This window comes from Nicotiana tabacum, chromosome 17 (assembly GCF_000715075.1).
Source record: "Nicotiana tabacum cultivar K326 chromosome 17, ASM71507v2, whole genome shotgun sequence".
Classification (NCBI taxonomy): Eukaryota; Viridiplantae; Streptophyta; class Magnoliopsida; order Solanales; family Solanaceae; genus Nicotiana; species Nicotiana tabacum.
This window is the reverse complement of record NC_134096.1, coordinates 112,671,720-112,743,808: the sequence shown is the minus strand read 5'-3', so window position 1 is coordinate 112,743,808 and position 72,089 is coordinate 112,671,720. Positions and strand designations below refer to the sequence as shown.

Sequence of the window (72,089 nt, the reverse complement as noted above, 5' to 3'; positions counted from 1 at the left end):
ATATAATTAAATTATGCACGGCATCACCCTTCGTGCTTTACACTCTTCCTCACGATATAAATAAATCATGCACGGCATCACCCTTCGTGCTTTACACTCTTCCTCACAATATAATTAAATTATGCACGGCATCACCTTTCGTGCTTTACACTCTTCCTCACAATTCACAAAATCAATAACAATAGATAGAGAAGAGTTTCACAAGAAAATTAATATTTTATAAATGATTACTTTCACAATTTAACATCTCAACCTCTAATCAATATTCACAATTTTATCGACCTTGGTGGAACCGGATACAAGTTTCCCAACGTTTCAACAACAATAATAAGCATGTATAACAAGATTTAAGACTACAAATTTGCAAGAATGGAATTTCACTCGCGTACTATGACTTGACCACAACGTATAGATGCTCGTTACCTCAACTATATGTCATATTCAACAACAAAACACGTAACAAATACTCACACAATACCAATTCCCTCAAGCCAAAGTTAGACACAATACTTATCTCGCTCTGAAGGCCACTTAATTCTCAATCATAGCTTTTCCTTTGGAATTCACCTCCAAACCACTCGTATCTATTCAAAAATGACTCATTAATATCATATATTGCTAAAGGAATCAATTATATTTCATAAATTAAATTTTCTAATTTTTCCTCCAAAAAGTCGAAAATCGACCCCCGGGCCCGCTTGGCCAAAACCCGAAGTTCAGACCAAAATCTTTTTACCCATTCACCCCGAGCCCGAATATGTAATTAGTTTTGGAATCCGACCTCAAATTGAGGTCTAAATTCCCAAATTCCCGAAATCCCTATTTTCTACCCTAACCCCTAATTCTACCATAAAAACTCTAAATTTTAGGTTGAAAATTCAAGAAATGTAATGGGTAATTGAAAGAAAATGGTTTAGAAGCACTTACCAACAATTTGGGGAAGGAATGACTCTTGAAAAATTGCCCCTCACCGTTTGGTTTTTGAGAAAAATGAGTTTTTGGCAAAAATCCTGTTTTGGATTCTGTTAAGTGCTGGGTGACATTGTTCATCGCGTTCGCGAGAGCACTGTCGCATTCGCGAAGTGTATGGGATTCCAAGCCTTCACGAGGCAGTGCTCACATTCGCGTAGGCTACCCTTCCATGGTCTTCGCATTCGCGAGACATTGCTCGCGTTAGCGATGAAGAAAAGGCTGATCCACCCCAGTGCCTAACACTACGCGTTCGTGATAGGCTTGTTGCGTTCGCGAAGGGTAACGCCCCTATCGCTTCGCGTTCGCGACCAATCCTTCGCGTTCGTGAAGAAGAAATCCTCATCTGCCCAGTTTTACTCTTCGCGTTCGCGAGAGTACCTTCGCGAACGCGAAGAAGGACATGCCAGAACACAGACTCTGCAGAAAAACCAGATTTCCAAAGTCCAAAACATCTCGTGGCCTATGCGAAACTCATCCGAGCCCTCGGGGCTCCAAACCAAACATGTACACAAGTCTAAAAACATCATACGAACTTGCTCGCGCGATCAAATCGCCAAAATAACACCTAGAACTACGAATTTAGCACCAAATCAAATAAAATTCTCTAGAACACTTTAAAATCCATATGTTCTCAACTGGACGTCCGAATCACGTCAAATCAACTCCGTTTGTCACCGAATTTCATAGACAAGTCTTAAATATTATAATAAAACTGTACCAGGCTCCGTAACCAAAATACGGACCCGATACTAACAATGCCAAACATCGATCAATTCTTAAAAATAATTAATTTTCAGACTTTTAATTTTCATCAAAAATTCATAACTTGAGTTAGGGACCTCCGAATTTGATTCCGGGCATACGCCCAGGTCCCATAATTTGATACGGACCTACATGGACCGTCAAAACACGGATCCGCGCCCGTTTACCAAAAATATTGACCTAAGTCAACTAAAATCAACTTTTAAGGCAAAAATTTTTATTTTCATTAGTTTTCAACATAAAAGCTTTCCGAAAATCTGCCGGACTGCGCACGTAAATCGAGAAGGATAAAAATGAGATTTTAAGACTTAAGAGCATAGAATCGAGTTCTAAAATATAAGATGTCATTTTGGGTCATCACAATCTCCACCTCTAAAACAACCGTTCGTCCTCGAACGGACATAGATAAGTACTTGGGCTGGTGAAAAGGTGGGGGTATCTACTCTGTATATCGGACTCAGACTCCCAAGTAGCTGCCTCAATAGGCTGACCTCTCCACTGCACTCGAACTGAAGGGTAACTCTTTGACCTCAACTGACGAACTATCGGTTTAGAATGGCCACCGGCTCCTCCTCGTAAGTCAAATCCTTGTCCAACTGGACAGAGCTGAAATCTAACACGTGGGACGGGTCACCATGATATTTTCGGAGCATAGACACATGGAATACCGGATGAACTGAGTGTCACACCCCTTTTCTACCCCCAAAAGATATATATGTCATATGGATTGGGTTAAAGAGTTTTTCCAATTAAAGTGACAAACTTGAGTAGGGATTATTTTACTTACAGAGTCGCCACTTGGAATTGAGTTTTGGGGTATTCCAAGTCACCTTTTATTTGAATCCCTAGTCAAAGGAAGGTTTGACTCTATTATTATTGGTCTGCGAAAACAAAGTCCGGGTAAGGAATTCTATTGACCGGAGAGAAGGTGTAAAGAACTCCCCGAGTCCCGTAGCTCTAGCACAGTCGCTTTATTGACTACATTTGACTTATATTATTTTTGGATAAACTGTGATTTATTGGTTTTCATATTTTATCTATTTGCTTTCAATCATTAAAATTACTAAAAAAATAATTTGAATAATACGTTGTCATAACCACGCCTCGCAAAGGAATGTGTGATCGAGACAAAATCAATTAACTTATCATAATCGTGCCTCATAAGCGAATCCGAAATCATGACAATCAAATATTTGTACTCTTTTGAGAAATTACTACATTTATGCTGCAAGCGAATCCGTGAATGAAAAAAGTTAAAGCGCGCCTACTAGTTGCCTAGCGTTTAAATTAATTAAAAAAAGTGACCAAGTTACTAATTTACTTAGTATTATAAAGGAAAACAAAACAAATTTTTGATGAGCTTATTTGACTAAGTTAATATACAACAACTGGGCCAGCCTATAGAGTTTGTATGTTTTACCCGAAAGAATCAAGTTCATTTGACCCATTTATTCACTTTGTGACCACATGGCCCAATGACTTAGTTGCCCTAGGTTCCAATCTTATTTCTCAACCCAACCATATCAATTATATCCCAACAATATTTTACATTTTTACCTAACTGTAAAACTTAACAAAAATCTAATAATAAGCATACCCATCTCTACACATATCCATATTAATGCAAACTTAAAAAGAGGGAAAAATAATTATAGGTTGCAAATGTTAATCCTGTTTTGAAACTATCAGACAAAGCAACTATCGGTGCATTTTATTGGACTGACCATATGAAAGAATATATATATTCTATCAGTTTTTCAAGAATTTAACAATGGTAAGCTGATGTCAATGCAGTATCCAAAAATAGGCATCAACATAACAATGACAAGAATAAAAATCAAAAGAAAGAAAAGACTTTAAGCGAGTAAATTAAATTTTTTACTTTACTGCTCACTATTTTAGCCATGCCCGTGCCTCAAGAAAGTTGAGCTTTAACTATTCAAAATAGTCTATACAAAGAAATATTTTTTATAACTGAGATTACTTTTTGAAGTTTAAACTAGTTGACTGGAGATCTAAACATGGACATGACTTTCACGAAAGAAAGGAAACAAACTAACATTAAAAACATGCAAAACAATCAGAATAAACTCAAAATATCTTCTTCTTTTTTATCATTCACTTACATAAAAACTACATAGATAGAGTTCCAAAGGGTACCTAAGGTGCAGAATGTGAGACGACGAGCTATGAAGTTCAACTTTGACTCAAAGCTAGCTTGCGAAAATTCGAGAACGGACAACAACAAGTAAACCGCAGCAACAGTGAACAAACCCAGCAAAACTCAGAGAAATTCAGTAGAAAAATAGTAGAAACCTTCTCCCCCACCCCCCCCCCCCCCCCTTTTTTTTTGGAAAATTTCACAGGTGAAAGACTGTTGAAATTTTATCTTTAGCTCTCAAACATTCTGACCCTTTTTCTCTCGAGTTGTGTTCTTTCTTAGAGTGTAAAAGATGTCTCATCTAAGTGTCATAGAGTGTGTGTGTCTATAGGAGTGAGTTGAGAGAAGCGAGTGTGTGGAGGGTAGGCAGATTGGAGGGAGCCAACCAGGACTGAGTGATAGTTAGGGATTGTTTTGTGTAAAAAGGGAGAGATCCGTTCTTTCTTCTTTCCTCCTCTTTTTTTGGTATGTTATATGTGTGTTTTAATGGCTGAAAATAGGGTATGGGTATTGTGAGTGGGGGACAAAGTGTGGGGGACAAGCATGGGGGGCAAGCATGGGGGACAAGGGAAAGTGGAGTTAGGACAAAGTGTGGGGGACAAAGAGTGGGGACACGCGTGGGAAGATGGGAGCGGGAAATATTCAAGCACGGTAAAAAATTAGGTACTCACTTTGAGGATAACCCTGGAGGCAGCACAAGTCTATAAGCTACCTCCCCCACTCTCTCGAGGATCTCAAATGGTCCGATATATCTAGGGCTCAACTTGCCCTTCTTCCCGAACCTCATTACACCCTTCATGGGTGATACCCGAAGTAACACTCTCTCTCCGACCATGAGTGCAACATCACGAACTCTACGGTCGTCATAACTTTTCTGCCTGGACTGAGCTGTGCGAAGTCGATCCTGAATAATCTTGACCTTATCCAAGGCCTCCTGAACTAAATCTGTACCCAATAACCGAGCCTCTCCCGGCTCAAACCACCCAATTGGCGACCGACATCGTCTACCATATAATGCCTCATAGGGAGCCATCTGAATGCTCGATTGGTAGCTCTTATTGTAGGCAAACTCTGCTAACGGCAAAAACTGATCCCAAGAACCTCCAAAGTCAATAACACAGGCGCGGAGCATATCCTCCAAGATCTGAATAGTACACTCAGACTGCCCGTCCATCTGAGGATGAAATGCTGTGCTCAACTCAACCCGCGTACCCAACTCATGCTGAACTGCCTTCCAAAAGTGCGAGGTAAACTGCGTACCTCGATAAAAAATGATATACACGGGCACACCGTGAAGACGGACGATCTCCCGAATATAAATCTCTGCTAACCGCTCTGAAGAATAGGTTACTGCCATAGGAATGAAATGCGCTGACTTGGTCAGCCTGTCCACAATAACCCAAACTGCATCAAACTTCCTCTGAGTCCATGGGAGTCCAACAACAAAATCTATAGTGATACGCTCCCACTTCCACTCAGGAATATCTAACCTCTGGAGTAAACCACCAGGTCTCTGATGCTTACACTTTACCTGCTGGCAACTTAGGCACCGAGTTACATAGGTAACTATGTCCTTCTTCATTCGCCTCCACCAATAATGCTGCCTCAAGTCCTGATACATCTTGGCGCCGCCCAGATGAATAGAATACCGGAAACTGTGGGACTTCTCAAGGATCAACTCACGTAGTCCATCTACATTAGGCACACAAATACGACCCTACATCCTCAAAACTCTGTCATCTCCAACAGTAACCTGCTTGGCACCACAATGCCGCACTATGTCTCTAAGGACAAGTAAATAAGGATCGTCATCCTGCCGATCTCTGATGCGCTCAAATAAAGAAGATCGAGCAACTGTACAAGCTCGAACACGATTGGGTTTAGAAATATCTAACCTCACGAACTGGTTGGCCAAGGCCTGAACATCCAATGCAAGTGGTCTCTCACCAACTAGAATATATGCAAGGCTATCCATACTGACTGATTTTCTACTCAAAGCATCGGCCACCACATTGGCCTTCCCGGGATGATACAATATGGTGATATCATAGTCTTTCAATAGCTCCAGCCACCTCTTCTGCCTCAAATTGAGTTCCTTCTGCTTGAACAAATACTGCAAGCTCCAATGATCAGTGAATACCTCACATGGTACGCCATAAAGATAGTACCTCTAAATCTTCAGCGCGTGAACAATGGTTGCCAGCTCTAGATCATGAACATGGTAATTCTTCTCGTGAACCTTCAGCTGCCGTGAAGCATATGCAATAACCTTGCCACCCTGCATCAATACTGCACCCAGACCAATACGAGATACGTCACAATATATTGTATAAGATCCTGAACCTGTGGGTAACACCAATACCGGTGCCGTAGTCAAAGCTGTCTTGAGCTTCTGAAAGCTTGCTTCACACTCGTCTGACCACCTGAACGGGGCACCCTTCTGGGTCAATCTGGTCAACGGGGCTGCTATAGATGAAAACCCCTCCACAAATCGACGGTAATAGCCCGCCAAACCCAGGAAACTACGGATCTCTGTAGCTGATGTGGGTTTAGGCCAGTTCTGGACTGCCTCAATCTTCTTAGGATCCACTTGAATACCCTCTGCTGATACAACGTGACCCAAGAAAGCAACTGAACTCAACCAAAACTCTCATTTTGAGAACTTAGCATATAACTGGCTGTCTTTCAGAGTCTGGAAAATGATCCGAAGGTGCTGCTCATGCTCCTCTCGACTGTGGGAGTAGATCAAGATATCATCAATAAACACAACCACAAAGGAATCTAAGTAGGGTTTGAACACCCGGTTCATCAAATCCATGAATGCTGCTGGGGCATTTGTCAGCCCAAATGACATCACTAGAATCTCATAATGTCCATACCGAGTCCGAAAAACTGTCTTAGGAACATCGGATGCCCTAATCCTTAACTGATGGTAGCCAGATCTCAAATCAATCTTTGAAAACACCTTGGCACCCTGAATCTGATCAAATAAATCATCAATCCTCGGCAATGGATACTTGTTCTTGATGGTGACTTTGTTCAACTACCGATAATCTATACACATCCTCATTGATCCATCTTTCTTCTTCACAAACAACACAGGTGCACCCCATGGCGAGACATTAGGCCTAATGAATCCCTTATCAAGCAAATCTTGCAACTACTCTTTCAATTCTTTCAACTCCGGCGGGGCCATGCGATATGGCGGAATGGAAATAGGCTGAGTGCCCGGAGCCAAATCAATGCAGAAACCAATATCCCTATCGGGTGGCATCTCCGGCAGGTCTGCAGGAAATACCTCTGGAAACTCACGAACAACCGGTACCGAATCTATGGAAGGAACCTTCGTACTAGAATCGCGGACATAAGCCAAATAAGCTAGACACCCCTTCTCGACCATATTCCGAGCCTTCACATAAGAGATAACCCTGCTGGCAGAATGTCCAAGATTTCCTCTCCACTCTAATCGAGGTAACCCCTGCAAGGCTAAGGTCATTGTCTTGGCGTGACAATCTAATATAGCATGATAAGGTGACAACCAATCCATACCTAGTATGACATCAAAATCAACCATGTCAAGAAGTAGGAGATCTACACGAGTCTCAAAACTGCTAATGGTGACCACACACGAATGATAAACATGATCTACAACAATAGTATCTCCCACTGGTGTGGACACATACACAGGAGCACTCAAAGAATCATGGGGCACAACCAAATAGGAAGCAAAATAGGATGACACATAGGAGTAAGTAGATCCCGGATCAAATAGAACTGAAGCATCTCTACTGCAAACTGAAACAGTACCTGTGATAACAGCGTCAGATGACTCAGCCTCTGGCCTGGCCGGGAAAGCATAACACCGGGGCTAGGCCCCACCATACTGAACTACGTCCCTGGGACGACCTCTAGCTGGCTGGTCTCCATCTCTAACGGCCTAACCTCCACCTCTAACAGTCTGGCCTCTACCTCTGGCTGCCTGACCCCTGCCTCTGGATGGCTGAGCAGGTGGTGCAGCAACTGGTGTCGGAACCATGGAATGAGAGCTCTGATGCTGTGAGCTGCCCGTTGCCCGAGGGCAAAATCTAGCAATGTGCCTCAAATCACCACAAGTATAACATAACTTCGGCTGCTGTGACTGCTGGCCCTGAAACTGACCCTGTCGACCCGAATAACCACCCTGATAACTCTGGAGTGGAGGTGCACAAATAGGAGCTGGTGGTGCACTGTAGGCTAGCTGGTTAGAATAACACATCTGAGTGCCACGACACCTGAGGCACCGTGAGATGCCTAAAGCGCTGAATGAAAGGTCCTGGGAGGATGGCCTCTACCAAAAGTACTCATTCCTCTAGGTGAGGCACCGCTGAACTCACCGGAATGACGAGGTCTCTTGTCAGACCCCTGACCTCCCTGAGTAAGAACCAGTTCGACTCGTCTGGCGACATTAGCAGCTGCCTGAAAAGAAATCTCACTCCCCGTCTCCTTAGCCATCTGCAATCTGATAGGCTGATCAAGTCCATCAATACACCTCCTCACCCTCTCTCTCTCTCGATGGGAAGTAGAAGGATAGCATGACGGGCCAAATCCACAAAACGGGTCTCATACTGAGTAACAATCATACTGCCCTACTGGAGAAGCTCAAACTGAAGGCGACACTCCTCTCTCAATGTGATAGGCAGAAACTTCTCTATGAATAGCTGAGAGAACTAGTCCCAAGTAAGAGCAAGCGACCCAGCTGGTCTGGTCAATAGGTAATCTCTCCACCATTTCTTGGCGGAACCAGTCATCTGAAATGCAGCAAAATCGACCCCATTGGTCTCCACTATACCCATGTTCCGTAAAACTTCGTGACAGCTGTCAAGATACTCCTGGGGGTCCTCTGAAGGAGCACCACTGAAATGAATAGGAAAGAGCTTGATAAACCTGTCCAATCTCTATAAAGCCTCATAAGACATAGCTGGCCCATCTTCGACCTGCGCCGCAATAACCGACTGAACTAATTCGATTGGCTGAGCTGCTGGAGCCTGATACTGGGGAGCTATCTGCTCCGGAGCGGGAGTGGTGGGAGTCTGAGCTCCTCCAGCCTGAGATACTGCTGGTGCCATGGGAAATGTGCCAGTCTGGGCCACACTCTCCATAAGCCCCACCAAACGGACCAAAGCGTCCTGAAGTTCCTGAACTGGTCCGAAAGGAACAGTCTGGGTTAGAACCTCCTCGTCAAGCTCTATCTTAGGCTCCACTGCTGGGGCTACTGCTCGGGCCCTAGGCTTAGCCCTGCCCCTGCCTCGGCCTCTAGCACGACCTCGGTCTCGACCTCTGCCCCACGTAGAAGCTGTCACTAGAGGCTCTGGCTGCTGCTCGGCTGAGGAAGCGGTACGTGTTCTCGCCATCTGCGAGAGAATAAGAGTAAAAGAGTTCAATCAACATTGAGAAAGCAAAATCGCACAACAGGGAAGAAAAGAAGTGAAACTTGTTCCTAAACTTCATAGCCTCTAGAAGATAAGCACAGACGTCTCCGTACCGATCCTCCAGACTCTACTAAGCTTGCTCATGAATCACGAGACTTAAGCAACCTAGGGCTGTGATACCAACTGTCACGACCCAAAAATTTTCACCGACGGGACTGTGATGGCGCCTAACATTTCACTTGCTAGGCAAGCCAACGTTAGAAAATTATTTACCAATTTCTTATTTCCATTCAGTAATTAACATTAATTAACTACAATGAAATTTAACAATGCGGAATATCATAAATCTGTATTAACTACTACCACCCGGATCTGGAGTCGCAATTCACGAGCATTCTAGAATTTACAACAAGTAATAGTATGAAAGAAATACAACTGTCTGAATGAAAGAAAACCATAAGACATAAAGGATAGACGGGGACTTCAAGGTCTGTGAATATCGACAGATCTACCTTGAGTCTCCGGACAGCAGACCCGTAGTAAATCTCGATCAACCTGAGCCGATATCAAAATCTGCACAGAAAGTGCAGAGTACAGCATCAGTACAACCGACCCCATGTACTGGTAAGTATCGAGCCTAACCTCGGCGAAGTAGTGACGAGGCTAGGATAAGATACCCACATATAACCTGAACAGTATAATCATGCTAGTGGCAACAACAGTAAATAAGAAATAACGCAAAAATAATGGTAGGGGAACATACAGTGGGAAAATACAATATAAGGAGTGAGAATAATGAAAAGACATAATTAAACCGGAAATCCTTAAACGAATTGAGCAATTAAAACAGCAAGGAAAACTGCACGGCATCACCCTTCGTGCTTTTACTCTCAACCTCACCAAATAACAAATAAGACTGCACGGCATCACCCTTCGTGCTTTTACACTCTTCCTCACAATATAAATAAATCATGCACGGCATCACCCTTCGTGTTTTACACTCTTCCTCACAATATAATTAAATTATGCACGGCATCACCCTTCGTGCTTTACACTCTTCCTCACAATATAAATAAATCATGCACGACATCACCCTTCATGCTTTACACTCTTCCTCACAATATAATTAAATTATGCACGGCATCACCCTTCATGCTTTACACTCTTCCTCACAATTCACAAAATCAATAACAACGGATAGAGAGGAGTTTCACAAGAAAATCAATATTTCATAAATGATTACTTTCACAATTTAACATCTCAACCTCGAATCAATATTCACAATTTTATCGACCTTGGTGGAACCGGATGCAAGTTTCCCAACATTTCAACAACAACAATAAGCATGTATAACAAGATTTAAGACTACAAATTTGCAAGAATGGAATTTCACTCGCGTACTATGACTTGACCACAATGTATAGATGCTCGTTACCTCAACTATACGTCGTATTCAACAACAAAACACGTAACAAATACTCACACAATACCTATTCCCTCAAGCCAAAGTTAGACACAACACTTACCTCGCTCCGAAGGCCACTTAATTCTCAATCACAGATTTTTCTTTGGAATTCACCTCCAAACCACTCGTATCTATTCAAAAATAACTCAATAATATCAAATATTGCTAAAGAAATCTATTATATTTCATAAATTAAATTTTCCAATTTTTCCTCCAAAAAGTTGAAAAATCGACCCTCGGGCCCGCTTGGTCAAAACCCGAGGTTCGGACGAAAATCTTTTTGCCCATTCACCCCCGAGCCCGAATATGTATTTAGTTTTGGAATCCGACCTCAAATTGAGGTCTAAATCCCCAAATTCCCGAAATCCCTATTTTCTACCCTAACCCCTAATTCTACCATGAAAACTCTAGATTTTAGGTTGAAAATTCAAGAAATGTAATGGGTAATTGAAAGAAAATGGTTTAGAATAACTTACCAACAATTTGGGGAAGGAATGACTCTTGAAAAATCGCTCCTCACCGTTTGATTTTTGAGAAAAATGAGTTTTTGGCAAAAATCCCGTTTTGGATTCTGTTAAGTGCTGGGCGACAGTGTTCATCGCGTTCGCGAGAGCACTGTCGCGTTCGCGAAGTGTATGGGCTGCCAAGCCTTCGCATTCGTGAGGCAGTGCTCGCGTTCGCGTAGGCTACCCTTCCCTGGTCTTCACGTTCGCGAGACATTGCTCGCGTTCGCGATGAAGAAAAGGCTGATCCCCCTAGTGCCTAACACTAGCGTTCGCGATGGGCTTGTCACGTTTGCGAAGGGTAACGCACCTATCGCTTCGCGTTCGCGACCAAGCCTTCGCGTTCGCGAAGAATAAATCCTCAGCTGCCCAGTTTTACTCTTCGCGTTCGCGAAGAAGGACATGCCAGAACACAGACTCTGCAGAAAAACCAGATTTCCAAAGTCCAAAACATCTCGTGCCCTATCCGAAACTCACCCGAGCCCTCTGGGCTCCAAACCAAACATGTACACAAGTCTAAAAACATCATACGAACTTGCTCGCATGATCAAATCGCCAAAATAACACCTAGAACTACGAATTTAGCACCAAATCAAATGAAATTCTCAAGAACGCTTTAAAATCCATATCTTCTCAACTGGACGTCCGAATCACGTCAAATCAACTCCGTTTCTCACCAAATTTCACATACAAGTCTTAATTATCATAATAAAATTGTACCGGGCTCCGAAATCAAAATACGGACCGATACTAACAATGCCAAACATCGATCAATTCTTAAAAATAATTAATTTTCAGACTTTTAATTTTTATCAAAAATTCATAACTTGAGCTAGGGACCTCCGAATTTGATTCTGGGCATACGCCCAGGTCCCATAATTCGATACGGACCTACCGGGACCGTCAAAATATGGATCCGGGCCCGTTTATCAAAAATATTGATCGAAGTAAACTAAAATTAACTTTTAAGGAAAAAATTCTTATTTTCATTAGTTTTCAACATAAAAGCTTTCCAGAAATTTGCTCGGATTGTGCACGCAAATAGAGGAGGGTAAAAATGAGATTTAAAGGATTAAAAGTGCAGATTCAAGTTCTAAAATATAAGATGACCTTTTTAGGTCATCACAGTTAGCTTCTATGAGTAGAGTATCTTTGGAAGCTCGTCCGTTTATGTTACGTACAATCGGAGCCTTACAAAAGAAAAAAAGGGATAGCCTCACATACCTTGTATATACTCTCCAACCTCAAGCTATGCAAAGGTCACGACTCCTGAGTCTACAATAAGAGAAACGATACTATCGTTATCTTTTAAGCGTCGTAATTATTATATGTCGACCTCGACCTATGTTATAATAAAACGGGCAGCACCTCCCCTATTTATATGACTTCCCACAAGTTATTATAGCCAACAACAACCAATATAAGCTCGTATATAATAGCTTTATACACTTTCTTCTTTCAAATTCACAAATCATAATAATAATAACAACACAACCCCAACATCAAATAAAAAAACTACTGCTATGCCAACACTATTGTCAAGCAATCAAAGAGCTACAAGCTCCCGAGGCTCTATACAATGATGTACTCCACACCCGACCTCCTTTTAACAACAACCAAGCTCTACATGAGCTACCACACCACCACAAATCTCCATACCATAATAAAGGAGCCCATAATCTATTTATACAATTACTATGACTTGAACTCACGGCTTCCGATCGCCGTCCCGTGAGTTCTCAAAAATTACATGCCTTCAAATAAAACTTACCTTAACTAGATGTATGAAAATATGGAGAAGCTGTACTTAGAAGGAAACTTTGAGCACTTCACTGCTTTAGGGAAAAAAAGGATGAGCAAGATAGAGTTTCTCCCCGCGTAGTTGCTGGAGTGTAAATATATGTATCTAATGATTCCCCCCTTCCCAATGATAAAAGTATCTTAAACACTATGTATATAGAGGATTTGTCCAACCAACTCCACTACTTTCTAATTGAGTAAAATATCATCACTTGTCACGTAGCACTAGGAAGTCTCTTAAACAGATTACTATAACTACTTTGATAAAGTACTTTATTCCAAAAAAAGTTAATACTTATCTAGTAAAATAAGTAGCTAATGTTATTTACAAACTTATCTATTAATTGGTAATTATTATACTTGGTAACAAAATAAATATGTTAATATTTTATAAAGGTTAGGACATTGATTAAAAAAATATATCATATCAAATTCTAAATTTTCCCAACATAATATCAATATACAATTTTTTCTACTATATGTTCTTAAAACGATAAAAAAATAACTTTCTCGGTTTATGGGAAAATAATTTCTATTTTTCTATTAAAGAAAAATCTCATTTATAAACTTCCGCATATCATGTACTTAATGTAATGCACATTAGAAAAGTAAAAATAACATTAACTACATAAAAGCAAACTTATCAAATCTTTACTAAAAGATTGTCAAAATTACGGGGTCTTTGTTAACATTGTCATAAATCCCCTATAACTACACGAGTAACCTTAATCCCTTCAAGTTTATATGGATTTACTATGACGTATCCTAACGCCCAGGTGCGGTATGTTACAGAGGCCCTATTTTCGATGCCACCCAATAGCTGTGGGGACTACTTTCCCTTTGCGAAACATCCTTCATAAATCTGAGCTCTCGGGCAGATTGGCCAAATAGGCCATCGAAATTAGTGAATTTGACATAGAATATAAACCGAAGACTGCAATTAAGTCACAAGTCTTGGCTGACTTCGTGGCTGATTTTAATCCAGGACTGCTACCTCTAGCAACCAAGGAGGCAGTCATGGAGTCAGAATTGACATTAAGGCTTTGGACCTTATTTACGGATGGAGCCTCGAACGTAAAAGGGTTTGAGCTCGGAATAGTTTTAATCATGACTTTGGGGGAAACCTTAAGGCAAGTTATCAGAACAATCTATTTAACTAACAATGAAGCAGAGCATGAAACTTTGATTGCAGGGCTCGAATTGGCCCGGGAACTTGATTTCGAGGTTATCAAAATCAAATGTGACTCACAACTGGTGGTAAATCAGGTTTATGGGATCTTTGATACCAAAGAAGAACGTATGCAACAATACGTGATAAAGGTCCAGACTCTTTTGGCACGATTCCATGAGTGGTCAATCACTCATATCCCAAGAGAGGATAATGCAGAAGCGGATGCATTAGCAAACTTAGGTTCATCGGCGAAAATAAAGGGATAGGAGTCCGGAACAGTGGTACAACTAATGAGCACAGTCCTTGACATGGATGGTTACTATGAGGTGAATTCGGATAGTCTGGTCTGGGACTAGAGAAATGAAATAATCAACTACCTCGAGCACGAAAAGTTGCCCGACGACCCCAAAGCGTCACGGGCGTTATGCACCAAAACTGCATGTTATAGCTTCAGGAAAGGGCAATTGTATAGAAAATCTTTCCAAGGCCCGATGGCCCGGTGTATAGGAGCGTCAGAAGCTGACTATTCCATGAGAGAAATCCATGAAGGGATATGCGGCAATCACTCAGACACAGAGTCTTTGGTGCTGAAATTGGTATGGGCAGGATATTATTGGCCTCATAGGGAATAAGACGCCTAAGATTTCGTATGAAAATGTGATAAGTGCTAACACTAAGCATCACTAGTACATCAACCGGCAGAACCCTTGCATTCTATTCTATCCCCGTGGCCGTTAAATAAATGGGGGATGGACATCATTAGACCTCTACCACTGGCTCCAGGAAAGGTAAGGTTTCTTTTAATTTTGACTGATTATTTTTCTAAATAGGTGGAAGCAAGTTCTTATCAGAAGATCGGAGAACGCGAAGTGGTCGATTTCCTGTGAAAAATATAATTTGCAGGTTTGGAATACCAAAAGAGATAGCATGCGATAATGGGACACTGTTTATCGGTGCAAAAGTTATAAAGTTCCTCGAAGACCTCAAAATAAAGAGACTCACCTCCTCGCCTTATCATCCGAGCGCAAACGGTTAAGAGGAGTCGACAAACAAAGTGATCATTCAAAACCTCAAAAAATGGTTGGAAGCAACAAAAGGCAAATGGCCTGAAGAGTTGCCCGAAGTTCTATGGGCCTATCGAACAACGGCCAAATCAAGTACAGGAGAAACTACTTTTTCCCTCGTGTACGGTGCTGAAGCCCTAATCCCGGTTGAAGTGGGCGAACCCACTTTGAGATATTCTTAGACAAATGAAGAATCGAACGATGAAGTAATGCTAATTAACTTGGAACTGCTCGAGGGGCGTAGGGACTTGGCGCATGTAAGAATGACAACTCAAAAGTAGAGGATGAAGCGATATTACAATCGAAGAGCCAATTTCTATTTTTTCAAAGTAGGAGACTTGGTTTTAAGGAAAATAACACAAAATACTCGGGAGCTCAACACGGGAAAGCTAGGTCCAATGTGGGAAGGTCCCTACCGGATTTCAGCTGTCACCGAGAAAGGTTCATACGAGTTGAAAAATAAAAATGGGGACAAGTTGCCCAATAACTCGAACGTGACACACCTCAAAAGATATTATTGCTGATGAACAACACTCAAACAGAAAGTATGTGGTGCACATTTTTCCCTTCATTTAGTGTTTGTCCCAATTGGGTTTTACTGGCAAGGTTTTTAACGAGGCAGTGACAGAAAACATACTACAAAGACAGCAGCAATAAGACCTTTGATAGCAAGGCAAATGAACGAGCTTCCACTTGGGGACGATTAGGTAATCTTTGGTTCGATAGCAAATTCCCACCGTGAAGTTAAGTTTACTACTGAGCAGAGGTTACCCAACCTTTCACGAGCACAAACCACCAGAGGACTGTTTGGTATTCTTTCGCTCGATAGCATGGATTCCTTAGGGGAAACAAGATATGTTGCTGAGTGAAGTATTACCTAGCAATTCATTGGTGGAACCTTCAAAGATACAAGACTTCCAGTGTTCCAATTCGTATTCTTCGCATTCAAACACTAGGGGAAATAATATGAGGATACGACAACAATGACTGCCACGTCAACTAGGAACGAAAATCTGAAAACAAAATGCATCATTAGGATCAGGGACTGCGCAGCAGCCCCACAGAAACAAGTTGTACAAGATGGACACAAGTAATGGCAATTTATTTCTACATAGAAAAATGCTTATGTAATTTCTGAAAATAGAAGAAATAAAATGAAATCCTTTTGCTTTTACCTTGTTTCTTGTCTGAACGATGAGCTAACTTTGTCATTTGAAAGTTAAACAAGTACTTCAAATGTTAGTGCCGTAATGAACATGAGACGTCCTCTTCAAGAGCACCGTAAACAAAAGATGACCCTCTCTTATAAAAACCCTCACATAAAAGGGTTGGTTCCGGAAGAATCAATGCTCGGAATCCAAAATGCCATCGGGGAAAAATTACACTCTAAGCCGTATATGAAAAGGACGCAAAAAGCAAACTTGCACAAATATTCATAGAAACCCTCACGTAAAAGATAAACTTGCATAAATATTCATAAAAACCCTCACGTAAGAGGGATAATACTCGGAACCAAAATGCTTCGAAGAAAAGGCATCCGAGACTACACATAGTGAAGCGCGAATTGAACAACATGCACAGAATGCTTGAGCAAATGCAAAAGTTAAAGGCTTGCATGGATATTCAAATGAAAGTAAGACTCAAACGACACTTGAACAAAAAATGACTTTATTTACAAGAACGGGCCAAAACGTTACAAGTACAAAATGGGAAAAGAAAGAAAAAGCTAAACTGCAGCGCCTCCGGAATCAGGAGGAAGAGAAGTATCCACATTGCTGGGAAGAGTAGGTGGTTCCGCCGATGGCTCAACGCTTTCCCAGTTTGGTCTTCGGCCTCATCGCATTTTGATCCTTCTTCAGTTTCCGAAAACTAAGAACCGAAATCAGAAGAACCTGGAGCATCAGACTGCATCGAGAGTCCATTTTTTGTAGCCAACTCAAGCTCTCGGGCCTTATCAATTTTGGCATCAACATCAATGATACCAGATTTGGCCTCTTCCAAGGTTTTTATCCTCATGATTTACATGGAATAAGTTTTTTCAACAATGAGGGAAGATGCTGGGCGCTTAAGTTCTTCTTTGAGTTGGGTAACCTCGGTAGAAAGGTTTTCTCGGGTGGATCTAGCAGATTGGAGGCTGACGTTGTAAAGACCTGACCGGTCGTTTTGAGTATTACAACCACGTCCCCCTATTTACTACTCCATTTATGCTTTACAATTATTATATGACTTACCGAGGTAACTGGTTTGGGTCCGGTGAGGTTTTGAAATGAATTGAGACACTTAGTCTCCAAGATTAAAACTTAAGTTGAAAAAGTTGATCGGGTGTTGACTTGTGTGTAAACGACCCAGAATAAAATTTTGATGATTCAATAGCTCGGTATGGTAATTTTGGACTTAGGAGCGTGTCCGGAAAACTATTCGAAAGTCCGTAGTTAAATTAGGCTTGAAATGGCTAAAATAGAAATTTATGTTTGGAAGTTTGACCGAGGAGTTGACTTTTTGATATCGGGGTCGGAATCTGATTTTGGAAATTGGAATAGGTCCGTTATGTCATTTATGACTTGTGTGCAAAATTTGAGGTCAATCGGACTTGATCTGATAGGTTTCAGTATCGAATGTAGAAGATAAAATTTCTTAATTTCATTAAGCTTGAATTGGGGTATGATTCATGGTTTTAGTTGTTTGATGTGATTTGAGAATTCGACTAAGTTCGTATGATGTTTTGGGACTAGTTTGTGTATTTGGTTGAGGTCCCGGGGGTCTCGGGTGAGTTTCGGATGGTTAACAGATTGAATTTTTGGACTTGGAATGTTTCTGAAATTTTTCTGGTGCACAAGTCTGGTTTCCTTCTACGCGATCGCGTGAGAAGGTTCGCGATCGCGTAGGCTTAATTGGGGATTGCCAAAATTTTTTCTATGTGATTGCATAGATTGTTCTGCAATCACGTAGTTTGGACGCCAGTGCATCGCGAACGCGTGAGGCGTATCGCGTACGCGTAGAGGAAAATATGGCAGTCGGGGGCCACACGCTTAATGCTTCGCGATCACGTGGAACAATCCACAATCGCGTAGGTTTGTGAAACTGAGCTTTGCGATTGCGTGGTCAGGTCCGCGATCGCGTAAGGGAAAATTTGTCAGGGGGATATCTGTGCTTCGCGATCGCGTGAGATTTTCCACGATCGCGTAGAGCAAATGACTGGGCAGAGAGTTTAAGTTCTGAAAATGGGACTTCATCCTATTTTCTATTTTAACCGATTTGGAGCTCTGGAATATGCGATTTTCGGGAGATTTTCAAGGAAAATAACGGAGTAAGTATTCTTAACTCAATATTGATCATATTACCCGAATTCATGGTTGTTTTTAACATTTAATTGGTGAATTAAGTTGGAAGATTTAGAAAACTCTCTTGGTTTAATTTGAAGATTTGAGGGTCGAGTCGATGTCGGAATTTGGTAAAATTTGTATGATTGGACTCGTGGTTGAACGAGCATTCATATTTTGTAACTTTTGTCAGGTTCCGCGATGTGGTCCCCACGAGCAAGTTTTGAGTTAAATTTTTGGATTTTGTTGGAAAGTGAGTATTTTCATATGGAATATATTCATATGATTTGTATTGACTGAATCGAATTAATTATGACTAGATACGAGGCTTTCAGAGACCAATTCGCGAAATAAAGGCATAGCGGAGTAAAGAATTACATGGTTTGAGGAAAGTAACATTTCTAAACTTGGTTCTGAGGGTATGAATCCCTGAATTTTGTGTTATATCAATTGTTGGAGGTGACGCACATGCTAGGTGACAAGCGTGTGGGTGTGCACCATAGAAATCATGACTTGAATAAATTCAGTGGAGTTGTAAAAATTAAGGAATCATATTATTATCCACATATTCTCCACGTGTTAGAGAAATTGAGCAGAGACTCGTATTAAAGATCATGTTTAGGCTACGTGCCGATATTTTGGGACCCATAGGATCATGTTGCTGTTGAATTTAATTGTTTAAAAATGTATATTTCATACTCAGCCATGTTCGTCCATTGTGAGGTTATTTATGGGATCGGGGCTGTCCGCCTGCAGTAGGCCATATAAGCTTTATATATATATATATATATATATATATATATATATATATATATTCCATGGATCGGGGCTGCCCGCCTGCAGCAGGCCATATCAGCTTTATTATTATATGGATCGGGGTTGCCCGTTTGCAACAAGCCATATCGGCTTTATATCACGCTTGGGCTGAAGGAGCCCCTCCCGAGTTTGCACCCCCCACAATGAGCGTAGATGATTTATATACGAGATGGACTTCCCAGGGCATGAACTTGCCTTACTTATTTATATTTGTGATGAATTTCCCTGGACATGGATCTTGTCCGAATCATTTACATTTGGGGATAAATTGCCCCAAGGCTGGATTGGCCTCATACGGTACATAGTGACTGACTGTCAGTCGGTGTGTGTGTGTGTGTATATATATATATATATATATATATATATATATATATATATATATATATATATATATATATATATATATATATATATATATATATATATATATATAGAGAGAGAGAGAGAGAGAGAGAGAGAGAGAGAGAGAGAGAGTACTGAGTGACCGAGCGATTAGTGATCATGAGTACACGAGGTTTACCACTGAGATGTCATATTCCTCATATCATGCAATATTGATTTATCTTACTTGTACTGAGTTTAACTATTGAACTTAAAAGTATGCCTACATTTCTACACCGTTATTTCTATACTGGACTGTACCTGTGAAGATCGTCACTACTTTCAGCCTAGAGGTTAGTCTTGTTACTTATTGAGTTGGTTGTACTCATACTACACTCTGCACCTCATGTGCAGATCCAGGTGCTTCCGGACACGGAAACTGTTAGATCTCAGTGTGTCACCACTTGGAGACTATCAAGGTAGCTGTCTGGCGTCCGCTGACCTTGACTCTCTTCCTTTCAGTTATTGTACTGTTCTATATTTTCAGACAATGTTTTTATCAGTCAGACTTTTTTATCATTTAGATGCTCATGTACTCAGTGATACCGGGTTTTGGGAGTGTTTTATATCTGTATTTGTAAAATTTTCTATTGAATTCAAATATTATGTTGTTTTTTTACTTAAAAGATATTCCGTTTTATTAAGGTTGTCGGCTTACCTAGTATTGAGATAAGCGCCATCACGACATGCGAATTTTGGGTCGTGACAGACGTCGAGCTCGCGAATAGGTGAACTAACGAGTCTATTATGCTCTATAGTTTTCTGTACTTCTCTTCTAGCTGGGCATGTTTAACCTCCACAGCAGCAAGCTCTTCACTTTTGGAATTTAAGGTTGCTTCCAAGTTAATCACCCTTTCAGCGGAGGCAGCCTCACGGTCGGTTGCAGCAAGAACGACGTTATGGACTTCTGCCCATTTGGCCTTGGCCTAATCAAATTTAACCCTCACCGACCCATTTTCGTTGCTAAGGGTTACCAATTCTTGCTCGCTTTGCTGCAAACGAGCCTCCAAAATAACGACCTCAGTAGCTCTGGTTTCTAGTTCCGAGAGGCGGAGAACAATCCGGTCCAGTTCCGCCAAAATCTGATCCCGTTCAAAAGTAAGTTCTTCCTTCTTACAATCAACCTTTGAAGGCCTTCAGAATTAAGAAAGTTAGCCTATAAAATAAGAAGAGGTAAAATTTAGAATACATTCTTTCAAAAGTAGAAGGAATAATAGAGGAAGGAAGAAACATACCGCCGCGGCGTTATGCATAGCATTGTTCAACAAACACTCTTGAGAGTGTCTGAATCTTTTCCCAGTCTTTCTCTGAAGCTAAAGGCTTCAGGTAATTAGCAAGCTCCACCAACCGTGATAGCAGGTTGCACCCGGTAGAGATCAAAAGAGCAATGTTCCTTCTCCTTTGTGGATCTTCAGAAGGAGAAGCATAATTTTGCCCAAAACTCCCATGAACTGGGGATTGTGGAAGAGGAACACCTTATTCATGGTCAGGTGCGACCGATGGAGGTGATGCAGCAACTTTTGGTAGAAAAGTGGATGAAGATAAAAGTGATGTAGCAGTTGCTGGTGTTGGTGAATGTGGAGATGAAGCTGATGGAGTTGAAGAGTGAGAAGCAGCTGCATCAAATGCAGTGCTGGTTGTTTGATGCTCGCCAACCAAAGACGACAAGGACTTGGTACTCAGCCCCGAAGCACCGGTTGCGGAAATTGGGGCCCGAAAATGGGAGTTGGCATATTCTTCCAAATCAGATTCTCCCCAAAGTGCCGAGGCATCGTCTTCAGTTGGTGTAACTATCTCAACAGGTCGAGCATCATGTTGAGATGATGAGGATCGTCGCCTTCTGTGTAAATAAGCTACCTTATCAACAACTTCTTCATCATCATCAATCATCACGGTGTCTACGACCGACCCAGAAGGAGGACCAGTTATCATCGCCACCGGAGATGATTCGGGGGCATCAATCTTTGCCCTTTTATTCTTTTCCCCGGCCGTGGAGGAGCGCCTTCTCTTTATTTGTTTATCCTTCGGTTTGGGACTCCGTAAAGAAGTATTTGAACCCGAAACAGGCCTGGAGATACCTGTTCGAGTAAGTGCTTCGTAAAGCAGCCTCGGTGCATCAACAGGATCAACTAGAACGTCCTCCTCGGGGACAACAACATAGCCCGCAGGTAGACCTAATTCCGTAAACAAGTTATAAAGGTTAAACTAAGTTCTTCATATACAAAAATGGAAGCAAAGTAAATTAAAGTTACCATAATTTTTGTCCTTCCACCCGTATTTAAGGGCGAGTTCTTTCCACGAATGAGTGTCGAGCGTTGTGACGTCCAAGATCTTCTGAACCCGCTGGTTCAAACCTTCCACTACTGGTGGGATCCATCGAATTGCTGAAAAACATGCGAAGGGAGAAGAGATGATATGGCCATAAAAGAATATCTAATAAGAGGAATACTATACAAAGAACTTACGAGTGCGGTTCCAAGCAACCAAAAAGGATGAAGTCGTTGCCAGAATGATGTCATTAGTAGCAACCGCAACGAACCGTTCTATCCACCCACGGTCGTTGTCATCATCATCCATGCTAGACAACAAAGTATGGTGGCTGCGCTTGCAAAGGTTTATCATTTCCCCGCGGAAGATTTTGGGGGAATAGAGATTTATCATATGAGCTAAGGTTAGCTCTTCTCCAGTTTCTTGGCACAAACGTCGGACGCAGGCAATCGTCCTCTACACTGACGGACTTAGCTGTGCCAAACACACCTGGTAGCAAAGGCAAAACTCCACAATCACTGAATCAATCTCTCTGCTCAAAGAAAACGCACCCAAAGTAAAGGGATACGTAAAAAAGTATGTAAAACCTTCCTTGGGAAGGGTCACTCGCTCTGATAGATCAGGAGAAATGATTTCCAACTCATTGCATCGGCAATCCTCCTTCATAGTAGGAATACTGGAAGGACGAATGGAAGAAGGGTACCTACTAACAACCCATGTACGAGGGTTACTAGTAGGAAATTTCTCTTCAAAATCCTTCGAAGTACTAAGCCTTATTGGGATGATGGAACCCACTATTGAAGGAACAAAATCCTCGGTTTTATACTTATTTTTTGAAGAACCGCCAAGTTTAGAGGAAGAAGCCATTGATAAAAGAGATGGGAAAGGTTTTGTGTTTGGAGAAAATTAGAAAAGGGATTGAAAACAAGGATGCAAATTAGAAGCTCAAGCAATTGTGAAACGCAAAGGAAAAAGAAGTTAAGTATAAGTAAAATTTTGGCGGCTAAATTCATGGCAATGATTACCTCGATAATCGACAAAAGCTGTGTTGAATCATGGGATGACGCGTGTTCGGGGTATTAAATGCGGAGAGACGTACATCTAATCAACTATTAGAGGCTTTCATAGGAACTTATAGTAATTCCCGCCAAAAAAGGTGTTTCTACCAACTTTCCGGTAATACAAAGTTATGTCACCGAAAAGCAGGGGGACTATCTGTATAGGGTAAAATATGATATGACACGTGGATGACTAAACGAAGGACACGTGAAATCCGAGATGGGATAGCTGAGGACCGAGCACAGCCACTCTGCTTGTCACCGGAAAGGATAACGTTCATGAAGGTGTATTAAATGCTCTGCACCCGGTGGTATTTACTAAAGAATATTCTGCAATATTAAGAGCGACGGTCTGTTACAGAAAATTTGACATTTATACTCACCGTTACATCTTCATCAATGACCCTCATAATTGGCATTAAAGGAGGGTACGATCATAAGACCTCTTTCCCTAGTCATAGCTATAAATAGTGAGCTCAGTTACCATTGTAAGAGACACGGATTTTCTGGCAAAAACATATACTATATTCTATACAGAACTTTATACAATTTTACTTTCTTGCTTTTTGATCTCATCATTGCCGTGTTCAGAAACCGTATTCACGGAATCACCATCCTTGCTATTTCATCTACATTCTAAGGCTAAGTATCGTGTATTTCTTCAATTATTATATTATTTCAGGATCAAATTAGTTCACTTGTCTAGAAACCACGTATAAGTTCAACTGTATTGTTTTACGAGTAAACATAAATGAACTGGAAATTTGCTTAAGTTGCAATTAAAATGGGTCAAGACATACAACAAGCGAAGTATAGAGAAAAAGAAGCTCCATTAGGGCAACTAGGTCAGGTATTTATGGGTCAAGACATGAGTTAATATATTTAACTTGCTTAATCAATACAAAACACAAATTAAGACCACCACGTCACTTTTCAGGTGAGAAATTTTATAAAATTTGGCTAGAATAATTTTTGTGATAACTGGAGCAAAGTAAAATATTTTTTGTGTGACAAAGGAAAGAATAATGACTTTTTTATAATGAACACAAAGTTGGATGACCGCTGATAAAATTTACTCAATTTGCTACAAACTCAACTAGGTAATTCATATGATCCAGCCAGGAAGAATCACTTACGAACCTATTGTTCGTGATTATATTGTAGACTGATGATGTAGCAGCTAGGAAACTCGAAAATATGGCAAACCTTCGGGGAGCATAATAGAGTGGCAAATGCTCGCTGGCCAAAGTGGGTGCAAAGAAAAAGCTTTTTTGCAAATCCAGTAGTTATGGTAGTTCATCCGGTATTTACAAGGAAAAGTAATTTAGCTACAAACTTCTCAACTACTGGGCATATCAATGCCCCATCTATATAAATATAATTTCTCGTTCAACAAAAAATAAAATAAAAATATATTCCCCCTGATGCCTACCTTATTTCCTTTTTCTTTTCTTTCTTCTTTTTAGCTTTCAACATCTTTTTCAATCAACATTTGAATTAAGTCGGAAAAAAAGACAGGGCAATCATATGGTTGTTAGTTCCGCCAATATTGCTGTATTTGTAAATAATAATTCTGCAAAATATAAGTTATCGTAATGAAACAATAAATAATTCGAGCCCACTGAATTCACAGTGTTTCCTTAAGTAATTTAATCCCTTCCTAGTACCCAAGGTAATGGATTATTTCCTCCCAGGATAGAACGAATCACACACTGGTGTAGCGGTACTTCAAACTCCAGTGTTTAAGCGAACACAAAGTTCGGTAGCAAATCACACTTACAGTTGCTTTGTTTGAAGTTAAAAACAATGCAGAACGAAGGAGTAGAAACTCAGAAAATCGTATGAAAATGCTGAGAGGAAGGAGTGCAATGTATAGCCAAATCTGTTGAGCGATTTGTGTCTTGAAGAAATAAATATTTACGTTAATATTTACTATTAACAAATAAATTTGGTCCAAAAAATTAATCAATCAATCATTTGACCGAAGCCGAAGCCGAGCGAGCGACGACGACGGCGCGAGGCTTGCTTTCTTCTTAACTCTTTAAGAGCTACAAGAAGAGCAATTATATATATACCCACCAAAAATCTCTTCCTCTTTCAATATGGGACAATGTCTCATTGTCAAGAGGGGTAAAATTTTACTCAAAAATTTCATTTTCCCTCCATTTCCCCTTCACCCTCATTTTAAGACTATTTCATCTTAAAAACAAAAACCTCAACAATGGTTGATATAACAAACACGTGCAGTTTGTTAAATTGTACGATTTAGTACTGTTTTGAAGTTCAAACAATATTCTATGTTTTGACAGTCGCAACGGGAACTAATAGAGATTGAGTTGGGTAATAGTCAAATATGAGACTTGTTAAATACAAAATTAAATGAATAAGAAGTTAAAAAGTCCAAAATAGTTGAACATAATCCAAATTATGGTTGCCAACTAGGCGAGAAAACTTTGAAAACTATGGAGTCTGACTCAATGGACGCTTTCAAAATGCTGGATTTTTCACTAGGCAGAGAATCATTGGGAGATGCAAACCACTGACGAGAAAAGAACCATGAAAAGGTCAAAACACTTTGGAGAACATTTGAAAAAAGATATTGAAATAAAAAGTTTAGCTGAAATAAGATATGTTTAGGTATAAGTCATCGTGAAGATTTTTGAGTGTTGGGTGAAGAATTTTTCATTGAAAATCACCCTAAAACCACTTCTTCACAAAATAATTTTTTGAAATAAACAAAAAACTCTTGCAAAAACATAAAACAACGCCTTTTTAAAAAAAATTGGGACAATATTTCTAGATTTTTTCACAACGAGCACATTCTTGGCTCTGATTATGAATTTTAAGATAGTGTTGGATCTGATGTAGTCATACTTTGTAATTTAGTTTGAAATTGATTTGCTTTTAGTAGTTATATCTAAGTTGTGCTTAACTTTTGATTGGTACTTATAAGGCTTAGTTAATCAGGTTATAATTTCAGCCTTGTTTGATAAATCTTGATCTATATTTAAGTTTTTAAAAACATGCATGTGGTTTTTATGTATATGATACAGTAATATGAGTGGCAGATCCAGGTTTTCATTAAGGGGTGTCAAAATATAAATAATTAGATACATCGAAAAGTTAAGGGGAGTCAACGTATAATAAATATATATAAAATAAAAAAAATTATCTAGCAAAATAGTATAATTTGCCGGCGAAGGAGTATCGCTTGACACCTTCAAGAGTAAGATGATGTAATATAGTACAAACAAATATTATATTTGCATGCGTACAAAAAGTAAAAGAACATTCAATATATATATATATATATATATGAAGGATGTTTAGAGGAAATCAAACATGGACTGCAGCAGCGGTAAACTAAAGGAATTTTCAGATCAAAGCGGATTAGCAAAAAAAGAAAAAGCAAAAAAAAACTTAAATTTTTGTTGAACTAGAGTCATAAAACTGAATCAACTTGAATGAGTCATACGCTTTGGTCAGTGATTGTTCCTTTAGTTTTTATTTTATAATATTTTTTATGTAAGCATGACAACCATAATTATTAATACTGCTCTTTCCTTAAAAAAAAACATTGCTGATGTAGACACACATACATATATACTATACTAGTTCTTTCATTCCTTGAAAAATACTTAAAGAAAATTTAATGCAGTTATGAAAATGGATTTAGTTATATACATTGATGGTGTACAATATTTGTATGTTTAGTCGCTTAAAAGGCTATAATAGCAAATAAGTTACCAAATATAACAAGTTAAATTACACGACATGAATTGTATAAAAAAATATTTACAATGTCAATATATGTATTAAAAAAAAAAACCTTCTAAAGACCTCTTTCCATAAGTTACAAGATTTTTAGAGTTGAAATCATATTTTGAGAAGTCAAGGAAAGGTATCCTCTAGCTAACTTCAATTTTTAAATTCAGACTTTGCCCCTGTTTATACTAGTGACTAATCGCACTTGAGTCGTGTGTAGCTTGGTAAAAGATTTTAGATAGTATGATAAATATAAAACAATTACATAAAATTAAGAAAAAAAAAATTAAGTTCATGTTGGTCCATTCATTAAAATAGGCTAATGTTTTGACTATTATCTCTTGATTTTGGAAGTCTTACTTTGACGTTCTAGAATGCTCAACTATTTCATATGGAAAATAAGTACATCGCTATCTATATGTTTAAAGATGATGAAATTCTAATTCTGAGACTTTAACTAACCACTAATAAGATAAATGAAGCGGTCTTAATTAAACAGATGCATTGAATTTTTTGAGGAGTTCTTGTGTCATCTTGTGAAGGCCAAAGTCAAAATCGGCCCAAAACCAATGAATCAATGATGAGAAGATCACATTGTAGCTGATTTTTTAGAATTTTATATACTTTTCGTGTTGTTTTCTAGACTTAAGAAAATATTCTATATCCATTTCTTTTCATCCTTTATTTAAAATGAAGAATTGTATTACTTCTCCAGTTATTCTAATTTTGTCATCAAGTAACAGGTTGATAATCAAATTGCTGGAATGAACTATTTTAGCTATTTTAAGTCAAAATATTGACGGGTTAATTTGAGTTTAGATTATTGTTACCCACTCTTAATAGTATCACTTACCTAACTAATCAAATCTGATGAGGTTGATCGAAGTATAGTTTGACTAATTTTAACAACCCTAACTAGAATGCTCAATTATATAACAAATTTTGTTTCTATTTTAAAATGGTACAGGATTATTGTAATTTCAAGCCATCGTTTTCTCTTTTTTTTTGTTGGTGTGTATGTTGGAAGATATTGTCATCTACATTTTTTTTTAAAAAAAGGAGAAGAGCTTCGAAGTTTTTCAGTTGTTTAGTTATTCCAACTTTGGAGGAAGGGGTAAAATGGGGATAGAAATGCCTAAGGCACATTAACTTCAATTTTTGGAAAGTATTATAATCGTCCAGTAATAAGAGTTAGTATAATTTTTTCAAATGAACAATTTGAAAAATCCACAAGATCATTTAAAATACTACTACTACATATGATACAAAGAAAATAATATTAATTTTAATAGAGATTAAGTTTTAGTTAGCCATGTTAAGATATTGACTTTTAATTTTATTAGTGCTGTCCGAAAGATGAGTGGTTGAACAAATAGCGTATGAGTGAAATGTGGCAAAAAGCAGAAAGCAGAAAGCAGAGAGAGTCGCTTTCGAGCTTCAGAGTGTCAAAGTCTCAAAATGTTCCTTTAGCGTGAGAAGTTAAGGACATCCGGGGGCGGAGCTAGCGAGCTATTTACGTGTTCCGTCGAATTCAGTAACTTTAGTTCAAATTATGTATTTGTTTGATAAAATTTATTAAACATGTATAAATTATTAATTTAGAATCCAGTAACTTAAAAATAATCAGAATCCTGAGCTCATAAATTTCAAATTCTGACTCCGCTTCTGAGGACATACCCTAAAATTTAAAATAATGCTAATTTACGACACTCTATTCTTAATATTTAGGCAACAATTATGAAGCTTAGTACACAGTATCTAGCATAGGAGTTTTTGTCCGGGCAGGTAAACATTTATTAAAGAACCGACTAACTAAAACCATTCTAATTAGTTACTAACTGTACAAAAAGCAGCGTATGAGTGAAAGGTAGCAAAAAGCAGAAAGCAGAGAGTCGCTTTCGAGCTTCAGAGTGTCAAAGTCTCAAAATTTTCCTTTAACGTGAGAACGCGTTGATAAAAAAAATCATTCACACAGAGAAATAGCCTAACTATGACTCCTCCTCTTCTTCTTCTTCTTCTTCTTCGCCGCCGGCCCACCACCTATTCCAACAAAGCTCCTTCTCCTATTACTCCTTCTGTTAATTCTCTACGTTTCTTTCACAAGATTCTCCTTTATTTTCCACCATATGCCATAATTTTTCATATTCTTCTTTCCCTCTGCTCTTCCAATTTTAAGGTACGCAATAATTATGAATTATGATTATTACTATTTATTATTATTCTTAGATTTCTTATTTTGCTTTTTATGGAATTGATGATTTTACCATCTTGTTTTATTTAGTGATGGAGCTAAAACTATAGGAAGTTTAACGAATCAAGCTATCAAATTCATTTGCCTTTTGACTTTTTTGCTTATTTTTTTTTTTTGAAAAGAATATATATGTAAGTGACCTTAATTCAGCTGTATCCAAAGAGTGAATTTGTAGGGATGGAGCTAAATGAGTAAATCTTTAGTAAATTTAAGGCATCGAGCTATCAAATTCCTTGCCTTTTTGACTTTTTGCTTTATTTATTTATTATAGAAAATATGTAGGCAAACCTTAATTCAGCTGTAGCCAAAGAATAGCGCTTTCAACCTCCTGCAATTTTAGTGAGTTCTTAATACAAAATGAAACCAATATTTGTGCTTACCCATATTGACTTCGTTTTTCTTTAAATAGCCATGCCGGGTCAGCTTGCGCACACCTCCACTAACTCCACGGGTACCGGTACCTACTACCTTCCACCAGCACCACACACCTGTCTACTAAGGCTTGGACAGATGGAAAGAAATAACCTAGTATTTTTTGCCTTCGCTGGGAATATAGCATATTGACTTTTACTGAATCAATGTTGATCATTCTTAAGTTTTATAGAATTTTTATAGTACATTTTGTTAGGGCAGGAATTTTCCATCTGAGCAAAAAATGTTTTGCTTTGATAATAAGTTTAACAAGCTGAAGGAGGAAAACTTTTTTGTGAAAAAGAATTCTTTTCTTTGTTTTACAGGGTATCCATGGTGAAGGCTAACATGTAATTTACTCATCTAGAGGCACTATCAATTGATTAGAATATTTGTCCCGCAAAAAGCAAATTGACATGAGTTGTTGCTTTTTTGGTGCCCGGAAAAAAGGTGATGATCTTGTTCATCATGATACAAGAGATACAGGAGGTTAGTGCGTATTTAAAATAGGGATGGTAGCTGATGGATTTTTTTTTTCTGGTTTTATGAATTTATTTGGTTGTTTGGAGGACTTGTTTGCAAGTTTATGCGCTTGGCATTGACACTCAGAGGGATTGACCCTATTATCTGCTTGCCTAGTCACAAAATTTTACAGGTTAACATGATTTATGTATTTAAAAAAAATCCCCCCTTGCTTGAATGTAAAGGGAAGAAGGTAAAAGTGTGGATAGATTAAGAAAAAAGGACAATGGAATGAGAAACTTACCGATTAAAAAAAGAAAAAAAAAAGACACCGGAATGAGAAACTTAAGAACTACAGCAAGTATCATACCAAAATCAGTAATGAGTAGATTGAGTGAATATGCAAGTTTTCAAGGCCTATGAAAGTCGAATCAATATTGTGGTATGCGTGTATATGTCAGATGGGTTGAGGGTGAAGTGATGAGGAAATGATACAAAATGCTCAGAACTGTAACACAAATTATCTTTAATACTTTTTAGATGCATTGCACATTTGGTTCTAGACAATTTTCAACTTAGGCATAAGCGACGCCAATGCAAAAGAATTGTCTGCTGGATTGCTTTGAGTGTCTTCACTAGAGATTGTCTTAAGTAAATCCAAGATGGGCCATCCTGAAGTATGGAAGACACCAAAGGCAATAAAATGGAAGGTTCAATGTAAGGATCGAGAATAGAGTTCTGAATGTACCTGCTAATTGGCTTGCTAAAATATGTTCGATTTGGTTAAGGAGAAGAGCCAATTATCCAAGTGTGTTACAGGTGTCTTATCTGTTAGATAATTGGTCAAGTGTGTTACATTTGTGTTATTTATTATGATAAACAAGTTCATTATATGGAGTAGTGGGAAGATTCACTAGTGATCACATTCTTTAGAGGATGGCAAGTTCCATTTTGTCTGTTTTCTCGGGAAGCCACATAAAAATTCTGATTCTAACTCTCACAGGAAGATTTGATGCCTTATATTGTATTATTGGTCCTAATTAGATGCCTTAAAAAATTTCTTATTACCTCATTTTAAGCACAACAAATAAGATAATTAGCCTCTATTCTGCATTTTCATACACCATACATATCTTTTATTTTTGGCAGGCCGCGCCGTTGCAAGCACAAAGAATTTTTCATTTAGTGAATTAAGAATAGCAACCAACAACTTCCATCAAACTAATAAAATAGGGCGAGGCGGTTTTGGCACAGTATACAAGGTACAGCTCTACTCTGAGAATACATCTCATGTTCTTTCATGCCCGAGTTTTATGCATGGACAACTTATTTTGTGTCTTTTGCATAGTGCTGTTTGTCACATTCTTGGATGTTAAGGTTTATTTTAAGTTACAGAAGCAGACTGATTTCTGAAATTCACAGGAATTCTTCATTCCTAACTTCTTATTCTGTTATTTGATTTTCATGATCATCTCCCTCTTTAAAAATAATTGTGTAATACGGCAATTGTCTTTGCTTCTGAGGTTAAGACTTTAGTAAATACTAACAAATTTCGTTGTATTTAATTACATTGATATAGTTCTTGTTGCTGGTTATTAACTCCTGTGCAATTTGTAGGGAACTCTAAAAAATGGAAAAGAAATCGCTGTGAAGACACTTGCAGCGGAATCAAAGCAGGGTTTGCGGGAGTTTTTGACTGAAATTGAGACCATATCAAATGTCAGACATCCAAATCTAGTTGAGATAATTGGATGTTGTGTTGACGGAAATAACCGGATTTTGGTCTATGAATATTTAGTAAATAGAAGCCTTGACCAAGCAGTGTTTGGTAATTGCAGAACTTCTGGTGAAGTAAAAGATTAACTTCAGAGTTATGGAATGGGCTACTGATAATGGCTTTCTCTTTGCAGGTTCCAGGATTAATATTAAGTTGGAATGGGACAAAAGGGCTGCTATTTGCTTGGGTACCGCTCAAGGTCTTGCATATCTACATGAAGAACTAGTGCCACATATAGTGCACAGGGACATAAAAGCTAGTAATATTCTACTTGACAAGGATTATACACCAAAAATTGGAGATTTTGGGCTTGCCAAGCTTTTCCCAGATAATATCACCCATATCAGCACGAAAATAGCAGGAACAACGTATGTCTTCCTCTGAATTTTTAGTCGAACCCCTCTATGTTTTGCATGGCTGAAAGTAGGACCTTATGGCTTCGTTGGGTTTAGGATGTAATCAGTTGTAAAGATATCATGAGATGCTGTGGGTTGCTTTAACTCTAAGTAAATTAAAAAGGAGTGGAAAAACAATGCTGGAAATGAATGCCATGAAGTAAAAAGGTAGAAAAGAAGCTTTTACAGGTGCCATTCATGTAACTAGGGTCTTTTGTCCATCTTTTTTCTTTTATCGATTTTGTGATTGCTACTTGTTTGTGGTGGCTGTTTGTCTTGGGTGAATAGTCAAGTATGTGCTTCTTGAGAACTTTAGTCTATGAGACTATGAAACACTTCTGTAGATATAACCAAATCTGAAAAAAACTAGGTTGCTTAGGCTTGGAAGCAATATGTGCCCCTACTATACCTAAGGATGAATTCACTGAGTGAATGAGCATGAATTAGAGCCATATGAATATGGAGGAGTCATTAAAAGTTTGCTTGAGATTGAGGTATAGTTAGTTTGATTCTTCAGTGCAGATAATTAGTTTGTATCTCATAAAGTAAAAAAGAATGTTGGTAAATAAAACGTGTGCATTAAATACTCAACTACTTTGTGCTTGGCTTTTACTCTTATAACTCATAGTACACATATAGTTCATTATTACTATATGATTAAATGAGAAGTCAATGCATCTTTCTTTTTTCTGTCCTGCAGTCCTAAAGAGAATTCAGTGGAACATTTAAACAGTGTTGTAATATATCCACCTTATTAGATTGTTGAAAATTTTGCTGTTGTCTCATCTCATGAACTTATAAAAGAAAGTGTCTTTATATCCAATTAAAATTTTAGAGGTTGTTATATCAAATAGGGTCATAACATTGAAAAGCAAGAAAGTCATAGTGCTTCCGATGATTAAGCACAAATTTTAAACTTTCTTTCATAAGTCAAATAAAGCCATTCCTTTATTTGTTTTAAAAGTTTGTATATGCTTTCCCTAGAATAAAGTTTGAAAATAGCCTTAATAGGATGTGTTTGACACATTTAACTACTGCTATTCTAAAGAAAGCGATAAGGCATGCAAATAAAAAGTAAGGTTTATATATAGTTGACAAATGCAGAAAAGGATCCCTTAATAAAAATAATAAACTGATTATTTCTTTTCTAGCTCTTTAGAGTCATTTATAAACAATTATATGAATATATAGATTCAAGCATTTTCAATTTCCTGAAGGTTTGTTTTTAGATCATAGATCTCCAATATATTTGTTGGAGGCGAGTTTCTGACTTCTAGACCTTTTCGCTCTTCCAAGCAGTGGCTATCTGGCACCCGAATATGTATTAGGCGGACAATTAACGTTGAAGGCTGATGTTTACAGTTTTGGGGTCCTAATACTGGAAACAGTTAGTGGCAGGAGCAGCAGCAGTAGTATTTGGCAAGGGGATAAGAAGTCACTTCTCGGATGGGTGGGTCAGATTTTTCTTAGTTCCTTAATCTATTTAAAAGTATGGCATTCATTTCCTGGGTGTAGCATCTAGAATCTGTTGCATGATTCGTCTTGTATTTTCAACTAATAACCATATATTCTGGTTCATGTTAATGAAAATCTCTGAACACCGCAAGGACATTTGGAGATGAATGCACTATATGAAGTCAAATTGAGTAGAGGTCTGGTAAAATAAATAAATAAATAAAAGAACATAAGTGAATCCATCTCTAGTTATTATATGATTAAGCTTTTTCACTTCTCGCAGAGTTATATGAGTATTAATAGTTATAGAATCCAACTGATAAGAAGTTGATAAAAAGAGTTTCTCTGAATGTAAAAAATGATATATTAAAGACAACTGTGTGAGTGAAAGGAAAGCAGCTGAGATTCTGAGACTTCTTTTTCTTTTCTGAGTGTGTCATCAGAAAGGCTACTCGAAGCACGAGCTGATCCAATAAGGTATTCATTAGGTAAAAAAAGCTAGTACCTTATTCTCTATAGGAGTTTGTATTCACTACCAGAAATTCATAGTTATCTGGGGTAAAGAGAACTAAATTTCTAAATGAATGTTAGTATTATCAATATGTCATTGTTCAGAAATTTTGAGTTTTCCCTTTCTAAAATTATGTTGGTTGGGGCAGAAGGAGGAGGGTAAAGTAAGGCCGTGAAAGGGGATTCTTTGCTCAAATATTTTTTCAAAGAAGTCAAATGATGTCTGTTTGCTAAACTTTGGTTTTCTAATCTCCCTTTCATTAGCTAGTTTTAGGATGCAATTGTTGTTTCCAGAGTTACTGACAAGCCAGTTATTCAAATCGAAGATGTAGCAACAGTAAGATAAATTCCAAAATGGATTGATTTATTCAGTTTGGTTAGCTGAATCTCACAAATTTATGGCTATATAGTGTTAGCAACCTACAGGCTCTAAGCTACTTGTAAATGCAATTTTCTCCTTTCCCCTTTTTTCTCCATTCCGAGTGTTGAGTGATCAAAATGATAGAAGTACAATTTATTGTATCAGGCCTGGCAGCTCTATGAAGACAGAAAGCTATTGGAGCTGGTAGATGCAGAATTGGATGATTTCCCCGAAAAAGAAGTCGTCAGGTACATCAAGGTAGCTCTGTTTTGCACCCAAGCAAATGCAAACAGAAGACCGATGATGAGCCAGGTTATTGAGATGCTTTCAAGAAATATCCAGCTAAATGAGAAAGAACTTACACCACCTGGTTTCTTCCAAGATTCTGATGCAAGCATGCGTTCAAAATTGAAGTCGTCTGAATGCAGTACTAGTCAACAAAGTTCTGTACCCTTCACAATCACTCAGGTGATCCCTAGATAATCATCATTGGTGACTGGCACTTGAGCATCATTCTTCCTGGGAGATTGCTTGTGGCTTTGTTTGAGATTTCTAAAATTAAATTTGCAAAATCAGTTTTTTTTTTTTTTTAATTTCTGGAAAAAGTGTTTCTAAGAGTAAATTAACTTTTTGTTTAAAGGTTTCTTAACTGAGTTTTTAAATTCTTTCAAAAGTTTTTGGAGTTTTTGAAAAAATTGAAATTCTGAGTTTTTTTATTTATCGGACACTTTTTCAAAAAAAATACTCAAAAACTGAGTTTGCTAGCTCAATTTTTTAGAAAATTTCAAACAAATGCCACCTAACTTTTCAGAAGATTGAAATTACAAAATTAGTGATATAGCTTCACATTGTCAAAGCTCCTTGGCTAAATTCCAGCAACTTATTTTTGCTCCACTGCTGTTTTGTGCCGCTAGTTCTTTTGTTTCCTTTTTTGACCTTTTTGTTTTCTTTCATCCTCTTTTTCCTCCTCTCCTCCCTCTCTCTCTCTATATATGTACGTGGTTATCGACATTATTGATTCCTAGCGGTTATTAATCTTCTTATACATTCAAAGCTATTTTTTTGATAAATGAAAGTGTGTACTAAAGGTAAGTTATTTCGTCTTTTAACTTCCAAATTTAGTCTTTGTCCTAACGGGAAGCCTATTCATCTAGCAAGCTTTTATTGAAGGGAAATTGCACTTCCTCTCTCTTGTCCTCTTTCATTCATGTTTCAATTCTCGTATTAGGAAACTATATAATTTTTAGATTATATTATAATTTTGTACTTTATGATATAATATAATAAGCCCGTATATATTCAAACTACTCATTTAAATTATGACACTAATTCTTGAAACCCTAAATTAGAAAGGGTGTTGCCGTTCCTAAGATAGAAAAAATTATGATTTAAATTCTTCTATAATCATATATAAGATCAACCTGAAGTCCTGAATATTTGAAAATACAAATTCAATTCTTTAAGACAATGAAATCACATTGTGGTCAACTATTTTTTTTTTAAAACAATGCAGTCACAAATTTATAAAACTCAAATTCAACAATGGTGTATTAAAAAGATAAAAGCATTCCTTCAATTTTATAGAATATAATATTATTCGACTAATCACAACTAAAAGCCAGAAGGTACACAAATGGAGGAAGAAAGCTGAATTTGAAATCGTTTGGCAACTCTATCCAACGGCTTTAAAAAAAATACTTATTTTCTGCTTTTGCTTAAAAAAAATTGAAAAGTAGAAGAGAAAAGAGAGCAATTATTCAAGCTAAGAAGAACAATAGCATAATTCTACAACAGAAGAAAAAGAAAGATAACAGTTGATCGAAAAAGAACTACTACTAACTAACCGAGATATTGGAGAAGCCAGAAGCGTTGTTTGGAATTCCCTTCATAGCTGTTGCTGCTATCCTGCCCGCATCTCTCCGCATTTGCACTCTTTTCACCGCATGTCATAATATAGTTTGCAAGATGGCCATTAATTTCATCCATTTAGTACCAAAAACTGAAAAGTTTCTGACTGTCTTAAAAGGATTATGGATATTTATTGAAAGTAATTACTAATAAGCATTGAACATAACTGTTGTTTATCTCTTCCATTTGTGAATAAAAGGTGTGCCTCTTCGTTACCTTACTATTACAACTCTTCAATGTAGTCACAACTATTCATAGTCTTTCTTAGAGAGAAATTTAGAATAAATAAGCAGTTAAGAAAAGAGGAAAAGAAGCAAAGAATGAGCAAAAAAAGTCACAAACAGACAAATAGTATCCTTGGCTCAAGAGAGGTGCCACCTCACTTCCCTATTGCTCTCTTTTATATAGACTAGTCTTAGGATACACGCGTTGCACGTGTACCCATATTACAATCAAAATCTTAGTAAAAATCACATAAATATTAGTAAAAATATCTTGATTTATAGAATTTAAACTAAAGGAAATAGTTAACTTCCTAAAAATATGATTGTTAATTTTTTAAAACTAATTCTATAAGAAAAGAAACGTCACCCCACAAAGTCCTAATATGTCTTATTTGGATTTCGAACATGGGATTTGTATTTAGTTTAAAAACTTAGAAAAAGCACAATATGTTAATTTGTATTAGCATTACTCACGACAATAAATAAGTTGGTCTGTAACCTCTAAACTTCTTTATAGAAAACAACTTAAAAGATTAAGTTGAATGTAACAAACATATATTATTCTAAGAAAAATGAACAATAAAGAGGACATCACAATTATATAAGGAACCATGAATATGCTATAGTTTTATCTATTATTCATTATTAAACAATTTAATAATTTTGTATGTATAATGTTTTGGAGAAATAGTACACCATTGATGGGTAATATGATCTACCAATAATACAAAAGCGGAAAAGGGTCAAAACTACTTCTGAATAATAGGCTTAGGGATAAATATATCCTCCGTCCACCTATTGCGCTAAAATTGCCCCCTACGTTTTCTTTTCGGCTCATAACTACTCTTTGGACTAACAACTATTTCCACCAAAAAAATATTTATTTAATAATAACGTGACAACTTCTCATTGGCTGAATATAAAACACATGTTCCCATTAAAAAGACCCATCCGTACCCATTTTCGAACTAACCCACCCCAAACTGCACTAACCCGACATGAAGTGCCTACTAATTTATTATCAAATCAAAAAGAAAACAAAAAATCAGAAAATTAAAATATAGTATCACTATTTGATCAAATACACTTGAGTTCATGCTTTGTTTATGAGTTTACGAATTTCATTGGTACGAGCATTTGAAAATACGGTTCATTGGTGGAATTGAGAAAGGATGATCTTTTGGTGAATTGAAGAGTTTTAGTGCTTAAAACTTTCCTTGATCACTCTACTGATTAGGATCTTTGGTGGGCCAAATTTGTGGCTTGAAATTGTCAAAGTTGTTGTGAGAGTTTTATTTTGAAAGTCGAGATTGTTGCTTGGAACCTGCTGATTGTTATTATTTGAAGCTAAAGTCAAGTTTATCTACTGTCTTGGTTGCTCGAAAATGCAAGGAACAAAGCTGTTCGCCATTTAAGCTAGTCAAAATTTTCAGATCTGAAATTTTAGAGGGTATTTAGTGATTTGTGGATATTTATTTATGTCCAAAATTTGTAGTTCTCTACAGATTTGAACTGATTTTCTTGTGGAATAAGCTAAAATTTTTATTACAGCCATTGACACGACTCTTCTTTCTTTGAAGAGCCCTAATTTGAAGAAAAGACACTTAGAAAAGAAAGAAGAAGAGTCTCCTGGGGCCGGGGTTCCCTTTTATCTATTAGATTTTTGGTTCGGGAAGGGTTATTATGAAAATCGTACATATGGGTAGGTCGTTTTAATGGGGACAAGTGTTTTAAATTCGACGAATGAGAAACTTCCACATCATTATTAAATAAATCTTTTTTTTTGGAAATGGCCATTAGTCATAAGGGTAGACTTGAGCTGAAAAGAAAACACCGGGGGCAATTTTAGCACAATAGGTGGACGGAGGATATATTTGACAATAAGCCTATAGTTCGAGGGTAGTTTTGACCCTTTTCCGTACAAAAAGATCTGTTCAACCATAAATAATTATTTGTGTTATAATATTCTTGGTTTTGGAGACAAAGACACATTAACTATAATTTTATAAAAAACAAGGATGGTTCCTTTCTTACATTGAATTATATGAACTTGGCACTTTCCCAAAAAAAAATAAATAAAAAATTATATTCAATATAAAAACATAACATTTGTAAAATTTAAAACGTTAGGAGTAATTAAAAAGATAAATAAACCATTCATAAGTTTTTGTTTGATAAATAGCTAAGTTGCCGAGAATTTGGAATTGCAAATAATTGATTCCTTCTTGAGAAGATATTTTTCTCCTTTATTTAACCTAGATTTTAGAAATTAAAGACAATTTGATTCCTTCTTGAAAACTATTTTTCTCATTTATTTATGGTAGGAATTTTAGGGTACATTTTTACCTTTTTTATTTTTATTTTATATATTAGAATTTTACGAATGTTTTATTTTTCTTTTAACCAAGTAAATTAAAGCGTATTTCGTAATTCATATTAGACAAAAATTTAATTATACTCAATATATTTATTTTTATTTAAATTAGTAATTGCTAAATACTTTAAAGACAATTTTGTTCCTTCTTAAAAAGATAATTTTCTTTTTTATTTACATTTAGGACACTTTTTTCTAAAAGAATTATTTCAAAGGAATCAAATTAATAATAAAATTTGTTATTGACCCTTGGCTACTTGGGGGGGGGGGAAGGGGAAGTGCACGGTTAGCCTCTAATAACACATGTATTTACTTTTAAGCCACTGTTTAAAATATTTTTAGTCTTTAGCCACTGCTTTAATAAACTTTACCCGCCCGGATGAAAACACCCTTTCTGCTCATAAAGTTCAGGACCAAGTGTCCTTAACTTATGAGCTTGTTACTGTAAGTTCAGGACTAACTGTCCTTAATTTATGAGCTTGTAAGTCTAAGTTTAGGACTACTTGTCCTTAACTTTTGAACTTGTAACTCTAAATTCAGGACTACATGTCCTTAACTTTTGAACTTGAAACTCGAAGTTCAGGACTACCTGTCCTTAATTTCTGTGCTTGTAACTCTAAGTTAAGGACTACTTGTCCTTAATTTCTGTGCTTGTAACTCTAAGTTAAGGACCAAGTGTCCTTAATTTTTGAACTTCCAACTCTAAGTTCAGGACCAAGTGTCCTTAAATTATGAGCTTGTTATTGTAAGTTCAGGACTAGTTGTCCTTAATTTATGAGCTTGTAAGTCTAAGTTAAGAACTATCTGTCCTTAGTTTTTGAGCTTGTAACTCTAAGTTTAAGACTACATGTCCTTGACTTTTGAACTTGTAACTCTAAGTTCATGACTACTTGTCCTTAATTTCTGTGCTTGTAACTCTAAATTAAGGACTACCTGTCCTTAATTTCTGTGCTTGTAACTATAAGTTAAGGACCAAATTCTTTCAACAACACATGCATCAACAAGAATGAGAAACCCAATTCAGCATTAAATCGATACTTAAAATTGAAGGCAAAAACCGAATAAAGGTGGCAATCACACGAAACAAGACAAAACTGACCCTCGTTATAAAAATAGCAAGATATCATTTTTCATCTTCGTAACTGTTCAAAGCCATCAAATTCACAAAAATCAAAAAACTCAATTCAGCATTTTTGTCACAAAACAACATATGCATCCACAAAAACATGTCTCTGCATCGAACTTGAGAGAGAGGAGCGAGGGTTTGGGAAGAAAAGCAATGGAAGAAAGGGTAAAAATATCTTTTCATATTAATTTTAATAGAGTAGTGGCTATTTTTACTCAACATTAGAATTGTTGGATAAAAAATAAATACCACCTTAAATAGTGGCTACCCCACGCCATTTTTACTGGCTACTGCTTGGTTTCAGAAACGAACATATTTCAAAGGTAAAAGCAGATACAATTTCTTTCTTACTCATTTTGAAGGAATTATAGTTTAATTCAAATTAGTTTTTTTTTCTAAATTTTGGAGTACGTTTTTTTATGGGCAAAGGGATCTAGAAAAGTCAAAGTTGTTTATTTATAGTAAACTTCAATAGTTCTGTATATATATCAATAGTTCAATAGTCCATTTCGCTAAGGGTCTCCGTGCTTTGAATATATATACCTATATATATTAATATCTATGAGCGTGTGTTGCACGTTAATAATGACGTGATGATTTAAATATCATACTATATTATAAGTGGAAAGACCTAACGTGAAAGTTAAAAGACCAAAATAGCCATCAAAAGTTGAAAGATATTTTTACCCTTCAATCTAAAATATTCTTTTTACTATTGTTGTACATATGTGTAAATTTACATATTCGATTATAAGTTATAATTAATAAGATAAAACTCTCTAAATATATATGAAGAATGAATCAGCCAAAAGGAAATAAACTCAAGCATACTGGACTTGCACGCTTCAGCTTCTAACAGTAATTGTAGACTTGAATTTAGTAGAATTTAGTAATAGTTCTCGTGGGAGTTGAAGTGTTTCTAATAAAACATGTATATTTTGCTTGTAACGGATGTGAAGAAAACCAGTAGACATTTGGAATATTTGCACGACTCTAGACTTACTTTTTGGCCCATCTTATGTTTTTGTCCAAATAAGTCTCTAAATACAATTCATCCAATTTAATTTAGCTTATTTTAATTTAAGAGGCTACAAACACTGTAATAAAGAAGAAACATTAATCCCTTCATTCTTTTATCTTTGAACGTACTTTTAAAAGCTCAAAGGTCACTAAGTAACAACAGAACTCTTTAAATAGAAACTCAAAAGCATGTATTTGTCTTAAGAAAAAACTCATATATATATATATATATATATATATATATATATATATATATATATATATATATATATATATATATATATATATATATATATATATATATATATATAAATGAATGAATATTCATATGAGCATCTCACCCTTAATGGTTTTCTTGTCTCACATGTTTTCTGTGGTGAATGTATCGGAAAGAATGTTGTGTTGTTGTAAGTAGGACAAACTATTTCGAGAGTAAAGCTGTCACGACCCAATTTCACCTATAGGTTGTGCTGACGCCCAACACTATAGTTAGGCAAGCCAACTAGTAATTTTAACCCATATTCAATTCTTTGAAAATTAACCGAGTAATTAAACTCTTCTTACTTGCAAGAATTTAATAAATTAAAATAACCACGAACAGAATTTAAATCCAACCATTCTATCAATGTGTGTGCCAAGACCTGATGTCACAAGTGTATGAGCATATAGTAGATTATACAAAAATTATAAAGACTGTCTGAAATGAAATAGATAGAATAAAACTCCCAAAAGAGGCACTAGTTGCTGCAGAACGACTCAGAAAGCAGCTCACCACTAAGTCTCTGGATAACGCGGGTGCGCACCGATAGGTCCAACAATAGCACCTGTTTTAGGTCCTGCACAAAAAGTGCATCAAGTGTAGCATGAGTACGTAAACAATGTGTACCCAGTAAGTATTAAGCCTAATCTCGAAGAGGTAGAGACGAGATGACCGACTTTGACATTCACTAAGGGTCAATAATAATAGTTGAAATAAAACTAGAATATCTAAATCAACATGATTCACATAGTTAACAATAATTTTATTTAACCAGTAAAAGTAATTAAATTCTTTCAAATGCGCCAATTTTTAATTTATTAATTAAATTCATAACTGCAATAAATAGCAAAATATCGAGTAATTATTATTATTAGGCACGATTTCTGTCGAGATCGTACGACCCGATCCAGAGTGTCGTGTACATTGCCGAGAAACGTGCGACGCGATCCATAGATGCATCTATCCTGCCGAGGCGTTCGGCCCGCTCCACAAGAAAGGAGGACATTTTCTTATGTACCTCCGGAAGGAGAGTATATTTATTATAAGATAAACTCGAGAGGATGAACAATTCTTTTAACAATTAATTAATTTAAACAGAAAATTAAGCATATGAGATATTTAATCTTTTAATATTTTCCCCTAACAATTTATAATATATATATCAAATAATTTTAATTAAACAAAGAATATAATTTACACAAGTAATTTATGATTTGAGTCCTAAACTACCCGAACTTTTAGCATAAATAGTAGCTACGCACGGACTCTCGTCACCTCGTGCGTACGTAGCCCCCACAATTAGAAACAATTATTAATTTAATCACCTATGAGGTAATTTTCCCCACGCAAGATTAGACAAGAGACTTACCTCAACTTGCTCCGATTTAATCTAATAGTAGGCCTTTTTCTCGATTATCCAACTATGAATGGCTCGAATCTAGCCAAAATAATTCGATACAATCACTAAAAATTATATGAATCAATTTCATAAGAAAATACTATATTTTTCAATAAAATCCGAAATTAACTCAAAAATCGTCCGTGGGGCCCACATCTCGGATTCCGGCGAAAGTTACGAAATATGAACACTCACTCAAGCACGAGTCTATCAATACCAAAATTACTAAATTCCGATAACAATTCGGCCCTCAAATCGTCAAATCTATCCAAGAGGGTTTTCAAACTTTTCCAACTTAATTCACCAATTAAATGATAAAAACAGTGATGGATTTGGGTAATTTAACCAATATTGAGTTAACAATACTTACCCCGTTATTTTCTCTGAAAATCTCCCAAAAATCGCCTCAATCCGAGCTCCAAATCGATAAAAATGGAAAATGGGAAGTCCCATTTTCAGAACTTAAACTCTCTGCCCAGTGATTTCTTCTACGCGATCGCGTAGCACAATTTGTTTACCGCCCAGAAAATAACCCTACGCGATCGCAAACAATGCCATGCGATCGCGATGCACAAGGTTCCAACTCTACACGATCACATCCCTTTTCACGCGATCGCATAGAGCAAACACGTGGCCCAACTTCCTCTCCACTTTCCCCTACGCGATCGCAAACAATGCCACGCGATCGCGATGCACAGACTGGCCCAATCTACGCGATCGCGGACTTGCCCGCGCGATCGCATAGAACAAATTTCTAGCTGCCCAATTAAGTCTACGTGATCATAACCCAATTCACGCGATTGCATAGAACAAATTCACCTCTGCCCAAATTACCCTACGCGATCGCAAACGGACATACGCGATCGCGTATAAGGAAAGCAGAAAAAATTCCAGCAGCTATCAGCAATCTCCCAAAAACCAAAAATGATCCGTTAGCCGTCCGAAACTCACCCGAGCCCCTCGGGACCTCAATCAATTATACCAACAAGTCCTAAAATATCATACGAACTTAGTCAGAACCTCAAATCACATCAAACAATGCTAAAATCACGAATCATACTCCAATTCAAGCTTAATGAAACTTAACATTTCCAACTTCCACATTCGGTACCAAAACCTATCAAATCGAGTCCGATTGATCTCAAATTTTGCACACAAGTCATAAATAACATAACAGAGCTATAAAAATTTTCGAAACTAGATTTCGACCCTGATATCAAAAAGTCAACTCCCCGGTCAACTTCCAAACTTAAATTCTTGTTTTAACCATTTCAAGCCTAATTTAACTACGGACTTCCAAATAAAATTTCGAACACGCTTCTAAGTCCAAAATTACCATACCGAGTTATTGAAACCGTCAAATTCCGATTCCGGGTCGTTTTCTCAAAATATTGACCGAAGTCAAACTTAGCATTTTAAGGCCAACTTAAGGAACTAAGTGTTTCGATTTCAACCTGAACACTTTCAAATCCCGAACCAAGCATCCCAGCAAGTCATAAATTAATAAAAGCGCATACAAGGAGTTTTATTTAGGGGAACGGGGTTCTAAAAGTCAAAATGATCGGTTGGGTCATTACATTCTCCACCTCTTAAACAAACGTTCGTTCTCGAACGGGTTTAGAATTGTACTTGGAGTGCTGAATAAGTGTGGATATCTGCTCCGTATGTTTTCCTCGGTCTCCCAAGTTGCTTCCTCGACTGGTTGGCCCCTCCACTGGACTTTTACTGCAGAAATCCTCTTGGACATCAACTGGCGAACCTGTTTATCAACAATGGCAACTGGTTCTTCTTCATAGCCCAAACTATTATCTAGTTGAACTGTGCTGAAATCTAACACATGTGATAGGTCGGCATGATACTTCCGGAGCATAGATACATGGAAAACTGGATGAATTTCTGATAGGCTGGGAGGCAATGCAAGCTCATAAGCAACCTCCCCAACTCGTCTCAACACCTCTAATGGGCCTATAAACCTTTTGCTCAACTTGCCCTTCTTCCCAAATCTCATGATTCTCTTCATCGACGAAACCTTCAAGAGAACTTTTTCACCCATTGTAAATGATAAATCACACACTTTCTGATCTGTGTAACTCTTATGTCTGGACTGTGCTGTACGAAGTCGCTCCTGAATCAACTTTACCTTTTTCAAGGCATCTTTCACCAAATCAGTACCATATAACTTAGACTCACCGGGCTCAAACCATCCGATGGGAGAACGACATCGCCGACCATATAAAGCCTCAAATGGAGCCATCTCGATGCTGTATTGGTAACTTTTATTATAAGTAAACTCGGCCAAAGGCAAGAAACAATCCCACTAACCTCCAAAGTCAATCACACATGCCCTGAGTGTTGATACCCAATTTTTCCTCATATTTTTAAAATATATATAGTTTCAAAAATAGTATATTTGAATCATCATTTAGTTTATAAACCTATACAAGCATTTTTTCATAATTTTCCATAATTTTAAAAGCTTTAAATTAATTTCTTTTTGCATTTTATTGTATAAATATCCAATAATTATCCTTAAAATTATTTTTATGATGATTTAATCATCCAAACTTATTGTTTACACCAACATGTATGTTTTATAATATTTTACTCCATTTTGTTTTATAATTACATTTGCATTTTTAAGCTAATTGCACATTTTTGCAATAATAGCCTATATTCATTTATAATTACATTATTTCTGCCAAAATAATTTTTTATATTTTATAATGCCAAATTATTATTTTTAATTATTTTAGTGCACAAATAATATTTTTGTTATTTATTAATTACTTTTATAAATTATGTTTTGATAAATATTGGGTAATTAAAACTAGCCCCAATTTATAAATAATTTCGGACCAAATAAATGGCCCAAAAACCCCAATACCCTAGCCCAATAACCCCAACCCAAACCAACAACCCCTTAACCCAAAAACCCGGTCGGTACCCGTTAATTGACCCGCCCCACTCACATTTTTTTAATCCTGGCTGTTGATCTCTCAAGATCAACGACCCTTGTTATTTCTCTCCCTTTTATTACCCTCCCAGAAACCCTAACCCATAATCCCATAACCCGCCTCCCTCATATTCTCTCAACCTCCCCTCCCTCTCTGAAGAACCCTAAACCGGCCGCCCTTAAAATCGTCTCCTAATCCCACTGAATATGGGATATGATTATCACTTCTTGCCATATTTGACCCCTTTTTGGTACTGGCTGTTCTCCTATAGTGCTTGCCTAAACATGGCAAGCAGATCTCTTCAAAATCGAACCAAAATTAGTTCAAACCCCTGATTTTGAGTATTATTCTGTCTATATTCGTCCTATGCTACTGTGAGTCCGATTATTTGTTTATATTCTGTTGATTTTCACTTTCCCTAAAAATTAGGGTTTACAGATCCCTTAAATTGATTTTTGACTGATTTGCATGTTTATTTACCTTATTTATTGCTTAAATCACTCTGTCTCCCTTGTTTGATGTTTGATTTTACTACTATATAAACCCCTCCCCCATTCCCTTCTAAAGAGGACTTCAATCGCTATAATCACTACTGAAAAATTAGGGCTTTACTCTGTGTTCATTCATTCTCTTGTTTTTGGCTCTTGGCCGGCTGAAAGCCAAGGCCACCGGATTTCCTACTTTTCTGACCTTTCTTGGGTTTGAGCACTGCCCTGGGTTCTTTGAAACCCTTGGGAACTTGACGCATCTGAGGTTCTAGGTCATATTGCTGTTCTTTTCTTATTTGTTGAGCAATAACTGGTTAGTTTCTCAACCTTCGCAATGTTTATTCCATTATGTTCTAATTAACATATCTATGTTTTCTGAAATTGCATGACTTGATATAATCCCTTGACTCTTTTCATGTATGATTCTGCATATAGCATGAACTTCTCTAACATTGTCTCACGCCTAAACTGTTGGTTCTAAAAATATCTTTGTATCTAACTTAGGTAATTTGGACAGTTTGAAGCATGTTTAGCTTAATGTGTTGATAATCTGAGGGTTTGCATTGGCTGTGTGACCTAATCCTGTTTCCTGCATGATTCTGAATTTCTTAGTGATTAATTTATGTTATTAGTATGCCCTAATCTGTTAAAGCCTTCACTCTAGTTGTAATTTGCTCCTATGACTATGTTTGTCACTCAGTATGTTCTCACTTTGCTCAATTCTGTACCCCTAGAAATTAAGTGGAACCTCTCAGACTAGTTTTGCCTAAATTATGATTCTGCTTGCCTCATTAGTATAAGTTGTACTGTTTAAGCTCTAGTGTTTAGCATAACTTGATCCTTAGGTTTGAACTTGTTGATTTAATGATAACTGTTTGTCTTGCTGGCCCAATGTCTCTTTGCTCATTAACTTTGTAATCCCGAAAGTTTAAGACTCCTTGCCTCTTACAAATATACCCTGCCCCAATGTGTTATGCGACAACTTGTAGCATCAACTAGTTTCTTGAACTCATGCACCCTCTGTGTTGATATGTTCATTATGTGATCACTTTGTAGTGTTTGACTCCAAAAAATGTAAATGCACTTTTCTAAACCTTGCTACTTTGCTACTATTTTCATTGGTTGTTTCCCTGTTTTGAGTGTCTAATTCTTGGCCGGCTGAAAGCCAAGGCCTCCTAAAACCTCTCTATTAACCTCCCTAGTGTGAGCACTACACAGGGTCCACTTTGAGACCCTTGTGAACTTTGACACACTAGGGGCTAAGGTTCCTGGCCACTTTCTTCTTGACTGCTCAATTCTGTCCCTCTCTATGCCTATTGCATAAGCTAATTGGTTTGTGTAAATGACTGTTTTCTGAATCTTTTGATCAACTATGGTTGTTGGGTATCATCCAAGTTCTCTTGTGGTTTTTGGGCTGTGTTGAAACGTGTATGGATACGGAATTTAAAGGCCTGGCCAGGCTGGGTGTACTTTGGGCATGTCTTAGGCCCACTATAGTGATTTTGTAACTTTATAATTTGATTCATTCATTGGGCCTGTAATACTGCTGTTATAACAATTGGGGTGTTAGTAAAATTGAAAAAATGGGTTTATTCTAATATCTGCATGAACGGGTAGAAATCCTGCCAATAGGTGTTTAATTTACTCAACATGTTGTGCTCCTATATGTTGTTAGATAACCTGCCTATAGGACCTGAGTGACTAATTCGTTTAACATATTTTGCTCCTATGTGTTTTATTAGATACCATGCCTATAGGAAATAAAATGTCAGTGACCAATCTTTCAATTTACATAACTGCAGCATATTCATTAGATACTATGACTATAGGGCTATGCTAGCTTATGTTCTACAAAATCTGCATTTAGAAATCATGCCTATAGGGTTTTAATTGGTTTATTCGCTGTTATACTGCCCACCTAGGAGACATGCCTATAGGAGCTAAGTATAAAAAAATCAATTTCACTCGTTAATCGTTAGAAATTCTGCCTATAGGGTAATACCACTCGCTTTTAAGTGTTAATATTGAACTTTTGACACTGTTTCGTTGCCACTACTAGAAAGCAAGACTATAGGAATGAAAGGATAAATAACTAGTTTCAATTTCCAATTCCAAGAAATCCTGCCTATAGGATCCTACTGCTCGCCTAAAAGCGTGTTGACAAAAAAAATGCTGGCAATTTTGAATTACCAATTGTCTCACTGCTTTACTACGCAAACAATTTAGAAAGCATGCATATAGGATTTGTAATACTCGCGATATGCAAAGTGACACTGCCTGTACGTTTAAAATCCAGAATCACCTAGCATCCATGACTATAGGATTTAAGACTCTATTAATTCTGAAATTGTCACCCGCCTAATTTGTTTGCGTGCATTTGTTGTCTAAGTGTGGAGGCTAACTTGAGCCCTTAATTTCTTTACATGAAGTCCAACTTGTTTTATATGTCGCCTAGTTTTTTTATTTCTGAGCAGCCTAAGCTAAGTCTAGAAACCATCCAAAATAGAGGTCCAAATGCCTCATGGTCCATAGGCATGGGACGGGTAGTGCACGCATAGGGCATAGTTTAGAATCAACTAGTGCGATTTAGGCAAAAACTTAAAGATAGTAATCGGGTAGCAGGAGATGATAGTCTGTGCCCGCTGAATAATACGAGTAACACCCCACCTCGAGGGAGTTACGAAGTATTATTTATGTTGCACGGGGTGATCCTTTAGGCTAAAAAACTTAGGACCCCCCATCTTGTCTTTAAACCAATTATCTGTGTTTACTTAAGGACTTTCTAATAATGATTTTTTCAAACTTCTTGTTTTTCTCTCTGACTATTTGACAAATTCATATAATTCAAGTTCGACCGGGACCCACAGTTGTGGGCCTCGAAGAGTGCCTAACACCTTCTCTTTGAGGTAATTTGAGCCCTTACATGATCTTTGGTGACACAAACTGGTTAAACAACAGTTATTTGCAAATAGGTGCCCTAACGCACCTCAAACCCATTAGGTGACGACTCTCTCTTTTAACACCTTCCTTTAAAAGAGTTGTCACGTGTCGAAACCCGATTTCGCGAGAAAGTGGGGCGCGATAGCATGTCGACTCTGCTGGGGATATTCTTTTAGGCTCTTACTATAGCGAACTTGGTCTATATGAATTAGTCTTCTCTGATAAGCGTGTCTTTGTTATTTTCCTGTTACATGAATATCCCGCTCCCGCTTCCCTTTTATTGCTACATGCACATCCTTTTCCCTATTTTTCCTTTATGTGAATTCATATTAATATGCAAATCTTTGCCTAATTTGGTTACAATATGCATTTTCCCTTTATTTTCCAGTTATGTTCACTTGCTCCGAATCATTTTTTTTAAATTTTGCTATATCATGTCTTTCCCCATCCCTACCCTTTTGTTTGCTTTATTGCAATTCTTTCACATTGCGTGAACTAACTTCTTCCTTGTTTTCCTTTCTTTTTATGTCTTTACACTCTATTTAATACTGCGTTTATTGTCTTCATCATGCAAAATATTTGACAACGTGTTGTTTTATCTTTTCATAAAGTATGCTCCACATCATATTCCACTCGTGCATAATTAATACCATAGCGGCGCTTGATGAGTGTCCGCGCTCTTCCTAAATCACCCTTTTAATTTTGGAAAGGCTTATTTGCGGTAAAACTAGTCGATCAGCGGTGCAATCGACGGTTCCGTACCTTCCCCTCTCAAGTTGTACACTTGAGGGTACCAGTCTAGACTCTTCTAGAAACCCCCATTCTAATATTAACTGTGCATGCATCATGTCTAAACCTAGTATGGGTTAGAACTCTGTCCGCATAATAACTCTCTAAGGCAAGCCTTGTCCAAAGCCCGCCGGGATTTCCTTAAATCCCAGTGGGTACAATCATGATATGTGCATTATTTGGAGAAAACGTGCCGATATGCTAATCATTAATGTGTAAATAGTCGAATCCGGAGGGGGAAGGGTTAACTTTATTTGTTTTACAGAAATGAGGCACGAAGTCCCCAGGTTCGACATGGTTCAAAGTATCCCACCTTTGTTGCTAGATTGGTGGGAAAATCTCTCGCCAAATGACAAAAATAATGTGAAAAGAGTTCTCGGGAATTTACCTTCTTTGTTAGATATTCAGCCGAACAATGTGTTAATTGAGGCTGCCACCATGTTGTGGGACGAGAAGAGGGTCGTCTTCCATTTTGGTGATATAGAAATGACTCCCATTCTAGAGGAAATATAAGGCTTCGCTGGGCTACCATGGGATAGCCCTGGCTTGTTGGTACCGGAAAACCGTACTTTTTGAGGTTTCCTAAAAATGATGGGTTTCAGGAAAAATGATGAGTTAGTCTGTCTGAAGAAATCTTACATACCATTCAACTTCCTTTACGAGCGTTATGGTCACAATAAGTCATATCGTCTTTACCATGATGAATTTGCCATCTCTTCTTTGGGTTGGACTCACCGCCGGGTTTTTGTATTCATTGTCTAATTTTTGGGGATGCTGATATTCCCGATACAAGGAGAAAGGATCCACACTTGCCTAGATATGGTCACTAAGAACCTAATGGAAGGAATTGAGGGGCAAACTTACACTATTGTCCCAATGATCGTGGCTGAGATGTACCGAGCCTTAGACCGTTGCAAAAAAGGATATAGGCATTTCGAGGGTTGCAATCTGTTGCTACAAATATGGTTGTTGGAACACCTTCAGAGAGGACAATACCGTCAAGAATTTTCACGATGACCATGGAATGACCCCACCATCCGAAGAGAATGACTTTTATCCCAGACAAATTTGCACAACCGGGAAACGCTGTGAGCTGGGTACATTTCTTTAGCAATTTGACTGACGACAAGGTACATTGGATGTTTGAGTGGTTCCCTAGCAGTGAATTCATCATCAGGTCAAAAGATGTTCCTCATCTAGTGCTAATCGGATTAAGGGGAATCTATCCTTATGCTCATATCAGAGTCATGAGACAAGCTGGGAGAAAACAAGTTATACCACGAGTTTCCAAAATGGTTCATTACAAAGCAGATTTCCAAGGGAATGTCATTCTATTCAAGTTCGAGGCACAACACATATGACATCAAAATATTATCGTGGAGAAAGATACCATCGAGCCAGACAGGTATCATGCCAGCCATGTGTACTTCTACCCATCATGGTTGGTCGATGACAAAGCAGGAGAGGTCAAGCCAGGGGTTGATTTGAGAAATAGGGTCATAGACGATGCAGCTGAAGCACAAGTCAAATACAGGAGGTTGCGCAAAAGGGTCTTTGAATCTGAGGCCAGGAATTTGGAACAACATAAAGTGGACATGGAAGCAATCAATGAATGGAATGGAATCACTACTAAATCAACAGAAAGGTTGGAGTATTCGGAGTAGGGTTTGATAGAAATTGAGGGAAAGATGAGGAAAAAGGTCTCGGATTGTTAGAACATAGAGGGCAATGAAGGAGGACATCTAGCAAGGGCGTATCTGCTGTTGGACATGCGCGACCTGGGGAATCTGATTGACGGGGTTAAGAAGGCCAAGCTTGGAGAAGGCCCCTCTAGGACCGAGTATATTAAGAATGATATTTTCTAGATTCATTTTAGAATTTGATTGTAATAAGGCAAATGCCACTAGTGACTCTTTATAATTATTGTCGTTTTAGTAGAGATTTGGTCCATTTATCATATTAATGAAATGACGCAGTTATCGGCATTGAGTTTTCTCCAAAGCTATATGTCGCTAGGCCTACCTCGGGCACGATGAGGTCCCCAAATTAGGACACGAATGTATAATTCTGCAATACGTGTTTAAATATCGTAAATATCCTTTTAATACTCCTTACTGACTTGTTTATCTTTTGTTTTTCTTCTTTTCTTTGTTTATTCCCATCCCCTAAGGTTGGTTCATGCATACTGGCATCATCAGCATATCATACCAGATCTAGAAGTCCTCCAAGTGATCCTAAGAACAAAGGAAAAACTAAGATGGACGATATGAGTGGTATCAGGAAAGACAACGCTACGCACGCCGAGAATGTTAAAACTTCGGATGGTCGGAGTACTCCGGCAGAATGACTTGGTTTTATGGTTAGAATAGAAGATATTGGAGTTACAAGCGAACTTGAGCAGGTCCGTAACTTGGCAAACCTTTCCCTTACCCTGAATGTTCCCGATATCAACCAAGAAAACGCCAAAACCCAGCACCTCCTCAAAATGCACCACAACCTACCCCTGATCCCCAAAACTCAACCAATGATCACCATTACACCCAAATCCTTGGAGTCCACCAAAGTAACCCCATATACATGCCACACTTCACAATAAACCCTGTATACACCGGAATCCGTCGAGAAGGACCTGCTCATCAAGAACATAGTGGAAGAACTTAAGAAGCTTACAAGTCGAGTCCAAGGTGTTAAAGGTGGTAAATGAATCGAAGGTTTAAACTATGAGGATTTGTGTATTCACCCAAACGTAGAACTGCCAGAGGGTTACAAACCTCCTAAGTTCGAAATATTCGATGGGACAGGTGATCCAAAGGTACATCTGAGGACGTATTGCGACAAGCTTGTAGGGGTTGGTAAAGATGAAAGAATCCGTATGAAGCTGTTCATGAGGAGCCTCACTGGAGATGCCCTATACTGGTACATCAGTCAAAATCCAAAGAAATGGGTTAATTGGGTAGGCATGGCGTCAGATTTTATGGATCGGTTCAGATTCAATATAGAGAATGCACCTGACGTCTTCTATATCTAGAATCTCAAGAAGAAGCCAACAGAAACTTTCCGCGGGTATGCTACTCAGTGGAGATCAGAAGTTGCAAAAGTAAGGTCGGCACTGGAAGAAGAGCAAATTAACAAGTTCTTTGTCTGAGCTCAGGATCCGCAGTATTACGAGAGGTTGATTGTTATTGAAAACCATAAGTTTTCCGACATCATCAAATTGGGAGAAAGAATAGAAGAATGAATTAAAAGCGGAATGGTAACCAATTTTGAGGCACTCCAGGCTATGAACAAAGCCTTGCAGTCGGGCAGTATATCTAAAAAGAAGGAAGTAGGGGCAGTGATGGTAGCCCAAGGTCCGAAGTCTCCTCTCACATACCAAACACCTCCACCCACATATCAGCCTTCACCTCCTAGATATCAACAACCCGCTACCGCCTACCACACTTACAACACTCAGCCAACATATTTCCACTCACCACCAGCCCGCCAAAACTACCAAAACCCAAGCCAAATTTTGACCGTAGGCCGCCCAGAAAATACACTCCTATTGCCGAACCTATTGACCAGTTGTATGAGAGATTGAAAGCTGTCGGTTATGTCACTCCCATTCCTGATGTCTCCATGGAAAATTCCTCTGAATGGGTCAATCCGAACAAGACATGTGCCTACCATTCGGGCATGAAGGTTCACACTATTGATGAATGCCGCACTCTAAAGGATAAGATCCAGACGCTGATTGATACTAAAGTTATACAGGCAAAGGAGACTGCACCTAATGTTCGCAACAATCCCCCCCGGATCACAGGGGCAAGGGGGTAAATATGATAGAAAATGATAAAGAATGGGATCCGGAAGAGTCAATTGGGCTCATTAGAGAAAGGGATGATCCCAAAATGCCTCCAGTTACTCTCACACCTATTGTGGTACAAATACAGTCACCGATTGAAGTTGAGGTAGCAGCACCGACCCCGTTCGAGGTTGAAGTAACAACGCCCCCAGCCATGCCAACTCCGTTCGAAGTAAAAGTGACCATACCATTCACCATAACAGTAGCACCCACACCATCCTTTAATTCCAATGTTGTGCCCTGGGACTATACTACAGAAGCGATAAGGAAAGGAAAGGGGAAAATGGAAGAAACTAGTGCAACACAAGGTATGACCAGAACTGGTAGGATTTACACGCCCGAGCATTTGGGGGGAACAAGTAAAGAAGCCGCTTCCAGGAAGCCTATTATTGAAACCGGCCCAGATGATCTTTGGAGAAAGGTGCAAGCAAGGGAGTATTCTGTGGTCGATCATTTGAACAAAACCCCTGCACAAATATGCATTCTATCACTACTGCATAATTTCGAGGCACACAGGAACGCGTTGATGAAAGTGTTGAATGAGGCTTATGTACCCAACAACATTACCAGTGGAGAGATGGCCAACATGGTAGGATAAGTATTGGAAAGCCATAAGATCACTTTCCACGAAGATGAATTGCCACCAGAAGGGTTGAGCCATAATAGGGCATTGCATATCACAATACAATGCGAAGACAAATTCATTACCAGGGTCATGATAGATGGGGGTTCAAGTCTCAACATCTGCCCGTTCACTACTTTGAAGAGTTTAGGTAAAGGTTTGCATGAGATACAAGCAGGAACTACGAACGTAAAAACGTTCGATGGGTCTCAAAGGGACACAATCGGAGAAACCAACCTCTGCTTACAAATGGGTCCAACTTAGTTTGATGTTGAATTCCAAGTGCTTGACATATCCGCCTCATACAATCTGCTATTGGGATGACCTTGGATACACACGGGGATGTAGCGTCTACTCTACATCAGGCTGTTAATCTCAAATGGAATCATCAGGAGGTGATCATTCATGGAGACGGGAGTAACCCTATTGACACCAACCAGATTGTCCCGGTTGTGGAGAATATGAGGAAGTTAGGGGGAGAGACTTACCATTGCATTGAGCATGTTAACGCGATCGAGAAGGACAAATGGTAGAGTAGCAAAATAGAAAGAATATTGGCATGGACAGGGTATGAACCCGGCAAGGGTCTCGACAAGAATCTCCAAGGTATCACCAAATTAATACAGTTAAAATGTCACAACACGACCTTTGGACCGGGATATCAATACACCTGGCACGAGTATTAGAATTGGTCACCACTATGGCGTGGTCCTTATTACCCTCTCGAGCAACCGATACCATATTTGAGCCAATCCTTCCATCAGGCTGATATGATGTGGGGATCCGAAGAAGATGAAGCGCTAGCTAGTTTAAGGAATCTATTCTTGGAAGATGAAGACATGGACTGCAGTGTAATAGTTGAGGAGGAGGAGGAAGAAGGCCTCGTCATCCAGAAAGTGGAGAAGGGAGCTGTTCTCAGGAACTGGACTGCCACACCATCAAGGGCCTGCCGAGTTCCGGGGTAGCCTGGCTGCTAGTGTCATTTATTTTGAAAACAATTCTTATGAGCATTTTAAAAACATTTTCAGTATTTTGTTTTGAAACATTTGTTTGAATCATTAAAAATCGCTTTTGTTTGATATCTTGATAATTATCAATGATTTGCTATTTTATTATTTATTACCATTCTCTATATTTTTCTCTCTACAATATTACTATTGCTTATCGTGATAAACCAACAACTGTGACATATAATGAGACAACGCAACATAAGGATAGTGACTCGAAAGAAATAGAAGAAGAGGATATAATACTTGAGGAAATTGTTAGAGAAGTTGAAACTTTTGAGAACAAGCCTAAGTCCAACCTGGACGAAACTAGATAGTCAACTTTGGAGATTCTGAAACAGTCAAAGAAACTCGCATAAGAACTCACCTGTCACCATCAGAGAAAGAAGAATACACCCATTTTCTGAAAGAATATGAAGACATTTTCGCATGGTCTTATGATGATATGACTGGTTTGAGCACGTCCATAATGGCTCATAAACTACCTACCAACCTAATGTGTCCGCCAGTAAAGCAGAAACTCAAAAAGTTCAATCCAGCTATGAGTCTAAAAATCAAAGAAAAAGTCACAAAGTAGATCAAAGCTAATGTTCTCAGAGTGGTTGAATATCCAACTTGGTTGGCTAACATCGTGCCAATTCCGAAGAAGGATGGGAAAGTCAAGAGTATGCGTCGATTATCGAGACCTAAACAAATCAAGTCCCAAAGATGATTTCTCATTACCCAACATACACATACTGATTGATAACTGCGCCAAGCATGAACTCCAATCCTTTGTGGATTGTTTCACGGGATATCATCAGATCTGGATGGTTGAAGAGGATGCCGAAAAGATAGCTTTTATTACACCGTGTGGGGGGGGGGGTGTACTACTATAAAATGATGCCGTTTAGTCTGAAGAATGCTGGGGCCACTTATATGAGGGCCATGACAACTATTTTCCACGACATGATACACAAGGAGATAGAGGTATATGTGGATGACGTCATCATCAAATCCAAGAAGAGTACAGATCACATAGCAGACTTAAGGAAATTCTTTGGTCGGCTTCAGAGGTACAATTTGAAATTGAATCCCGCAAAATGTGCCTTCGGGGTCCCCACAGGAAAGTTATTAGGATTCATCGTCAGCCGCCGAGGAATTGAGCTAGACCCATCAAAGGTCAAGGATATCCAGGATTTGCCACCTCCGAAGAACAAGAAAGACGTGATGAGTTTCTTGGGACGTCTTAATTACATCAGCCGCTTCATATCACAATCATCTGTGATCTATGAGCCGATCTTCAAAATGTTAAAGAAGGATGCCGCAACCAGTTGGACTAAAGATTGCCAGAAAGCTTTTCACAGAATCAAAGAATATTTGTCCACACCGCCTGTCCTGGTCCCGCCAGAACCCGGTAGACCACTGCTACTCTATCTCTCCGTATTAGATGGGGCTTTCGGTTGTGTCTTGGGACAACACGACGAGACGGGAAGGAAAGAACAAGCCATATACTACCTGAGTAAGAAGTTCACACCCTACGAAGCACGGTATTCTTTGCTGAAATATACCTGCTGTGCTTTGACCTGGATAGCCCAGAAACTGAGGCACTACTTCTATGCCTATACCACATATCTCATATCAAGGATGTATTCTATGAAGTACATCTTCCAGAAACCCATGCCTATAGGGAAGCTGGCAAAATGGCAGATATTGTTGAGTGAATTCGACATCGTCTATGTGACTCAGAAAGCGGTTAAGGGACAAGCATTAGCGGATTATCTTGCGAAAAATCCTGTAGGAGGAGAATACGAACTACTAAAAATGTATTTTCCTGATGAAGAAGTATCATTCGTAGGAGAAGATATCGCCGAAGCCTACGACGGATAGAGAATATTTTTCGATGGAGCCGCAAACTTCAAAGGAGTGGGTATTGGATCCATTTTGGTGTCAGAAATAGGTCAACATTATCCGGTATCCGCAAAACTCAGATTTCCGTGCACCAATAATATGGCAGAATATGAGGCTTGCATATTAGGGCTCAATTTGGCCGTTGACATGAATATCCAGGAATTGCTGGTAATTGGTGATTCATATCTTCTGGTACATCACGTGCAAGGAGAGTGGGCTACAAAGAATACCAAGATATTACCATATCTATATCACGTGTAAGAGATGATGAAGATGTTCACGAAGATAGAGTTTAGACATGTCCTGAGAATCCAGAATGAGTTCGCAGATGCATTGGCCATTTTGTCCTCCACGATACAGCATCCGGACAAGAATTTCATCGACCCCATTCCGGTAAGGATTCATAATTAGCCAGCTTACTGTGCTCATGTTGAAGAAGAAGCAGATGGGAATCCATGGTTCCATGATATCAAGGAGTACTTGGCGAAAGGAGAGTACCCGGAGTATGCAAATCATACTAAAAAATGCATGCTCCGAAGATTGTCCAACCATTTCTTCCAAAGTGGAGGAATTCTGTACAGAAGGACTCTAGACCTAGGTTTATTACGGTGTGTTGATGCCAAGGAAGCTTCCAAACTGCTCGAAGAGATACACTCTAGAACTTGCAGACCACACATGAATGGTTTCGTTTTAGCCAAGAAGATACTAAGGGCAGGTTATTTTTGGATGACTATGGAAACAGACTGCATCAGGTATGCCCAAAAATGTCATCAGTGCCAAATACACGCAGATATGATACGGGTGATGCCAAATGAACTCAATGCAACGAGTGCACCTTGGCCTTTTGCCGTTTGGGGAATGAACGTCATTGGACCAATCGAGCATGTCGCTTCAAACGGGCACATGTTCATTTTAGTGGCCATAGACTACTTCACAAAATGGGTCGAAGCTGCATCCTACAAAGCTGTAACCAAGAAAGTCTTCACAGATTTTGTCAGAGATCGTATTGTTTGTCGATTCGGGGTTCCAGAGTCCATCATCACCGACAACGCCGCCGATCTCAACAGTGACCTAATGAAAGTTATGTGCGAGACCTTCAAAATCAAGCACAAGAATTCCACAGCATACATGCCTCAAATGAATGGAGCTGTGAAGGCCGCAAACAAGACTATCAAGAAAATACTGAGGAAGATGGTAGACAACCACAAGCAATTGCATGAGAATTTACCATTTGCCTTTTTGGGGTACCGTACCACAGTCCGCACATCAACCGGGGCAACTCCCTATTTGCTGGTCTACGGTACCGAATCTGCCATTCCTACCGAGGTTGAAATTCCTTCTTTAAGAATTATATAAGAAGCTGAACTCAGTGATGTAGAATGGATAAGAAGCCGCTATGAACAATTAGCTCTCATTGACGGGAAAAGAATGAATGCAGTGTGTCATGGTCAACTCTATCAGAATAGGATGTCTAGAGCTTTCAACAAAAGGGTCAAACCTAGACATTTCGCACCGGGGTAGCTCGTACTGAAGTGGATCTTCCCGCATCAAGATGAAGCCAAAGGGAAATTTTTGCCCAATTGGCAACGACTCTACATGGTTCATAGAGTACTAACAGGAGGAGCACTCATACTCGCAGAAACGCACGGAGAGGTTTGGCCAAAGCCTATCAATTCAGACGCAGTCAAAAGATATTATGTTTAGAATGTTCGCATTTCTTCATATGCTGTAATTGAACTACGCTCGACCTGATTCCCATTTAAGAGGGGATACGTAGGAAGCCCTGTGGGTTCGGTCACAATTCAATAAAATTTTCATTTTCCCCACAACCATAAACTGGGGCAGAATTTTGAGGAGGACCCTCAAAATTCCGGAGCAAGTCCAGCCAACGTCATCATATGCAGAACGGTCAGAGAATCGCCTAAGTAAACTGGGGCAGAATTTTGAGGAGGACCCTCAAAATTCTAAGGAAGTCGCAATGTCTCTAAAGTGTCATAGTCATTGGTTCATCTAATTTATCCGATATTACATACTAATGTATTTTAAATAACTACATTCATCATATGCACGTACATTTTTGAAAACTTTATGAAACAGCCAGATGCTACCCGTGGTAACTCAAGCAGGACTTCGATACAGAGCAAAGCAAAGCAGGCGGGCGGAGGCACGAACCAACCTTTCCCCGTAAAACTCACGATTGTACTTTGGATGCAGGAACAAGAAATATTCTCAAATTCGGGCACACCTTAGAATCACTGTCTTCATAACGACAAAGCTGCCAAGCGCAAACACATTTCCAGCTAAGAAATACTATGCTACTACTTATTATCTGTTCATTGCATGAGACTAAGCATTGTCTCTATATTGCATGAGGCTAAGCCCCTCCTCCTTAATTAAATAAGGTTAAGCATTGCCTTCCCCTGCATGAGACTAAGCATTGTCTCTATTTTGCATGAGGCTAAGCCCTGCCTCCTTAATTGCATAAGGCTAAGCATTTCCTTTCCCTGCAGGAGACTAAGCATTGTCTCTATTTTGCATGAGGCTAAGCCCTGCCTCCTTAATTGCATAAGGCTAAGCACTGCCTTCCCCTGCATGAGACTAAGCATTGTCTCTATTTTGCATGATGCTAAGCCCTGCTTCCTTAATTGCATAAGGCTAAGCACTCCCTTCCCCTGCATGAGACTAAGTATTGTCTCCACCTTTGCATGAGGTTAAGCCCTGCCTCCTCAATTGCATAAGGCTAAGCACCGCCTTTCCCTGCATGAGACCAAGCATTGTCTCCACCTTTGCATGAGGCTAAGCCCTACCTCCACAATTGCATAAGACTAAGCATTGCCTTCCCCTGCATGAGACTAAGCATTGTCTCCCGCTTGCATGAGGCTAAGCCCTGTCTCCTCAATTACATAAGGCTAAGAATTGCCTTCCCCTGCACATGACTAAGAATTGCCTCCCACTTGAATGAGGCTAAGCCCTGCCTCCTCTTGCATGAGACTAAGCATTGTCTCCCATCTTGCATAAGGCTAAGCCCTTCTTCCTCTTTGCATGAGACTAAGCATTGTCTCCCATTTCACATGAGGCTAAGCATTGCCTCCTTAGTCGTATAAGGCTAAGCTCTGCCTTTCCTTGCGTAACCCCAAATGCTATGCTACTTGAAATCTAGCACTATTCTCTACCTCGGGGCTAAGCTCTGCCCCAGACCTTACACAAGACTAAGCTCTGTCTTGTTTCGCTTTGCATAACCAAACATCATGTCTTTGCATCTCATGGGCTGAAATACTGCCATTTTTGTTCGAAGGCGTCATAGTCCGAAGGCATCATCCTCATAGCCGGAAGACAACATGACATGGCCTGAGGATCTCTCAATATTGCACATCATTATTCAAAGGCGTCATAGTTCAGAGGCACCATTTTCATGGCTCGAGAACATCATTTCATGGCCTGCAAATCCCTTATCACACAATTCATGGCCAAGGACATCATGGTCTAAGGACATCATACCCATCATCCAAAGACAACTTTCAAGGTCCAAAGGGAATTTGCATCATGTTTAAATTATCGCAATATACACCTGCATGCATTGTGTTTTAAGTTTTGCAGGTAATCCAGGAAGTAGCCGTTCTCCTAACATGAGCAATCATCGCTCCGATTTCCGTTCAACGTTCATATCCTGCAATTATTTCAAATGTAACCAACCACCGTCCGTTACCCATTCCCATCTGATAACCATTCAAATATCCATAACCATTCCAAGGTACATCCATTCACAATTCCGATATCGTCCTATCCAGAAGAGCTTGTCTGTTCCTATAATAACTCCATAGACTTATTCCACAGTTGGATCCAGAACTACACACGGCCTGATTCCCGTAAAATAAGAGATATGTAGGCAACTCACAAATCGGAGTTCGGCCTATAATTTTCCAAATCACCCCATGCGGTCAAAATCGATCATCATTTCTTTACCCGACAACTCTTTCATCATTCTCGGGTAAAGAGGGGCAGCTGTTGATACCCAATTTTTTCCTCATATTTTTAAAATATATATATTTCAAAAATAGTATATTTGCATCATCATTTAGTTTATAAATCTATACAAGCATTTTTTCATAATTTTCCAGAATCTTTAAAAGCTTTAAATTAATTTCTTTCTGCATTTTATTGTATAAATATCCAAGAATTATCCTTAAAATTATTTTTATGATGATTTAATCATCCAAACTTATTGTTTACACCATGTATGTTTTATAACATTTTAATCCATTTGTTTTATAATTACATTTGTATTTTAAAGCTAATTGCATATTTTTGCAATAATAGCCTATATTCATGTATAATTACATTATTTGTGCCAAAATAATTTTTTATATTTTTATAATTCCAAGTTATTATTTTCAATTATTTTAGTGCACAAATAATATTTTTATTATTTATTAATTACTTTTATAAATTATGTTTTGATAAATATTGGGTATTTAAAAACTAGCCCCAATTTCTAAATAATTGCGGACCAAATAAATGGCCCAAAACCCCCAATACCCTAGCCCGATAACCCCAGCCCAAACCAACAACCCCTTAACCGTTAATTGACCCGCCCCACTCACTTTTTTAATCCTAGCCGTTGATATCTCAAGATCAACGACCCTTGTTATTTCTCTCCCTTTTAAATACCCTTCCAGAAAGCCTAACCCATAATCCCATAACCCACCAACCTCATATTCTCTCAACCTCCCCTCCCTCTCTGAAGAACCCTAAACCCGCCACCTTTAAAATCTTCTCCTAATCCCACTGAATATGGGAATTGATTATCACTTCTTGCCATATTCGACCCCTTTTTTGGTACTGGCTGTTCTCCTATAGTGCTTGCCTAAACATGGCAAGCAGATCTCTTCAAAATCGAACCAAAATTGGTTCAAACCCTTGATTTTGAGTATTATTTTGTCTATATTCGTCCTGTGCTACTGTGAGTCCGATTATTTATTTATATTCTGTTGATTTTCACTTTCCCTAAAAACTAGGGTTTACAGATCCCTTAAATTGATTTTTTGACTGATTTGCATATTTATTTACCTTATTTGTTGCTTAAATCACTCTGTTTCCCTTGTTTGATGTTCGATTTTACTACTATATAAACCCCTCCCCCATTCCCTTCTAAAGAGGACTTCAATCGCTAAAATCACTATTGAAAAATTAGGGCTTTACTCTGTGTTCATTCATTCTCTTGTTTTTGGCTCTTGGCCGGCTGAAAGCCAAAGCCACCGAATTTCCTACTTTTCCAACATTTCTTGGGTGTGAGCACTGCCCTGGGTTCTTTGAAACCCTTGGGAACTTGATGCATCTGGGATTCTGGGTCATATTGCTGTTCTTTTCTTGTTTATTGAGCAATAACTGGTTAGTTTCTTAACCTTCGCAATGTTTATTCCATTATATTCTAATTAGCATATCTATGTTTTCTGAAATTGCATGACTTGATGTAATCCCTTGACTCTCTTCATGTATGGTTCTGCCTATAGCATGGACTTCTTTAACATTGTCTCATACCTAAACTGTTGGTTCTAAAAATGTCTTTGTATCTAACTTAGGCAATTTGGATGGTTTGAAGCATGTTTAGCTTAATATGTTGACAATCTGAGTGTTTGCATTGGCTGTGTGACCTAATCCTATTTCCTGCATGATTCTGAATTTCTTAGTGATTAATTTATGTTATTAGTATGCCCTAATCTGTTAAAGCCTTCACTCTAGTAGTAATTTGCTCCTATGACTATGTTTGTCACTCAGTATGTTCTCACTCTGCTCAATTCTATACCCATAGCAATTAAGTGGAATATCTCAGACTAGTTTTGCCTAAATTATGATTCTGCTTGCCTCATTAGTATAAGTTGTACTGTTTAAGCCCTAGTGTTTAGCATAACTTGATCCTTAGGTTTGAACTTGTTGATTTAATGATAACTGTTTGTCTTGCTGCCCCAATGTCTCTTTGCTCATTAACTTTGTAATCCCGGAAGTTTAAGACCCGCCTCTTACAAATATACCCTGCCCCAATGTGTTATGTGACAACTTGCAGCATCAACTAGTTTATTGAACTCATGCACCCTCTGTGTTGATATGTCCATTATGTGATCACTTTGTAGTGTTTGACTCCAAAAAATATAAATGCACTTTTCTAAACCTTGTTACTTTGCCACTATTTTCATTGGTTGTTTCCCTGTTCCGAGTCTCTAATTCTTGGCCGGCTGAAAACCAAGGTCTCCTAAAACCTCTCTATTAACCTCCCTAGTGTGAGCACTACTCGGGGTCTACTTTGAGACCCTTGTGAACTCTGACACACTAGGGCCTAAGGTTCTTGGCCACTTTCTTCTTGATTGCTCAATTCTGTCCCTCACTATGCCTACTGAATAAGCTAATTGGCTTGTGTAAATGAATGTTTTCTGAATCTTTTTGTTCAACTATGGCTGTTGGGTATCATCCAAGTTCTCTTGTGGTTTTTGGGCAATGTTAAAACCTGTATGGATACAAAATTTAAAGGCCTGGCCATGCTGGGTGTACTTTGGGCCTGTCTTAGGCCCACTATAGTGATTTTGTAACTTTGTAATTTGATTCATTCATTGGGCCTGTAATAATGCTGTAATAACAATTGGGGTGTTAGTAAAATTGGGAAAATGGGTTTATTCTAATATTTGCATGAACGGGTAGAAATCCTGCCTATAGGTGTTTAATTTACTCAACATGTTCTGCTCCTATGTGTTGTTAGATAACCTGCCTATAGGACCTGAGTGTTTAATTCGTTTAACATATTCTGCTCCTATATGTTTTATTAGATACCATGCCTATAGGAAATAAAATGTCAATGACCAATCTTTTAATTTACATAACTGCAACATATTCATTAGATACTATGACTATAGGGCTATAATAGCTTATGTTCTATAAAATATGCATTTAGAAATCATGCCAATATTCGCTGTTATACTGCCCACCTAGGAGACATGCCTATAGGAGCTAAGTATAAAAAAATCAATTTTAATCGTTAATCGTTAGAAATCCTGCCAATAAGGTAATACCACTCGCTTTTAAGTGTTAATATTGAACATTCAACACTGTTTCGTTGCCACTACTAGAAAGCATGACTATAGGAATGAAATGATAAATAACTAGTTTTAATTGCCAATTCCTAGAAATCCTACCTACAGGATCCTACTGCTCGCCTAAAAGCGTGTTGACAAAAAAAATACGCTGGCAATTTTGAACTACCAATTGTCTTACTGCTTTACTGTGCAAACAATTTAGAAAGCATGCCTATAGGATTTGTAATACTCGCAATATGCAAAGCGACACTGCCTGTACGTTTAAAATCCAGAATCACCTAGCATCCATGACTATAGGATTTAAGACTCTATTAATTCTGAAATTGTCACCCGCCTAATTTGTTTGCGTGCATTTGTTATTTAAGTGTGGAGGCTAACTTAAGCCCTTAATTTCTTTACATGAAGTCCAACTTGTTTTATATGTCGCCTGGTTTTTTTTATTTCTGAGAAGCCTAAGCTAAGTCTAGAAACCATCCAAAATAGAGGTCCAAATGCCTCCTGGGCCATAGGCATGGGACGGGTAGTGCACGCATAGGGCATGGTTTAGAATCAACTAGTGCACTTTAGGTAAAACCTTAAAGATAGTAATCGGGTAGCAGGAGATGATAGTCTGTGCCCGCTGAATAATACGAGTAACACCCCACCTCGAGGGAGTTACGAAGTATTATTTATATTACACGGGGTGATCCTTTAGGCTAAAAAACTTAGGACCCCCATCTTTGTCTTTAAACCAATTATCTGTATTTACTGAAGGACTTTCTAATAATGATTTTTTCAAACTTCTTGTTTTTCTCTCTGACTATTTGACTAATTCATATAATTCAAGTTTGACTGGGACCCACAGTTGTGGACCTCGAAGAGTGCCTAACACCTTCTCTTCGAGGTAATTTGAGCCCTTATCCGATCTTTGGTGACGCAAACTAGTTAAACCAGGGTTATTTGCAAATGGTTCCCTAACGCACCTCAAACCCGTTGGGTGGCGACTCTCTCTTTTAACACCTTCCTTTAAAAGAGTTGTCACGTGTCGAAACCCGATTTCGTGAGAAAGAGGGGCGCGACACTGAGCATATCCTCCAAAATCTGAATTGTCCGTTTTGACTGCCCGTCGATCTAGGATGAAAGGATGTGCTGAGCTCTGCACGGGTCCCCAATTCACTTTGTACTGCTCTCCAAAAATGTGAAGTAAACTGAGGGCCTCTATCTGATATGATAGAAATTGGCACACCGTGCAACCGAACTATCTCCTAAATATAAATCTGGGCCAACCTCTCTGAAGTATACGTAGTCACAACAGGAATAAAGTATGCCGACTTTTTCAACATGTCGACAATGACCCAAACTGCATCAAACTTCCGCAAGGTCCGCGACAACCCAACTACAAAGTCCATAGTGATGCGTTCCCATTTACACTCTGGTATAGTCATCTGCTGAAGTAGGCCACCTGGCCTCTGGTGCTCATATTTAACTTGCTGGCAATTTAGACACCTAGCTACATACTCAACTATATCCTTTTTCATTCGTCGCCTCCAATAATGCTGCCTCAGGTCACGATACATCTTCGTAGCACCTAGATGAATAGAATACCGAGAACTGTGTGCCTCATCTAGGATCTTTTTCCTTAGTCCATCCATATTAGGAACACATAGACGATCCTGGAGTCGCAGAACACCATCTGCTCCAGTAGTAACTTCCTTGGCACCACCCCGTACTACCGTTTCTCGAAGAACCATTAAGTATGGATCATTATACTGGCAAGCCTTTATCTGCTCAAATAGTGAAGACTGAGCTACAACACATGCAAGAACTCGGCTAGGCTCTGAAATATCCAGCCGCACAAGTCTGTTGTCCAAGGACTGAATATCCAAAGCTAATGGCCTCTCCTTTGCTGAAATAAAAGCCAAACTACCCATTGTAACAACCCGGTCGGTCATTTTGAGTATTATAACCCCATTCCCCCATTTACTAAGTTCGTATGATTTTTTAGGACTTGATGGTATGTTTAGTTGAGGTCCCGGAGGGGGGAGGGGGGGCGCTCGGGAGAGTTCCGAGGGGTTAACGGATCATTTTTAGCCTTGGTGAGATTGCTGATATCTGCTACTGTATTTTTCTGATTTTCTCTTTTGCGTTCACGAGTGGGACCTCGCGTTCGCGAAGAGTATTTTTTGAGTGTGAGGTTTTATTCTTCGCGTTCGCGAAGGGGAGGACGCGAACGCGAAGGTATGGTCTGTGTGTGCATCACGAAGGCGTGAGTGGGGTCGCGTTCGCGAAGAGGAGTGAGGCTATTGGGCACCCCAATTCCTTGTGCTATGCATTCGCGAGGTGCTGGTCGCGTTCGCGAATGTCTGAGCTGGTAAAGCTTCGCGTTCGTGAAGTTGTGGTCGCGTTCGCGAAGCCGTGGTCGCATTCGCGAAAGGTAAGATTTGTAAAGCTTCACGTTCGCGAAGCCTCGATCGCGTTTGCGAAGGGTTAAATTTGTGGGTAGTTGAGTTGTGCTTTGCAAATGCGAGGGAACTGTCGCGTTCGTGAAGAAGAGAGGTTTGGACAGAAAGTTTAAGTTCAGAAAATTTTTAACGATTTGGAGCTCGGATTGAGGCGATGTTTGGAAGATTTTCAGGGGAAACAACGGGGTAAGTGTTCTTAACTCAATATTGGTTAAATTACCCGAATCCATGGTTGTTTTTATCATTTAATTGGTGAATTAAGTTGGAAAAGTTTGAAAACCCTCTTGGATAAATTTGAGGATTTGAGGGCCGAATTGTTATCGGAATTTGGTAATTTTGGTATGGTTAGACTCGCGGTGGAATGTGGGTTCATATTTTGTAACTTTTGTCGAGTTCTGAGATGTGGGTCCTACAGGCGATTTTTGGAGTTAAAGTTTGGATTTTTATGGAAAAATTATATTTTCATATGGAATTAATTCTAATAAATTTTATTGACCGAAACAAATTATTTGTGACTAGATTCGAGGCATTCGGAGGCCGATTTGCGAGGCAAAGGCATAACAGAGTAAAGAATTTCACTCTCTGAGATAAGTAACGGTTTTAAATCTAGTCGTGAGGGTATGAAACCCCAGAATTTTGTGTCAAGTGATTATTTTGGAGGTGACGTACATGCTAGGTGTCGGGCGTGTGGGCGTGCACCGAGGGGATTGTGACTTGGTCCGTCCCGGGAAAACTGTAAAGCTGAATAACTTGTTGATAGTTATGTGCTCTCTATGTGTTGTGGAAACTTGACTATAAGTCATGCTAGAAACTATGTTTAGGCTATATGTCGGTATTGTTGGGACCGACAAAGGTCTTGTACATGTGAATTATCTGCTTATATTGTTGTTTTGTACTCAGTCACAACTTACTTGATTATGTTATCTCAGTCTCTATTGTTCATTATTGATGTATCATATCATTGTTGTTTGGGTTGATTTTATGATTGTGGAGAGCCCGGGAGTTTTGAGAGCTTTATGACTGAGTGAGGCCGAGGGCCTGATTGTGAGATATTATACCATATCACGTGAGTTGGCCGTGCAACACGTGAGTTGTCCGTGAGGATCCTTATATTATACTATAGCACATGAGTTGGCCGTGTAGCACGTGAGTTGGCCGTGTTGATCCAGATATTTATATTATGGAACGTGAGTTGTCCATGCAAATTATAGCGCTTGGTCTGTAGGAGCCCCTCCGGAGTTTGTACACCCCAGTGAGCGCGAGTACCCATTGAGTGTGAGTGCTGAGGGCTGAGAGCTGAGTGGATGAGTTATTGTGACGAGTGGAGTGATTGTTGGCCCGAGAGGCTGTACTTGCTTTCATTTGTTGTTGCACTCAGTTTCTATCTGTCATTGTTGTGAAATTCTCTAAAAGATTTTATATCCGGATTACATGAACTTGAACAATATAAAATTGATTTGACTTAAACTGCCGGATTTGAAAGCATGTCTATTCTTTGTTGGAATTACTAGAAATAAACTGTAACTGTGTAGCTCGTCATTATCTTTAGTTCCTTATTTATTATTGTTACTTGCTGAGTTGGTTGTACTCATACTACACCCTGCACTTCGTGTGCATATCCATGTGCTTTTAGATATAGCAGGTGCTAATTCTCTCGCACAATTGGTTTTCCGAAGATTCAGAGTTAGATGCCATATTTCGTAGACATTGTCTCTCTTTCTCTATCTCCTTATTTACTATATTTGGTCTCAGACTTGTATTCCTAATTAGATGCTCGTGTACTCAATGACACCAGGTTTTGGGAGTGGTTGTACCGGTATTTGTAAGATTTATGGATTTTATTTAAATATTATATTTTTAAACTTATAAGAAATTATGGTTTATTGAGATTTTCGGCTTGCCTAGTATCGAGATAGGCGCCATCATGACAGGTTAGGATTTTGGGTCGTGACACCCATACTCTCCGCCTTTCTACTCAAGGCGTCTCCAACCACGTTTGCTTTGCCCGGATGATACATGATAGTAATATCATAATCTTTTAGTAACTCAAGACATCTACGCTGCCTCAAATTTAGATCCCTCTGCTTGAACAAATGCTGCAAACTGTGATGATCAGTGTAAACCTCACAAGACACCCCATAAAGATAATGCCTCCAAATCTTAAGAGCATGAACAATTGAAGCTAACTCCAAATCATGTACCGGATAATTCTTCTCATGGGCTTCAGCTGGCTTGAAGCATATGCAATAACTCACCCTTCCTGCATCAATACATAACCCAAGCCAACGCGTGAAGCATCACAATACACTGTATACATCCCCGAACTGGAAGGCAACACTAACACTGGTGCTGTAGTCAATGCTGTCTTGAGCTTCTGAAAGCTCGCCTCACAATCATCAGACCATCAGAACGGAGCACCCTTCTGAGTTAATTTGGTCAAAAGTGCTGCAATAGATGAAAAACCTTCCATGAACCAATGATAATAACTTGCTAAACCCAGAAAACTCCTTATCTCAGTCACCGAAGTAGGACGATGCCAATTCTGAACTGCCTCGATCTTTTTGGGATCAACCTTAATACCCTCGCCCGATACAATATGCCCCAAAAATGCTACAGACTCTAGCCAGAATTCACATTTGGAGAACTTAGCATATAGATTTTGTTCCCGCAATGTGTGAAGCACCACTCTCATATGCTGCTCCTGCTCCTCCTTACTGCCCGAGTAAATCAAAATGTCATCAATGAAGACAATGACAAACGAATCAATATATGGCCTGAATACCTTGTTCATGAAATCCTAAACACTGCCGGGGCGTTAGTTAAACCGAAAGACATCACCAGAAACTCATAATGACCATATCTAGTCCGAAAAGCAGTCTTCGGAACATCCAAATCCCGAATCTTCAACTGATGGTACCCCGACCTCAAGTCGATCTTAGAGAACACCCTAGCACCCTGCAACTGGTCAAATAGATCATACGCGGCAACATGTACTTGTTCTTAATAATGACTTTGTTCAACTGGCGATAATCAATACACATTCGCATTGTTCCATCCTTCTTCTTCACAAATAATACCGGTGCACCCCAAGGTGATACACTCGGTCTGACGAACCCCTTGGCTAGTAACTCCTCAAGCTGTTCTTTCAATTCTTTCAATTCTTTCGGAGCCATGCGATACGGTGGGATAGATATAGGCTGGGTATCTAGAGCCAAGTTAATACAAAAATCAATATCATGATCGGGTGGCATACCTGGAAGATTTGAAGGAAATACATCGGAGAATTCCCGAACTACAGGCACTGAATCAATAGACGGAGTCTCTGCAGTAGTATCCCTAACATAGGCTAGATAAGCTAAACAACCCTTCTCAACTATTTGTTGAGCCTTCATAACCACAGAATGTAATAATACAGGATCGGTAAATCCAATTCACAATAACAGAATCGCCCATAGGAGTGGACACATAAACAGGAGTACTCAAGGACTCACGAGAAACACCCAGAAATTGAGCAAATAGAGATGACACATAGGAATATGTAGATCCTGGATCAAATAATACGGAGGCATCCTTGCCGCAAACAGAAATAATACTTGTAATCACGGCATCTGAGGCCTCTGCATTTGGTCTGGCTGGAAAAGCATAAAACTGAGCTGGAGCGCCAACTGGCTAGCCTCCCCTGGCTGACCTCCACCTCTAGGACAGACCTTACCCACCTGTCTTCCACCTCCTGGTGGTCGAACGACTGGTGGAGCAACTGGTGCGGTAATCATAGGCTGCTGACCCTGCTGCAATGGTCTACCCCGAAGTCTGGGGCAAAATCTCCGTATGTGACTGGGATCCCCACACTCATAATAACTCTTAGGCACAATGGGCTGTTGACTAAGAATCTAGCCCTGGTGCCCTGAATACCCAATGGAAGGACCCTGAATAGCTGGTGGGCGATAAGAACTCTCTGGTATAGCACTGAAATAAGGTCGCACTGTAGCACCCCGAGGAGGCGGTGGTGCTGGATATGGGGGCCTGCTGGACTGCCCTCTCACGAACTGACCTCTACCCCCAGACGGAGCGCCTCTGAACTCTCCAGAATATCTAAACCACTTATCTTTTATAACTTTCTCTCGGCTCCGCTGACGCACACCATCAATCCTCCGGGCTATCTCCATGACTAGCTCATAAGAAGTACCCATCTCAACCTCTCGAGCCATAGTGTCCTGAATGCCAGTATGTAAACCCGCAACAAACCTCTGCACTCTCTCCGCCTCAGTAGGGAGTATCATAAGTGCATGGCGAGATAACTCAAAGAACCTCGCCTCATAATCAGTCACTGACATCTGACCCTGCTGGAGCTTCTCAAACTAAAACTGCAACTCTTCCCTCTAGGAGGGTGGAATATAGCTGTCCAGGAAGATACGAGCGAACCTGTCCCAAGTCATGGGAGGAGAATCTACTGGTCTGCCAAGAAGATAAGACTTCCACCATCTACGTGCTCTTCCCTTTAGCTGAAAAGTAGCAAAGTCTACCCCATGAGACTCCAATATCCTTATGTTGTACATTCTATCCTTGCACCGATCAATGAAATGCTGGGGATCCTCATGTCGCTCACCCCCAAAGACAGAAGGATGAAGTCTAGTCCATCTGTCCAATAGTTTCTGCGGATCAGCGACTGCAGTTGGCCTGGGCTCCACCCAGGGGTAGTGCACCCTGGGTCTGATATATAACAGATGCCTTTCCATGAGCTTGTACGGTAGGGGTCTGTGCTCCCTCGCCCACCTGAGATGTGGCTGGGTCTACCGGAAATAAACCGGCCTGAGACATAGTGTCCATGAAGCGCATCATACGACCCATGACATCCTGAAATCCTGGTGCAGATGTGAAATCCACCGGAGCTGGCTCTGCCACAGGCACCTCAACCTGTTCCTCAATAATGGGATTCTCTACTGGACCCACTGGCGGCAAACTGGAATAGTCTCGGGACGTCCTCGCCCCCTACCACGGGCTGGAGCCCTCCCTCGGCCTCTAGCAACTGGGGGAGTAGCTCTTCCCTGGTTTCAAACCTCATTGGAGCGCGTTCTCACCATCTGTGAGAGAATAAGAGAAATATATTTAGTACAACATCAATTGCACGATGGAATATGAAGAAAGGTAGCTTCCTAACACCCTATAACCTCTCGAAGACAAGTACA

At 38.9% G+C, this 72,089-nt stretch overlaps 1 protein-coding gene across 1 annotated transcript; it reads left to right on the top strand.

Annotated features, from left to right (window-relative positions):
• The first annotated feature begins 28,854 nt into the window (after positions 1 to 28,854).
• On the top strand, positions 28,855 to 35,628 carry LOC107795191 (cold-responsive protein kinase 1). Its single transcript, XM_016617776.2, has 7 exons — positions 28,855 to 29,090; positions 29,903 to 30,065; positions 31,188 to 31,300; positions 31,656 to 31,866; positions 31,949 to 32,183; positions 33,510 to 33,660; positions 34,702 to 35,628. The coding sequence occupies exons 2-7, from the start codon at positions 29,993 to 29,995 to the stop codon at positions 35,017 to 35,019; spliced, it is 1,101 nt and encodes a 366-aa protein (XP_016473262.1). The 5' UTR covers positions 28,855 to 29,090; positions 29,903 to 29,992; the 3' UTR covers positions 35,020 to 35,628.
• The last annotated feature ends 36,461 nt before the right edge of the window (positions 35,629 to 72,089 follow it).

Excerpts from the sequence above, each read along its gene's own strand:
- LOC107795191 (XM_016617776.2), top strand. The coding sequence starts at position 29,993 with ATGAGTTGTTGCTTTTTTGGTGCCCGGAAAAAAGGTGATGATCTTGTT. Across the intron at positions 31,867-31,948 it reads CCTTGACCAAGCAGTGTTTG|GTTCCAGGATTAATATTAAG; the intron begins GTAATTGCAGAA and ends TTCTCTTTGCAG. Across the intron at positions 33,661-34,701 it reads AGAAGTCACTTCTCGGATGG|GCCTGGCAGCTCTATGAAGA; the intron begins GTGGGTCAGATT and ends TTATTGTATCAG.